Source organism: Lycium barbarum, chromosome 3 (genome assembly GCF_019175385.1).
Source record: "Lycium barbarum isolate Lr01 chromosome 3, ASM1917538v2, whole genome shotgun sequence".
Taxonomy (NCBI): Eukaryota; Viridiplantae; Streptophyta; class Magnoliopsida; order Solanales; family Solanaceae; genus Lycium; species Lycium barbarum.
This window is the reverse complement of record NC_083339.1, coordinates 31,368,733-31,440,821: the sequence shown is the minus strand read 5'-3', so window position 1 is coordinate 31,440,821 and position 72,089 is coordinate 31,368,733.

Genomic DNA, 72,089 nt, shown 5'->3' with positions numbered 1-72,089 from the left:
AGGTTATGAGCTTGGGGCCCAAAAGGTTTAAAATACCTCAAGTTGATTATGAGTTAAAAAGAGTCTCATTTCATTTATATCTTTCAGAAATCTGTTTTGCTTCAATTTGTCCAAAAGATTTAGCCCATGTTTCCAACTTTGTAAATGAGGCCCCAAAAAATTGTTTAAGCCCAGATTTGCCTGAGTCCAAAACAACCCGTTTTCTATTTTTTTTCTTTAAGGGCTTACGGCCCAAAACAGTGTCACCTGTATTACTAGTTTTAACACTTTGTAATATTTGGCAAAAAATCTAAAGTTTATCAATCATGCAATTATCATAAACCGTGTTTAACCTTGAAAGTCATTTTTAGAAAATATTTAGCTATTACACGAGTTTTCCTAAGTCCTAATAACGTTTGGGTTTCAATATTTTACAAGTTGTTTACAACAAACTATACCTAACATACAAATATAAAAATGGAAAAGGAGAAAAGTTAGGCTAGTGGGCCTACCTAAGCCCACCAGTTAACCATTTGGGAAAAGGGTCAAATTTACCATTCAAGTATGGTTTATAGTTTAAATTTGTCCTCCGTCAAAGTTTGAGATCAAATTTGCCCTTCACGTTATGATATTTGATAAATTTGCCCTTATATGGATGGAAATCTAACTTGGACTCCACAACACAAAATAATTAGCCACATAAAATCCAAGTAGGCTCCACGTGAGCTCCTAACCCCAATTATTTGATTTCCCAAGTAGCTTTCCCTCTGATGATCCAGACCCATCACTAAGGCCAAGGTCGTTTTTTGAAGCTAATACTAGGATACTTGAACAGGAAAAGATCGCGTCTTGGCATAAACAGTGTCATTAAAATCAATAAACTGATCAACAATTTGCAAGTTCGCGTTATTTCCCATCACCATTTCGTTACTATAACTCAAACTTTGAGATGACCTTGTAGTCACTGTTCCATAAGATGATTTTACCAATCCAGTCAGTGAGATCGATCTATGTGCATTTGTCACAAATGATCCATCAAGGCCAGTAAAATTGCTCGCGAAAGAAAAGGAAAGGGGGAAGTTATTATACTCCAACAACTTCCCTTCAGTTTTTACGCTATTTTTATCCAACCAAAGATGCAAATTTGCATCAACATACCACACATTCAGTGCATTTGCAACACTGAAAGAAATATTATTAGAATTTCCATCTAAAATCTTTCCTAATAACGGCGTAATTTTAATGTCATAGGAAGGAAGATGAAATGAACCAATTCCACTGATAGGTCTCCACAACAGATGATTTATACCACCAGTATATATCACAGTAAAAGGCCAAATTACACCAATTACATCACCATCCAAACTTACTAAAACCTCCCTAAAAGTATGATTCCCCGCAATAGCTGTACGAGTAGAATTCTCAATCTCAAACCATAAACCATAATTTAATGGCAGATTTCAAGAAATGGGTACGATAAAATCAGCCTCAGAATTACCCAAAATCGGTTCTTTTTCAGCAGGATATAAATGAACAGACAATTTCACATGGTACAACCAGTATATTTACTATTGGGAGCTTACATGGAGCCTACGTGGATCTGATGTGGCTAATTGTTTTGTGTTGTGGAATCCAAGTCAGATTTCCATCCATATAAGGGCAAATTTATCAAGTATCCTAACGGAGAGGGAAAATTTGATCCAAACTTTGATGGAAGGCAAAACTATAAACCATACTTGGAGGGTAAATTTGACCCTTTTTCCTAACCATTTTCACCCATGGTTGGGCATTCTATCCGCAAAAAAGGAAAGAGTAGCAATTAGCATCTGGATATGGAAATATCATGACTAAGAGCTTGTTTGGAAAGCCACCTGGTAATTGGAATTGGTGTAATTACTACCCTAGTAATTACACAGTATTGTAATTATAACGATCTGCTTGTTTGTCATAATGTAATTACAATGTAATTACGAGCGTGTTGTTTGGTTGCACAAGTATAATTACACAGTTAGTTTAATTTAAAACTAAAATAATTATAAAAATTTAAAATTAATATTTAAAAAATATGTGCCTTTATAAATGATATTAAATTAGTTATTCAAAAATAACATTGTTTCTTGAAAATATGTTAATTAATAATCATATATTTGTAACTAATATTGTAAAAAATAATTGATATATAATTTCAAATTAATAATAGTTTAATTTTAATTGATTATAAAAATTAAAAGCATACCTTCTTGTGAGAACATCATAGGATTGGATCTTTGACAAAAAAAGAATATTTATAAATATAATGTCATAACACTATTCAAATGTTTGACAATAATTCTATCAACTGTAGGTGAAAAATAAACAACATGCAATGTGAAATAACAAGTCAATAGTACTAAAGCAAATATTTTTAAAATCGAAAATATAACCTAAATTCAAAATCTGAAAAAATATTTTTAACAACTCTTATGTCAAATTCTAACGTTACATAAGTAAGTTTCAACGTAACATAAGTAAATACTCCTATAATTCAAAGGAAAGGGAAAATATAAGTCAATAACCTCATTCACAACGAAATTCTACTTTCACTTTTTATATGCCAAGTTTGCTAATGACTCATTCTTTTTAATATTAAGATATGTAGTTTCAAAAATTAGTATATTAACATGGTTATGCTAAATGAATAAAATTAAAAATTAAAAAAAATACGAGCAATTATATGAAACCACAAGAAGTAAAGGTTGGGAATGAGAAGAAAGAAAATGAAATTTAAATTCTATAAAAAGAAAAATATATTTTAAAAAATACAAATGATTAAAAAGTAAAAATAAAAAAGAAATTAAATAATAGAAATAAAAAAGAAATTAGAAAAGAAAAGAAATTTTAAAAATAAAAAATAAACTAAATAATAGAAAATTAAAAATAAATTTAAAAAGAAAACAAATTAAAATAAAATTAAAAAGAAATAAACTAAAAAGTAACCTTGTAATTACAGGGTGTAAGCACACCCAATTATCAGCCTCCTCTTGAGAATTGGACAGTGTAATTACACCCTCTCAATTACACTCAATTCCCACCTAACTGTGTAATTATCTAGTTAAACAAACAGGCCAAACTGTGTAATTACACCTAATTTCAATTACCTGGGTGGCTTTCCAAACAGGCCCTTAACGCTCAAATGAAACTCAAGAGGTATATTTTGGACTAAAGAAACCACAGTCTCACTATTTGTAGAAAGGAAATCACATAGTAGGCAGAACATTGAAAAATTAAGCCTATGTCTAATGGTAAGATTTAAAACTTATTCTCACGAATATAGAATGATTAAACAAACCCTTTTCAGTCGTGTTCAGGATTGACAGGAACAAAATTAGCATAATGAATAGGAAAACTCCTCGCTCACATATGCATAAACCAAATACAATTAGATCGATTTCTATACTTATACAAGTATGGTTAACTTCTAACAATAATATATCATGCATGCCTCACCCAGCTTCAAAATAGGTTTATATTCAAAGAAGTAGATTCGAATCAAATTTTTGCTAACTTGACAAGTCTATGATCACATAGATTTCAGCTCACATTTTTGAAGTACTTCAACTGACTACACTAAACATTTGTGAAATTCCTACTGGACTTCATTCTCGAGTTCATAAATAGCAATTTCAACACGCATTGTTTATAAGATAAAAATTATTTCATTCGACGTGTAAATAGGGTGGAAACTGTTTCCAGGTTTCTCCCTTTAAGCAAAACAAAACCAAATCTGAAAATGCTTTAATAAATTTCAGGAAAAAGGACATCAAACTATGGAATCCCTTAACATAGACGGGTTTAAAGTATCTAAACATGTTTGAATGCATAAAGAGAGACAACTACACAACAACCAGACTCTCAACAAGCAAAACATAAGCCGAACTCGAACAAGATATCGAAATAAAAACAGAACTGGAATTGAAAGAGGGGAAAACAGGTTTGGAAATCATTTGAAAGGTTAAGAATCAGCTCAAAATCAACCCAAAACCTAGGCTAAGCTTGTGATTTGGGAAAAAACTCTATTTTCTAAAAAAAAATGAATCTGGAAGAACAAACAACTATTTTTTAAGAGAGAAACCAAACAGCCCTTTAAGACTCTTAAATGTCAAACATTATTAACCTTCAGCTAACTTCCAACTAGTTGATATCATGAACAACTACTCAATGTTTCAATCTAAACTCAGAACTGAGAAGTGATATATTGATTATACTAAATCCTATTTTAGATTAAAGAAGGCGGGTGACTAAGTTTTAATCTCTTAATGATACTTTTCATTCCAACTTTACCTATTGCAAACATGAGCATTTAAGATAGGCTAAGGAGCCTAAAGAAAGAGCATATTAAACAGCAAGCTTCATATTTTCACCTAGAAGGAAAAAGAAAATCTAATTATCTAACTCAAATAAGATTGAATTTGAACCAATCTACATGATACGAAAAACACAGAACTGAAAACGAAAGAACACTTGAACAACCAGCAAAAAAAAAAAAACCTAATAATCTAATTCTACTTAAAATAGAGCAGCTAATCTCAAACTAACATCTTCTACATATAAGTATTGTATTCCAAGTCGTAACCTAAAGCACACATGAAACAGTGAAGAGGCATTACTCATATAACTTCAACACCAATTTAGCTAAAGAGATTAGATTTTAGAGTCATACCTTGAAAACAACATTCAACTATTCAAATATTCTCTCCAAAAAAAGAGGAAATTAAATGATCAACAAACTCATAACAAACTTAGTTCTCTCAAATTGAGGTCACAAACTGATATTATATAAAGCCACAGCTATAACCATTTTGAGAGCTGCTCCAACTAACTTTTAATAACACATTGACTACAGATTTCAAAACTAAAATGTACACGTTACAAGTTAGAAGCTTGGAGACATTGCTTATTAACAAACTAATCTAAACTTTAGCAGAAAACAAAATGACCACAGGAGAACAAAAGAAAGGAAAAGAAACCAGAGAACTAAATCGTGCTTCTTAACTAGTGTTTCGGGGTAGAAAACTAAAAGTAAGGTACACACATGCTTTATAACTCCATTGGAACTTAAGCAGAAAATAAATAAATGAAAAAAGAGCAAGAAACGATCTAAATCCTACGTAACTAAAGCAAGATAATAATCTTCAGCATAAATCCATATTCTAACTAACATATGAAGAGTAAACTAATTGCTTAACTTCAAACAAGATTAAACTAAACTCTGTACAGATGACAAAACTAGAAAAGGGTAGAATAAATCAAGACGAGGATGAAGGTTATCTTTTTGTCGAGCAACGACAGGGGTGACGAGGGTTGAGTCGATCACCTTTCACCAACGACGACTACATCGATACTCGAACAACAACGAAAAAAGAAATTAAAATTTTGAACTTTAAAACACCAAAGGAACTTAAAGCCTTGACTCAAAATGTCTTTTAGCCAAGTACGGGTGTGTAAACTGTCCTTGAGAAAAGAGAAATGGCCCCCAAAACCAGTTTTTTTGTAAAACCTACGATACGGGACAATGTTTGGATGTGAAAATATGGATTTGAAATCCGAACCTTGTGAAGAAAATTTTTAATCCAAATTTTAATTTGAGTCAATACAAAGACAATCAATGTTTTCTGCAAAATCGTACTTGTCTACGACAGAGGAGGAGAAAAGATAAGGAAAAATAAAGAAAAATGGGATTGTTACCGTTTGAAAGGCTGGCAATGGGAGAAGAGGACAAGATTCATTAATTTCATTGCCCAAATTGGGCGGACAGGGAGTGCGAAGTTGAAAACGCATTGAAACTTTAGCCGGAATTGGTATGTTGACGTTGGAGGAGTTGGGGAGGCGTTAGAGTTGAAGGGTCTGTTAGGGTTTTGTTTGGTTTATGTTTGCCGTTGGTGTAGAAAATTGGGCAATTCGCAGGAATGCCCCTCATTCGGGGTGGCCTTTAATTTTTGCCTCCCAAATTGCTGGTCTTTAATTTTAGCCCTTCACGTAGAAATTCTGAGGTTCTAGGTTTGAACCCCGATTCTAATATAAAAATAAAAAATAATTTTGCAAAGCAAGGCTTAGGGAAAGTTATATCGGATCCGGTATAATCGCATTAAGTCCGGCATAAATTTTATGCAATAAGGCAATTTATAAAGCAGACTTTTATGCCTTAAGGCAACCTCTGCCGGAGACAACATAAGTTGTCTTAAGGCCTAACTAAAGTTATGCTGAATCCAGCATAGATTATCTTATAAGACAAACTTTTAGTTATGCCATTAGGCAAAATATGTCGAATCCGACATAACTTTAGTTATTATGCCTTAAGGCAACTTATGCCGCATAAGGCAGACTTTACTCAAAGCCTTGCCTTGCGAAATTATTTTTATTTTTATGCCTGAGTGAGAGTTCGAACCCAGAACCTCAGTATTTTCGATCATTTTTTCAAGCGAAGGACAAAACTTAAAAATCACCAATTTGAGGGGCAAAATTTAAAGACCACCCCCAAAAGAGGGCAATCCGCGCAAAAAAATGTAGAAAAATTCATTTTTTCAAGCGAAATGCAAAACTTAAAGATCACCAATTTGAGGGGCAAAATTTAAAGGCCACCCCTAAAAGAGGGCAATCCGCGCAAAAAAATGAAGAAAAATGAATTAACATAGGTATTTGGGTTCTAAGGTGAAATGGGCTGGTCCGAAGTTTTCGGCCAAAAATAGGGGCTAACAATGATTGAAAAAGGGTCTGTTAAGGGAAGGTTTATTTAGGATTTAAAGGATAGTCTCTTTTGGTTTTAAAATCGTTGCTTAGCCAAGTTAAACACAATTGGAAATTAATCATTAATCAATTAACTAATGAAGCTTTTTGACTTAACAAAATAAAATATCTATTTGCAAAAAATAGATTAATTATAGTAATTAAGCCATAAATTACTTTAATTCACTATTTGAAATACACATTTAGTTCAAAACACTTATTTTGAACATAACTAATACTTAAAATTATATGTAGAATATGTATAATATATGTTAGGTTATTTTGCCAAATGAAATGACAACATAGCACCAAAACTAGTTAAGAAAATATTTTTGACTTTGTGAATGCGTATTTCACTCTGTTTGAAATTCAAGAAACTTGACTAGTTAATTTAAAATGTGGAGGACCAAAATTGGGTGTCAACAGTCCACCCGTAAGCGGTGCTAATTATCCCGTTACCCTATTAGCTTGTCCTCCTCCTAAACCCTAATCCTTAGCGTATAAATATGTCACGACCTATTTTGCCTAAATCGTGCCGGCACTTACCTTCCCACCTCAGTAAGCGAACCCTCAACCCAGCAATGAATAGATACATAAAAGGATGAAAATTAAGCAACAGAATAGAACAAATCCGTAAGTCTCACGATAAATATATATAAGTGGTAGAAAAGTGCAGAATGACGATAAACACCCCCAGGGTCTAGTCTGAATAACACAAGAGCATCTAAAGGAAAATAATACAATCTGGAATACTAATACATAAAGTGTCTATGTCTCTGAATAGAATAGGACATAAGATAGAAAGACTTCAAGGCAGTGGACGACCATGCTCACCCTGGAAACTCAAGAGAAAGCTGAAGTGACGATTCAGCCACGAGGTCACGGAAGTGGATTCGACCTGATATTCTGCATTCATAAAAGAATGTAGCAAGTGCAGGTTAGTACAAACATCAGTATTGTTAGGCATCATCGACTGACTAAGCATAGCTAACACAATTAAGATAATAAAGCATATAAGCAAATAAACCAGCAAGTATAAGACAATGCAATCAAATCCAATTATCCGTCGTCACCTATGTAGAGCATCTAATCCCAAATGTGCCCAGTCTGAAGGTATCCAATCCAATACAACACCAAACATCTCAATCAAGTCATAATGCAATACAATGCAGTAATGGTAAGAATGCAATGCAATGTCATGCAAATGTGGAGTACACATGTACTCCGGATGGAAATATCGACGTCCCAGTAGCACAACCCAGTGTGACTCGTGAAGTCTAAATGCCACCCGTCCCAGATCTTTGCCCACGGGGGGTTCTCACTGGCACCACCCTGGGGGACCTGCGGAGTCCATGCACTTACTCAATCCACAATTCCAGAATGAACATCGGACATTGGACTTTTCACGTCACTCAAGTAAAAGAGTTTCATCAAGTATAATTGAATTCTAGATTAGAAATCATGAAGAATGATACTAATACTGCTACTATTCAAATTAGGTCAATTCTTGCCCTAGAATTTGGGGAAATGGGCCTACAAGGGCAAAACGGGAAATTCGGAAGCAAAATATCAAATTAAGCACTAGGTGATCATAACCCAACCACTAATTGCTGATTTAACCCAAGGATTAGCCCAGATTCTATTTGCAAGCAAAACCCCCAAATTGGGTATCAACCCTAATTCCTTGATTCCGAAATTCAACGCTAAGAATGCAAGATATATGATTAATAAGCTTAGATTCATCAAAATCTAACATAAACATCATCAATTCAATATTAACAAGCCTAGAGAAATCATTCATCAAAACCCTCTTCCAACTTCCATTACTAAGGGGTTATTAAAAGGAAGGAGGGAATCTAAGATGATTATGATTTAAGGAAGAGTAAAGGGATAAGCAAGATTTACCTCCAAGAATCTCCTCCAAATACCTCTAAGAAAAATTCTCTCAAGCTAAAATATCGAGATGGGAAATAATGAGGGTCTAAGGGCTTTTAACACTTCATTAATTTAACAAACTGCCCGTCACCCCCTTTAGTGGCACTGGGACCGCCCTAGCGGCGCCGCTTCGGCGGTCAAGCCTAAAACGCTTGGGCCGCTACAGCGGCAGGGTTACCACTCCAGCGGTACCACTGACGTGGTGCTGGTGCCGCCAAAGCTGGCACTAGACACTAGAAAACTTCCCAAGTTTCTCAATTTGATCCAATTTTCCCACTAGTTTCCGAGGCCATCTGCTCACATACCATACACATAGACACACACAAAAACTCGCTATGGACGTGCCCGTGGCCTTAGAATTCCCAACGGAGGTCTCGTTAACCGAGTCAACCCCCGATGCCTTAATTCTAATTTCCTAACCCAAGTTTGAAATGCATCTGAGTGCATTGGGAATCGAACCAAATACACACCCTAATTCTAAACGACCATCCGGACCTCTCGGAATTGATGAAATTTCGAAAAAGATTCGTTTATCCAAAATTCAACTTCGGGTCAACCATTTTTCACTTTAAGCCCATATTTCACAAAGGTTGTTCGAATTCGATCTAGACACTTGGGGAAGCGTGCCAACGATCCCCTCTATAAAAAATGAGCTAATCAATGCTCGAGAACGGGCGAAAATACCGAAAAGACTAAAACGACCAAACGAGTTGTTACATCAGATACCAATTGAACCGTCGCTAGTCTTCGAGCGAAGAAAAGAAGGAAAATAAGGAAATACCTGAATCAGTGAGCAACTGGGGATATCGGCTACCCATGTCGGACTCGGTCTCCCAAATAGCCTCCTCGACAGGACGGTGCTTCCATTGCACCTTTACAGAAGCAATCTCATTTGACCTCAACTTTTGAACATGCCTATCCAAGATTGCGATATGCTCCTCCTTATAAGTCAAATTCTCATCAACAAATATAGAATCCCAACGGACAATGTAGGTACCATCGATATGGTACTTCTTCGGTATCGAAACATGAAAAATCGGATGAACTCCCACCAAGCCTGGCAGCAATGCCAACTCATAAGCTACATCACCGATACAGTCCACAATCTCAGACAGACCAATATACCTGGGGCTCAACTTGTCCCTCTTACCAAACCTCATAACACCCTCATGGGTGAAACCTTCAACAGAACCTGGTCACCAATAGCTGCCAAAAGCTTGGCCTTAATAACTTTCACTCTATCAAGGGACTCTCTCAACAACTTCGTACTCCAGGGTCGAGCCTCGAATCCATCAAACCAACCAATCGGAGATCTACATCTCCTACTATATAAGGCCTCAAAAGGTGACATACCAATACTCAAATGATAGCTGTTATTGTACGCAAACTCTACCTAGGGCAAGTGTTGATCCCAATGACCCCCAAAATCAACTACACACGCTCTCAACATGTTCTCGAGCACCTGAATGGTCCGCTCGGACTGGCCATCAGTTTGAGGATAAAAAGTTGTACTAAGATCCAATCGGGTACCCAACTCATCATGAAACGACCTCCAGAAACGGGAACTGAAGATAGTACCCCGATCAGATACCACAAAAATAGGGACCCCATGCAATCTCACAATATCCCGAATATACATCTTAGCTAACTTCTTCACAGTATAGGAAACCTGAACTGGAACAAAGTGAGCAGACTTAGTCAACCGATCCACTATCACCCAAATAGAGTCAAACTTGCCAAGGGTTTTCGGAAGACCCGTGACAAAATCCATAGTAATCCTCTCCCACTTCCACTCGGGAATGGGCATTCTCTGAAGCACCCCACCGGGTCGCTAGTGTTCATACTTTACCTGCTGACAATTTCCACACTTAGCCATAAAATCAAATATATCTCTCTTCATTTGACGCCGCCAATAGTGCTGCCTCAAGTCACGGTACATCTTAGTCGCCCCTGGATGAATAGAATAACGAGAGCTATGGGCCTCAGATAAGATCAACTGAATCAAATCACCAACACGAGGAACACACACATGTCCTCTAATTCTCCGAATGCCCTCAGAATCAATCACAGCCTCCTTGGCCTCCCCTCTCGAAACCCTATCTCGGATTTCGCTCAGCTGAGCATCCTCAAACTGATGAGTCCTGATCTGATTCAATAAGAATGACCTCGCCTCTATGCAAGCCAAAATCTTGCCCGGGGCTGAAATATCAATACGGACAAAATTGTTGGCCAGAGTCTGAACCTCTATGGCCAACGGATGCTCAGAAACAATCAATCGAGCTAAACTCCCCATACTCACTGCCTTGCGACTCAAGGCATCAGCTACCACATTGGCCTTCTCAGGATGATACAAAATAGAGATGTCATAGTCCTTTAGGAGCTCCATCCATCGGCGCTGCCTGGAATTAAGATCTCTCTGGGTAAACACATGCTGAAGGCTACGGTGATCGGTGAAAATCTCACAATGGACACCGTACAAATAATGCCTCCAAAGCTTCAAAGCGAAGACTACGACCAACAACTCCAAATCATGGGTAGGGTAATTCTTCTCATGAACCGTTAACTGACGAGAAGCATAAGCTATCACTCTACCCTCTTGCATCAACACTGCACCCAAGCCCATACGGGAGGCATCACAATAGACAGCGAAATCCTTACCACAGGTAAAGCTAGGATCGGGGCTGTAGTCAAAAGAAGCTTGAGCCTTTCAAAGCTCTCCTCACAATCATCCGTCCACTGGAAGGGAACATCTTTCTGAGTCAATCTGGTCAAGGATGAAGCAATGGCAGCAAAACCCTTCATAAAGCAACGGTAATAACTAGCCAAACCCACAAAACTATGAATCTCAGTAACAGTAGTGGGGCCTCACCCAACCTCTCACAGCCTCAATCTTCTGTGGATCAACCATAATCCCATCCTTAGACACAACATGGCCTAAGAATACTACAAACTCCAACCAAAACTCACACTTAGAAAACTTAGCAAACAAGCTATGTTTCTTCAACAATCCAAGAACAGAACGAAGATGGCTCTCGTGGTCCTCTCTATTCTTGGAATACACCGAGATGTTATCAATAAATGCAATCACAAAGGAATCAAGAAATGTCCTAAAGATGCCATTCATTAAGGTTATAAATGCAGCTGAGGCATTGGTAAGCCCAAAAGATATCATTAGAAACTCATAGTGGCCATATCTCATCCGAAATGCTGTCTTCGGAATATCCTCCGCCCTGATCTTCAACTGGTGATATCCGGAACGCAAGTCAATCTTCGAAAACACCAAAGCACCCTGAAGCTGGTCAAACAGATCATCAATACGAGGCATGGGGCAATTGTTCTGGATAGTGTCCTTGTTCAACTGGCGGTAATCAATACACATCCTTATGGTCCCATCTTTCTTCTTCACGAATAACACAGGAGCACCCTAAGGCGAGACGCTAGGTCTAATGAACACCATGCTCAACAAATCCTGCAATTTCTCCTTAAGCTCCCTCAACTCGGCAGGTGCCATCCGATATGGTGGGATGGAAATAGGACTAGTTTTCGGGTCCACATCGATACAAAAATTAATGTCGCGATCAGGTGGCATACTCAGTAGATCCGACGAGAATACCCCCGCGAACTTGCTTACAATAAGGATAGACTCAAGAGGTGGAGATGTAACAATCGTATCAAAAACATACGCTAAATACGATAAGCACACCTTACTTACCAACTTCTTCGCCTGAATGAAGGAAATGATCTTCTGCAGAGCGGGACTATTGCCCGGCATGGCTAAGGTAACTGTCTTGGCGTGACAGCCCAAGATTGCATGAAAGGGAGAAAGCCAGGACATACCCAATATAATATCAAAGTCCACTATATCAAGGATCATCAAATCTACCCAAGTGTCATACCCCATAAAAGTAACCAAACAAGACCCGTAGACTCGATTAACAATCACAAAATCTCCGACCGGAGTAGACACATGAACATGTATATCTATTCTATCATAAACAAAATCCCAACCAACGGCATGAAATGCAGATACATACAAATAAGTGGATCCAGGATCAAATAACACAGATGCTGCTCTATAACAGACAAAAATGGTTCCTGAGATCATAACTTCTAAGGCCTCTACCTCGGGCCTACCAGGAAATGAGTAACAATGGGCTCCACAATACCCAGTCTGAGATCCCCCCTCTCGTACTCTGGGAACCATCTCTAGTTGGCTGGTACCCACCTCTAGAGCTATGAGAAGTACAGCAGCCTGAATGAGCACCACCTCTCTAAGAAGTCCCACCTCGACCACCAGATGATACAGAAGTCCTCGGCGGCTGATAATCCCGCCTGGGTCGGGGAAATCTCCTAGCAACATGCCCAACCTATCCACACGAAAAACAGGTGAGAGGAGTCGAATACTGAAACACGGAAGCTGAAGACCCGGATGAAGCAACCCTGTCCACTGGTCTGGAGAATGAACTCTTAGAAGCTCCCTGCCTAGGTGGATCACTAGAGGAAGTCGGTAATGTTGAATACGCGAGACTACCGGAATAGGCTGAGGTGGCCTCGAAAACTGACCGGCGCCTCTCGAACCAGAACCCTCAAACCTGCCAGTCTGACGTGGCCTCTTGTCACCACCACCAAAAGTTCGGGCCTTAGCGCCCTCAACCATAGAAGCATGCTCGATAATGGAATGGAAGGAAGCCCCCATAGACTCCATCTGAAGACAAGAAATCTCTAGGGAGCCTACTAGTCCTCCAATAAAGCGCCTGATCCTATCGGCCTCAGTAGGGATCAATAGAGTGGAATAATGGGCCAGATAAAGGAAACGGGTCACATAGGACTACAAAGACATGCCTCTCTGCTCAAGGTGTAAAAACGGCTCCCTACGCGCCTCTCTCAAAGACCGAGGCACATACTTCTCAAGAAAGGCTCGGTAGAACTGAGTCCAAGTCAAAGGAGGAGAACCCTCAGGTCTGAACGCCACAAAATACCTCCACCACATCTTCACGTCGCCACGAAACTGGTAGGACACATAATCCACACTATGGGTTTCCACTATCCCATACGGTGCAGCAACTCATGCATGTCATGAATAAACTGATAGGCATCCTCAGACGAAGTACTAGAGAACCTCGGTGGCTATAACTTCCTGAATCTCCCAACAAGGTCCTGATCAGAAGCGGTCATGACAACGCCCTCCAAGGGTCTAATCTCATCACCAGGAGTGGGTATCGCATCAATGCTAGGAGCCATAGCAGCAGCAGGATGTGCTGCCCGCGTAGGTCCATGCTCAGGGGTCTTCCCCCTGACCCTAGTCTGTGAACGCCCGCCGGGTGTAGTAACACCACCTGCCGCCTGCTCGGCATCAAGATGAAGCAATACTCTGGCCATAGTATCATGTATGGCCTGACCAGAAGTAGCCTCAGGCTGCGTCTGAGCTGGAGCCACATCCTCGGGCTCGAGAGACGGAGATCTCTCTCAGCGCTGTCTAACCGTCGGAGCTTTACCCCTTGCTGGGGCAGCCCCGCGGCCTCTGGCTCTGTCGCGTCCTCTGGCTATCGCTCGCCCTCGGGTGCCAGCCATAGCTGTGGGCTCTGGCACCAGTCCTCGGTCCATAGTAGCTCGAGTCCTCACCATCTGTGAGAGAAAGAATAACAGTAAGATACCAATTTGATCTTTCCAGATACCAATTTGAATATGTAGCACAACGGAAAGAAATAAAGTGAGATTTCCTAAATGTCCTATAGCCTCCCACAGATAAGTACGGAGCACATCTTACCGATCCACGAGACTCTACTAGACACGCTCTTGTATTAAAGACCGGGTAACCTAGGGCTCTGTAACAACTTGTCAAGACCTATTTTGCCTATGTCGTGCGGGCACTTACCTTCCCACCTGGGTAAGCGAACCCTCAACACAGCAATGAATAAATACATAAAAGGATGAAAATTAGGCAACGGAATAGAACAAATATGTAAGTATAAGTGGTAGAAAAGTGCGGAATGACGATAAACACCCTTGGGGTCTAGTCTGACTAACACAAGAGCATCTAAAGGAAAATAATACAATCTGGAATATTAATACATAAAGTGTCTATGTCTCTGAATAGAATAGGACATAAGATAGAAAGTCTTCAAGGCAGCGGACAGCCATGCTCACCCTGGAAACTCAAAAGAAGGCTGAAGCGATGATTCAGCCACGAGTCACAGAAATGGATCCGACCTGATACTCTGCATTCATAAAAGAATGCAGCAAGTGCAGGTCCGTACAAACAACAGTACTGGTAGATATCATCGGCCAACAAAGCATAGCTAACACATTTCACATAATAAAGCAGCGAAGCAAATAAACCAGCAGGTATAAAACAATGCACTCAAATCTAATTATCCATCGTCACCTATGTAGAGCATCGAATCCCAAATGTGCCCAGTTTGAAGGTATCCAATCAAATCCAACATGATAATACAACGCTAAACATTTCAATCAAGTCATAATACAATGCAATACAACAATGGTATCAATGCAATGCAATGCCATGCAAATGCGGTGTACACATGTACTTCGAAAGGAAATATCTACGTCCCTGCAGCACAACTCAGTGTGAATCATGAAGTCTAAGTGCCACTCGTCCAGGATCTTAGCCCAACAGACAGACGGGACCCTGGATCTTTGCCCATGGAGGGTTCTCACCGGCACCACCCTGGGGGACCCACGGAGTCCATGCACTCACTAGATCCACGAATCCAGAATGAACATCGGACATGGAACTCTGACGTCACTCAAGTAAAAGATTTTCATCAAGTATCAATTCACTCAATCTATGATTCCGGGACGAACATCGGATATCGGACTCTCACGTCACTTAAGTAAAACTGAGCCCAGCTCATCATGTATTTCATCACATATCATCAATATCTCAACAGTGTATCATGAAATGAAAGTGCGTGCAATGCATGAATTACATCAATAATCATGCTCAATATCATAAGTACCAACAATGGGTACGCCAACAATATATCCGAATCACAAATACCAACAGTGGGTATGCCAATAATATAACCGAATTACAAATACCAACAATGGGTATGCCAATAATATAACCGAATCACAAATATCAACAGTGGGTATGCCAATATTATAACCGAATCACAAGTACCAACAGTGGTTACGCCAACAATATGTCCAAGTACAAATACCAATAATGGGTATGCCAACTATATGATAATAAAGAGGATAAAATAGAATCGAATATCTACCAACAACTCATGGCATCAAGCCGGCACAATAGAATAACCAATATCACACATAACGAGGTGGCTAGCTCCAAACACACAACAGGGCCCAACCTAAGGCAATATCTAACCCGATTTCATACCCGAAGGTTCACATGCTATCTCCGGTAATATAATCTAAATATGTGCTTCGCTGTACGAAGTCTCTCCAAAGGAAAGTCATAACCTACCTGGATTGCCAAACCGCAACACCAACAACTCACTTATTTTCCTTGCCTATCCATTGAACCTCGAAACCAAAGTAGTCTAAGAATAATTGAATTCTAGATTAGAAATCATGAAGAATGATACTAATATTGATACTATTCAAATTAGGTCAATTCTAACCCTAGAATTTGAGGAAACGGGCCCACAAAGGCAAAACGGGAAATTCGGAAGCAAAATATCAAATTAGGTGTTACACCCCGCACTTTCAGAGCATGAGCATGCCACGTACTTCACCGTTATAATGGAGTATCGGAGACGTCTCATGAATTTTTGAAAGGTACAAGCCATGGGAAGTACGTAATAATGGAGTAAAGGATGAATTGCGGTCTCGTAAGTCGTAACCGGGAAGGACAACCTTGAAACATGAGAGCATGACCATTATCAAGTATAATAAATTATAAATATCATGTAGGGGGAGTTTTGGAAGATTCCAGGACCAAGCAAATCAAAGAAGATAGTTTGTCGAAAATTTGGAACAAGTTGGTAGAATTAAGGAAAGAATTTTGGGTCAACTTTGGAGGGGTATATCTCCAGGTATATGGGGAGTTTTAAGGTGTTTCAAAAGCCTAAAATTAAGTTCGTCGAGTCTAGTTTCCAGTGAAATAACTCGCTCGTCGATAGGACATCGGAGTACATAATTATGGAAGTTACAAGTTAGGCTGACAGAGCAGAAACAACACTGCTACAGTACTGCTACAGTGCTTCCGATCCTTAGCCACTATAAAAGGGTTAAAAACCCCATTTTTCTCCACCATAAACTTCTAAAACATTCTAGAAAATTCAGCAAGCATGAGAGCTTACACATCACATAAAAGTGATGATTTTGAGTAAATTTCAAGTTACGGAGTATTAATCGAGGTCCGGACAACGTGTAGTCGCGATTATAATTTTGTTTTGTGTTGGAATTGGCTTGGATTCAAAGTAAATATTGAAGATATTGCTTCTCTAGTGCTACTTTAGATTACGCTCTTAGTACTAATCGATTTTATATACATATCATTCCATATCCTTTTTAATGCTTTTGTCGAACTTCTTAATTCCTTACAATGTCATCATAGTTCCACCTATGGTAGTGCCCAGATGGCTTGCAATAGCATTTCCTTTCTAATGGCTTATTGTTCTCATTAATTACTTTAATTCAGATTACTCATCCAATGGGTCAAAAGTACCATAGCCAAGGGATCTATATTCAAATGGGACTCCATTCGACCCATACAACAATCCTCAACACCATTCCTTATACACTTGTATACAATATTTTCTTATCATCATTGTTATCCCTCATAACAAAATTATACTCCTTTATGTTGTGGCGACCTTGTCGATACGCATATGTACATATGTTCTGAATGATCGGACATTCCTATATTGGGCCTTTTCTACGTGCAGGTGTTCTTTGAGTAATAGTTTATAATGTTCAAAGTAACGGATAAGTCAGGTGGTTCCCGGCCTATGGGTCAGAGTCCGTCATACTCCTCGTAGGGGTGTGACATTAAGCACTAGGTGATCATAACCCAACCACTAATTGCTGATTTAATACAAGGATTTGTCCAATTTCTATTTGCAAACAAAACCCCCAAATTGGGTATAAACCCTAATTCCTTGATTCTAAAATTCAACGCTAGGAATGCAAGATATATAATTGATAAGCTTAGATTCATCAAAATCCAACATAACCATCATCAATTTATCATTACCAAGCATAGAGAAATTATACATCAAAACCCTCTTCCAACTTTCATTACTAAGGGGTCATTAAAGGGAATGGGGGAATCTAAGATTATTATGATTTAAGGAAGAGTAAAGGGATAAGCAAGATTTACCTCCAAGAATCTCCTCCAAATATCTCTAAGAACAGTTCCCTCAAGCTCAAATATCGAGATGGGAAATACTGAGGGTCTAAGGCTTTTAACACTTCATTAATTTAACAAACTGCTTGTCACCCGCTTTAGCGGCACTGGGACCGCCCCAGCGGCGCTGCTTTGGCGGTCACTTGACCGCTTCAGCGGTCAAGTCTAAAATGCTTGGGCCGCTGCAGCGGTAGGGTTACCACTGCAGCAGTGTTGCTGCCGCCAAAGCGGGCACCAGACACCAGAAAACTTCCCAAGTTTCACAATTTGATCCAATTGTTCAACTAGTTTCCAAGGCCATCTGCTCACATACCATACACATAAACCCTGGCCTCAGAATTCCCAACGGAGGTCTCATTGACTGAGTGAACCCCCGATGCCGTAATTCTAATTTCCCAACCCAAGTCCTGAAATACATCGACTGCATTGGGAACCGAACCAAATACACACCCAAGTTCTAAACGACCATCCGGATCTCTGGTAATCGATGAAATTTTGAAAAAGGTTCGTTTACCTAAAAGTCAACTTCGGGTCAACCATTTTTCGCTTTAAGCCTATATTTCACAAAGGTTGCCCGAATCCGGTCTAGACACCTCGGAAATCCTACCAACGGTCCCCTCAGGTAAAAAATAAGCTAATCAATGCTCGGGAATGGGCAAAAATGCCAAAAAGACATAACGACCAAACGGGTCGTTACAAAATACACTATTATGGGTGTTGAAAAAAGAAGTTTTTTGTTTATATACAGCGGCTAGGGTTTACAAGAGATGAATCACTGCATCCCCTTTAGGCTGTGGAAATATGGGGATTCATCTACTATGTCAGGATTCACGACAATCGGTGACACGAGTCGTGGTTACTGCAGATCCGCTTCCAATATGGAGAAATTTGTAAGTCTCCAAACCAGTACTTTGTGATTGAAATACTACAACTTCTATATTTGATAACCTTTTAATTCCGACATTTCACATGACATGTTCAAGAAAACAAGAATTAAAGTCCAATATTTAACACATTTTTAATTTAAGACCATAAACTTTTAAAAAATATTCTTACTTTCTTAAGCTTGGTGTCCTATTGTCACGACCCAACCGGAGGGCCATGACGAGCACCCGGAGCTAACCCACCGGACACCTCTTATCATACTTTCACAATCATACCTAGGTGAGCCACATGGCCTATTCATGATCTCTATGCATTAATAACACAGTTCCCATTGAGCTAAGGCACTTTTATACCAATATCAACAACTATGCCCACACATACACAAGCCGGCAAGGCTATCAAAATGATACACAAAAATATGAGCCGACAAGGCCAAAAGACATCTAGTTATATACAACTGTCTACGAGCCTCTAAAGAGTATGTATCATCATAAAGACGGATAGAGCCCACCATGCCCATATATGTACATAAAAGAATAGTACCAACACTGCAGCTCCGAATCAAATGGAGCTCCTCTAAGCAGTCTCTGGATAAGCAGCCTAAGGATCAAGTCTGTCTCCTTGTCCACCTGCGGGCATGAAGCAGCGTCCACAAACAAAAAGGACGTCAGTACGAATAATGTACTGAGTATGTAAGGCATAACCAATAATATGATAAAAGCATGCATGATAACATGAGATAGAAGAGCCATGCGATAGAAAAGCCATTTGTACCTCTTGAGATGTTCATCATATTTACTTACCTCTTTCTTTAAAGAAGACCTTCCATACATATACATATACATACATATATAAATAGCATTAACCTTATATCATACCCGGCCTTAATAGGAATCGATGTGTAAATACTCGGCCATAGTAGGACTCGCTGTGAAGCATACCCGGCCACAATGGGACTGGGTGTTATTCATAGCCAACTGATCAGTGGTGTGCACAATAGATATCATACCTGACCATATAGGACTCGGTGTTAAGCATAGCTTTATATATATACATATTCATATAGGATTACATAAGTAAGATCATCATCATCATCATTTTCACTATATCTTTCCCTTAGAAGATCAATTACTATGGGATGGAGTCAATGACATCATGAGAGTATCAAGCACTATGAGCTTTAGTGACTCTAGGAGTGTAATCGTCATGGAAGACATTGTGGATTGCACGTGAAGGTATACAACGATGGGATCATGCCTTAAGAAAGAAGGGTTAGCCTTACATGCCTTTATATCTTCTTAACATTCACATCCAAAGCCCGAGAAATCCACATTTAAAAGGGTTCATACCAAGGTTAGGCTTCAAAGACACCCTTAAGTTCAAACTAGTATAATTCGTACGCTAGCGAAAATTGGGCAGCATTTCCCCTATTTCATCTACTTCCACTAAATTCCAAAACAATTCCCAACAACAATGACATTATTAACAATACCTTAATCAAGAGACTTCACTCAAGTTAAACATCATCTAATCCCCAAAAACTCCTTTTCAAGATCACTCATTACAATAGCTGCAATACAACACCGTATATACTTATGTACAATACTTCCTCAACACCGTTAGTATCACCCACAACAAGATTATTCTTATAACATGCCAAGAATTTCAATTCAACCTATATATCTCCAAGTTCATACTTGAACTCTATTTTCACTTTTCTTCCTCCAACCACATGATATAACAACCAAACAACCTTAACTATATGTAAAAGATGTAAAATCTTACTGTAATCACTCAAGAACAAGTCTTGGATCAACTTACTCGCTAAAGTGAAGTCTCTAACATCAACACCAAAGGAAAATTTGAGTTCCACAAACCCTAGGAAGCTTTTTAGCACTTGAATCTCTTGATTCTCTTGGATTTGGCTTGGATTGGTTTATAGGCTTAGAGAGAGGGTTTTGGAGAGCTCAAGGATCAGATTTGGGGAAACAATGTGTCTAAATGATATAAAACGAAATATATAAAGCGTCACTTAAAAACCCGTCAGGCAATCCTACGCCCATTTTGACGGATCATCAAAATTCCTACGGTCCGTCAAAGTTCACCGTCAAACTGCCCAGCCCAGCATAGCTCACTGTGACTGTTATACGGTGGTGCTCCACCATTTGACGGGCCTTCAAATATCCTACGGTCCATCAAATGGTTCGTCAAATTGTCCCCATTCGATAAGTTATGTGAGCTCCCTTAAAGAATTTATGCTTCTATAGGCATAAGTTCGATTTTGAAGGACAAAAATTAAAGAACAGCCCATTTCAAGAGCAAAAATTAAAGATCAGTCCATTAAAGGGCAAACCGTGCAATTACTTGTTTTAACTTTCATTGTTAATTCGTGAAATTCTGTACTTCAATTCAGATGCAGCGCCATGATTTGGAGTTTATGGGTGCCGAATTTTAATTTTTTAAGTTATTTGGTATTAATAATCTATAGACAAATGCAAAGTTTGTAAACTAAAGCTACCGGATTCGATCGAAACCATCACCGACACTCTAGCTCCACCCTGCTTCAAACTCATTTTACGATTATCCTGAATTCAATTAAGATTTTGATAATGTATTTTATTTTACCTGTGTTACCAAAACTCATAATTTTAGAATCATCTAACACAAGCAAAAAATTCCAATAACTTCAAATCTATACTACAATATTTATATCCTTAGTATAGAATATTTATACAATTTAACTTAGTGACCCTACAATTAGTAAATAATAATAAAGTAAAAGATTTTAAAATTATGTTTGAAAATAATTTTAGGATAGATCTTTATAAGCATATATGAGCTCACTAAAAAGAAGCTAAGATATAGGAAGTTTAAGGACAAAAGATATTATAATACCTAATAAATTATTTAGTTGTAAAAGAAAATTTGGCTCCAAAGTTGTCAAAATTTTACCAGAACGTATAAGGATAAATAATATATTCTCTCCAACCCAAACTATAAAAGCAATTTGATTAGTTTTGAGCTAAATTGAGTTAGATTAATTCAATATTTTAAAATTAAAATTTAGATATTCAAAAAATATACAGAAAAAACTATAAATTGCAATTTTCCTATCAATACAATGTAAAGATTCTTAAAATATTTGTTAAAACTTATATGATTTGACTCTCAAAAAGTGAAATGTGACAAATATTTTGAGATAAAGGAGAAAAAAAATAACAAAGAGTTACTATAATAAAATTAATTACCAAGGCCCAAGTGGAAGAATGATGGTAAAACCAATAGAAACTACCATGTGAGACCAATTATAAAGGCCAGTGAAATGGTCAAGTGAAAGATTGCAAATCAAAATAAGGGAAAAAGACAAAACTACGTGTAGAACCTTCATAGGCTCAAGTTGAATGTGAGGACGACAAATTTTGTTGATTCTCCCTTATTACATATAGTAATGCACGAAGAGAAAAGACCTCCTTGCCTAATACCATTGATATTTATGGGATAGCAGGAACTTGTAGTAGTACCGAGTACAAGACATGATTGAATTTTACAAGAAATGTATACTACTTATTGAAATCATTTAATTGAAGAAAGCGGCTTCTACACGTACTAAATTCTTAACCTCATACTCAATTATTGATAGCAGCAGCATATTGATTTTGAAAGGAGTAATTAGTATCTAAAATCACATGCGGCCTGCGAAAGGATTAATCACAGGGCCGTTTGGTAGCTGGTTAGAAACGAAGTTATTTATGTATTAAAATCAAATCATAGCTAATACTATTATGTTTAGTAGTTTCTTAGTTTCTATGTAATAAATTCAGCACATTCAAATACGGTGTTTGGTTATTATTATACTATCCCACATAAATAAAATATGTATAAGTTATGAGTCAATTTATGCAGATGAAATAACTAAACCACGAATAAGTAAACCTAGCCACCAATGCTACGAACATGTCATGAGCCTTAGAGGCAAATGAGTTGTGTACTACTTTTTGTAGCTGCTTCTCCTTTTACTTCATCTTCTCGTCCTTTCGTCTGCATCTAGGTTCCTGACTACAATATGCTGTTATTGACTTAAGTTTTTATAGGACGTCTCTTTCTTATGGGTTTTCTTCACATGTTTTCCTTTATAACCATCTTCAGTGTTCGTCCCTTTGAGTCTAGACCTACGGTCTCCTGTCACCGTATCCCTTTGTTGCATTGCACTAACCTCAAAACTTTGTTCTGCCTTCTCATAGCTTGTCTTGTTGTTTTCGGAACAACTCACTTAACCCTTGTTTTTCGTGATTTGACCACATAGTATCTTTTGTGTTAGCAGTCTTGAAGTCATCTACCATGGAGTTACCTTTCCTCCTACCGGCTACCTCTAGGGCCGAGCATATCCTTATGAAAGACGACTAACCTAGACATTGGGGCGGCCTCATCTCCACTTATGATGTCTTTTACCTTCCTTCAACAAATACACAACTCCTCATTCATAGCTACATCTTTCTTAGTCTACTACCAACTTGGGGTTCCTTTACTTTGCTTATTAGTGCTAAACTATCCTTACCTTTATGGCCTTAGCTGCTCGAGTACATAAATGCCCCACTCTGATTTCTCTTCCATTCTCCTTTATTGTGGTCCTTTTGTCCGCACCTACGTATATTCTTCCTCTCTTGTGAGGTACAAAACACCGCCGCATTTCAGCCCCCTTCTTGCTTTTCTCGAGCCGTTTTGTTTCTTTCAATCCTTCTCTTCTAGGAGAGACAATTTCTCATTAGGGTACATATTTCATACTAGGGCGGCTCCGACATCCTTTAGGTGTTTAGCGAGACCTAAACGTGCATACATATTTTATTTAGCCCTGTTTAATATCATTTTGCATCATGATACGAGCTCATAATATTATCCGTTGCGATTGATTTACAAGGACTTTCCTTTCGTTGCTTAGCAATATCTTTCCCCATGTCTAATCGTTTGTCTATTTTTTATCCTTAAGTTGTCATCTAATCATGATGAATCCTTTATATCCATATTTCGATGTTAGCTTTGACTCAACTTACTTTCTGGCACTAGCGTCCTTTTTCCTTCTTCCTGAGATGATCATTCCCTCGCAGCGCTTATCACATTTAACGGCTCACTTCTCTATCTATCGTGCAGCTCGTTCTCAGCCAAATTCAGCTTACATAATTAACCCGGGTAATGTAGACAGGACTCCTATGCTTGCGTGGTCTACTTGTCCACCCAACTCATTTCTACCTATGATTCTTTGTCATTATCGCACCTCAACTCTTCTTTTCTCCAGATTTCCTTTGTTCCTTTATACTTATGCGACTTGATTGCAGTCCACTTTATCCGTTAGCAGTTTTTCTCATAATCATTCTTGAAACTTGCCCCAAACATTCATAACATTCTTAATTCTTCTTATCACTGTTCATCCTTACTTTCTAATGGTGTCCTAACTCTACACCTGACTTTCATTTAATCAATCGTAATTTCCAATACGTACTTTGAATCTTGTGCTATCTTTTAATCAATGTTACCCTCTTCGTTGAGCTCTTCCTTACATATTTGTACCATATATCCTACCACAAGTAACTAAGCCCTACTTTTGATTTCCTTTCGACTGGTACTCGACATAAGGTAAGTCTGGGGTCCCTTAGTCCGATGTTACCAAATGGGAGGGTGAAACCGTACATTATATCTCCCTTGTCAGTGAAATCCCGTATCCTATTCGGCATCGAGGCTCGTCATTTCTGCTTTGATCCCCCTTCATCCTCAAACTTTCATTGTTCCCATCTGTCAAGTAATAAATGGCGTTCTAGGTCCCAAAATACATACATATAGACACAAGCCATTTCAATGAAGGGGTGTAGTATACCTATAAACAACTTGCCCCGGCCTTATACATAAGAGCTCCGATCAGATATACTTCGAAGCGGAACCCTCTTATATTTACCAACTACTCTCCTTTTCCTGGCTTGATCATTTTCTTCCTCTGTACATATCTCATAACATACACCGGTAATCCCAGGTTAACATACTTCCAAGACTGAGGACTATCCGGTACCTCGGTGATGCGGACATCCATAGCGGCCCTAACATAATATTGGACTTGAGGGGAAACTGGCAGTGTCAACCCTTGTACTATTCCTCTCACACTCTACTCAATGGGCCTTAAATGAGAAACTAAGATCTGTGGTGAGGTCATAATCGAAGCTGCTCAGATGGGTGCCTCAGATGGATCCTCAGACGGATCCTCCATAGTAGAAGTCATGATCTTCGATGGGTCACATTCAATCGTATAGCTTATACTTCTCCTTATCTCTTCCATTACCCTCTGACTCGTACTGGTGGGCGGCGCTGGTCTTATATCCACCCTCGTAGCTGTATATATATTGGATTAAGGACAAACCGTTGCATAACATCTTCGTTTGGGCTTGTCGACCCAAAATCTCACTCCTTATCATTTACGCAATTTTAATTCCTTATTTGCGCACTAGATTGTATATATATTGGAACCCTTAATTGGTAACCGCATAATTCAGAGTCGTTAAAATTGATTTCTATATAAAATTGGCATAAAGCATGGATAAGTTGAACAAATGGACTGATTTGAGACTATTGAACTGATTTCAATAATACTAGACTTTGCGTAAAATTTGTATAAAATTTGTAGAAATGGACTTAAAACATGTTAAAATTGGGTAATTTAGTTAAGTATAAAACGGTCTATATACGAACAATATAGTATATAAAACTGCTTTCGTATAAAAACTATTTTCTATACTTAAGTGCTTTTTTTCCAAAAACATTTTTTGGGTGGACTTACGTAGAGTCCTACTTAGGCTAAAAGCCTTCGGGAATTAGCCTAAGGGTTCAAGTCCGACACCCTACGCCCAATTTCGGGCAAAACTATACTTCGTTGATTCCTTGAAAAGTGTATTTTTGCATGAAAATGACTAACCTTATTGCGGAAATCTTCACTTAAGCAATTTTTATCTAAAAAACAAAACTTATAATCATAAGGCACACTATTAGAACCCGTAGGTAAACCGCAATTGAGCGGATCCTTAATACCGGGGTGCCTAACACCTTTCCCGGGGGATCACCAGAACCCTTACCCACACTTTGGTAGATTAGGTTTCTTTCAAATAATAGTTTTAAATGAACCCTTTTTTAATCGATTTTCCTAATTTCCTAAATATTAGGTGGTGACTCTAAAATGTATCCTTTAGAGCACCATTAAGTGGTTGGCGGGTTTTTCTGACTTTCTGGTATGATTCATAACCGTACTTCCCCAGTACATCTCTCTCCTTTTATGAGGTATGTGCGAGCCGGTTAAACTTAGAATTCCCAACGCCCGCTACATCTTTCACATCTTGGCCCGAAGCATCTGGTGGAGGAACTGGGGGTGCTGGAACTGGGGATGAGGCTCCCTCATGCTCCTCTGAAATAGGCAACGAGTGAGAGGACCGAGATGGAACCTCATTCTGGGACTCACCCTCCTCAATAACTGTCGACGGTACTCTCTCAGTCCGCCTCCCTGTCACTGTCTTGCCCTTTTGGGCTGCCGTAGCTTTTCTCTTTACAGGCATTTCTGAAATACATGACACACAGTTAAGAAAGAGAAATCCTTATATCATGGTTCTATCACACAATCTATGAAGAAAGAAGGTCATTCATTCCTAAATGCCCGCAACCTCCAGTTTATAAGTGTGGCGCGCAACACACCCATCAATAAGACTCTACTGGACACAGCTCGTAGACAAACCCTAGGATGGAACTAGTCTGATACCACTTTTGTCACGACCCAACTGGAAGGCCATGACGGGCACACGGAGCTAATCCACCGGGCACCTCTCATCATACTTTCACAATCATATCTAGGTGAGCCACATGACCTATTCATGATCTCTATGCATTAATAACACAGTTCCCATCGAGCTAAAGCACTTTTATACCAACATCATCAACTATGCCCATACATACACAAGCCGACAAGGCTATCAAAATGATACACAAAAATATGAGCCGACAAGGCTAAAAGACATCTAGTTACATACAACTGTATACGAGCCTCTAAAGAGTATGTATCATCATAAAGATGGGATAGGGCCCCGCCATGCCCATATATGTACACAAAATAGTAGTACCAACACTGTAGCTCCGAATCAAATGGAGCTCCTCTAAGCAGTCTCTGGCTAAGCAGCCTAAGGATCAAGTTTGTCTCCCTGTCCACCTGCGAGCATGACGCAACATCCACGAACAAAAAGGACGTCAGTACGAACAATGTACAGAGTATGTAAGGCATAAGCAATAACATGATAAAAGCATGAATGATAACATGAGATAAAAGAGCCATGCGATAGAAAAGCCATTTGTACCTCTTGAGATGTTCATCATATTTACTTACCCCTTTCTTTAAAGAAGACCTTCCATACATATACATATACATATACATACATATATAAATAGCATTATCCTTATAGCGTACCCGCCTTAATAGGACTCGGTGTGTAACATACCCGGCCATAGTAAGACTCGGTGTGAAGCATACCCAACCACAATAGGACTCGGTGTTATTCATACCCAACTGATCAGTAGTGTGCACAATAGATATCATACCCGGCAATATAGGACTTGGTGTTAAGAATAGCTTTATATATATACATATTCATATAGGATTACATAAGTAAGAGCAACATCATCATCATCATCATCATCATTTTCACTATATCTTTCCCTTAGAAGATCAATTACTATTGGATGGAGTCAATGACATCATGGGAGTATCAAGCACCATGAGCTTTAGTGATTCTAGGAGCCTAATCGTCATGGAAGACATTATGGATTACACGTGAAGGTATACAACGATGGGATCATGCCTTAAGAAAGAAGGGTTAGCCTTACATACTTTTATGTCTTCATAACTACTTAACGTTCACCTCCAAAGCCCAAGAAATCTACATTTAAGAGGGTTCATACCAAGGTTAGGCTTCAAACACACCTTTAAGTTCAAACTAGTATAATGCGTAAGCTAGCGAATATTGGGAAGCATTTCCCCTATTTCATCTATTTCTACCAAATTTCAAAACAACTCCTAACAACAATGACATTATTAACAATACCATAATCAAGAGACTTCATTCAAGTTAAACATCATCTAATCCCCACAAACTCCTTTTCAAGATCACTCATTACAATAGCTGCAATACAACACCATATATACTTATGTACAATACTTCCTCAACGCCATTAATATCACCCACAACAAGATTATACTCATTAACATGCCAAGAATTTCAATTAAAGTTAGCCTATAGCTCGTAATATCTCCAAGTTCACACTTGAACTCTATTTTCACTTTTCTTCCTCCAACCACATGATATAACAACCAAACAACCTTAACTATATGTAAAAGATGTAAAATCTTACCTTAATCACTCAAGAACAAGTCTTGGATTAACTTACTCGCTAAAGTGAAGTCTCCAACATCAACACCAAAGGAAAACTTGAGTTTGACAAACCCTAGCAAGCTTGTTAGCACTTAAATCTCTTGATTCTCTTGGATTTGGCTTGGATTGGTTTATAGGCTTAGAGAGAGGGTTTTGGAGAGCTCAAGGATCAGATTTGGGGAAATAATGAGTCCAAATGATATAAAACGAAATATATAAAGCGTCACTCTTAAAACCCGTCGGGCAATCCTACGCCCACTTTGACGGACCGTCAAAATTCCTACAGTCCGTCAAAGTTCACCGTCAAACTGCCCAGCCCAGCATAGCACACTGTGACTGTTATACGGTGGCGCTCCACCATTTGACGGGCCGTCAAATGGTCCGTCAAATTTTCCCCATCCGATCAGTCGCTCGTTTCGATTCGTTTGACTTCAAAAATCTTGATGTACTCACTTAAAGTTATCAAATACTCTCCTTAATCTCATAAGGACCTCATGTCCACTTTAGGTTCGCGTTAGTCTACTCATGATTCAAACGAGTCGAAATTTCCGAGATGTAACACCGATCATTTAAAACACATAAAATAAAATAGGGAGTATTCGTTAGCTAAAGCACGGGATTGACGAAATGGTCACAGTAGGTCAAGAACAAATCAATGCTTAGTTTCTCTTTTATTAGAAATATATTGTCATTCAGCAGAGGCGGATCTATTTTCTTCAATTTACATCTTGTTAGGAACGTGTATTTGGGCCGGGTCCATCTCCTTTTAGTTTATTCGGGTAAACTTAATATGCCTTTTTAATTTGCAAATATAAAAATTACATCTCAAAAATCAAGAAACTAACATAATTAGCATCTTAAACAAGGAATCACACCCATTAGCAACACAGTAAAATCAACATTTTCACCAAGGTACTTGCATCTTTTATCTATATTAAAAAATGAACTTGCACAAGTAAAATAACATCTTCAATAAGGGAATTACACTAATCAAAATAAGAAAAATAATAGAAAAATTCTTCAATAGGTAATTACACCCCATAAGTAAATGTAGAATTAGATAAACCACAAGTTCTAAAAAATAAATCATAAATTTCATGTTTTTTCTAAGCTATGCTTATGAAATTTTCATCACAATTTAAGTAGTAAAGTGATTTAAATTGAATTTAATAATTATAGAATAGCACAACTTTTTATTATAAACTCTCTCCGTCCATTTTTATTTGTTCACTATACTAAAAATATATGTCTACTTTTACTTGTAAGTTGTATAATTTGAAAAATCAAGACATACTTTATCATTTTATACCTATTTTACCCTTATTACGAAGTACTCCAATTCATTTCTCATTTTATTTATTGCTTATTAAGAGTGTCCCAAGTCAAATATAGACAATTAAACATGGACGGAGGGAGTAATAAAAAAAGAAATTATATAAAAGAAAATGAATTTTGATCTCAATCCAAAATTTCCATTGAGACCCAAGTTTTTCGATTTAAATACTCACACATTTGAGATTAAGAGAAATGCTTAATTTAAGGGATTTTGAAGTTTCTATTTGTGTGTTCTCGCTAGAGATCACAGATAAAATGACAGAATAGAGGAAAGACAATATAAATAATAAAATGATAAATAGAAAAACTAAAAAGGGAATTACTGGTACAACGGAACTAAAAAGCACAAAGAAAACAGGAATAAAAAAAATGTTCAAGATAGATTCAAACTTGTGTCTACCAACCATGACACATTTGTCTAATTTGTGACTGAGGTGGCGAGATCAAATATTTAACCAAATTTAAATAAATTACAACATAAATTTATAAAAAATTTATCAATTCAGAAAGTGTCATGCCATCCCACCCTAAAGGGTGGATCCATCCGCCCTTGTCATTCAGTACCAGCCAAAGATGGGGCTTTCCCTTTAATAATCCAATTTAAATGTTTTATCAAAAGAATCACGTGTTCAATAGTATTAATATATTTTTTTGTCGGCCAACGGATGCAATGGACCCCAAACAGCCACGGTTGCGCAAGTCCCACGGTTGCGCAAGTCCACTAATTATTGCTGTGCTAGAGAAGTACCTCTCAATCCTACCAAAGATGGAACTTTCCCTTTAATAATCCAAATTGAATTCGTTATCAAGTAGATCATGTCTTTAATAGATAGAAAGTACTCATTTAGCTTAGTTTTACTTGTCTAACATACTAAATATATATTTTTACTTAACTTATCACTTTTAGTATATTAATAAACTTTTTTTTCTTTATATTTTACTTTTAGCATTTATTACTTATTCCCCAAATTATTTCTCAAGACCTAAGACTAAACATCAATTAATATGAGTATTGTAAGTAAAATACTCATCTCAAATATTGTTTCTTAAAGGATATGCAAAGTTCAAACTGAACAAGTAAAAGTGAACAGAAGTAATATTTAATGCGTTTTGTTGATTTGAACTTACTATTCTCATGATTTCAGTTTATGTGAACTTTTTTGTATTTTGAGATTTAAACTTTGTTAACTTTTATCAATATTATAAAATGTATTTTCATCAATTGGCATAAGAAAAATTGCAACATATAGTACTTTTCGTATAGTTTTTTAATATCTAAGTTTTAATTTTAAAATATTAAATTAATCAAATTCAATTTATTGTAAAAATTAGTTAAATTAACTTTCGCAAAGCGAAAAGATTCACATAAACCAAAAAGGAGGGATAACCAAGTATAATTCAAACTCCATTTGGGACCCACTCATTTATTAAAACGAAGTATAACAAAAGTAACATGATTGGCCTAACCTCCTAAGTAACACGATTGGCCTAACCTCCTTAATTATAAGCTCCTATGCTTGCGTTTGTTTGAGGATTTTACTTACTGAAAACTTGTGTTTTAAAAGGTGTGGGCATAAGGCGAAACGTTTTACATATGTCTCGGTAGGGCTTACGTCCCGTGACATGAGGCGTAAGCCTCATCGGTATTTAACTTTTAATATTTTATAAATTAATAAAATAAACATATAAATAAAAAAATATAAAAATTATAAAAATAAAAATAATAATAAAATTATTAATAGGAAAATGTATATATCTATTATTAACATGCTAACATGTGCACGAACCATTAAAAAAAATCTTGACAAAGGGAATGGCGTAAAGATGCATTACACTAATGACATGACTATGATAAAAGATAATTAGAGTTGTAAAAATGATACTCTATCCTGATAATTCAAAGATAAAAAGGATAATAATATAAAGTTATTGTTTTAAAACCTAAGATTAGATAACAAATTAATATTCATTATAATACAAATAGTCATAATAGAGTCTTCAAAACATTATCCAAACTAGAACGATACCAAAAGAAATTCTAAAGCTAAAAATTATTTTGAAAAAGATAAGTTGAAGAATGCTAAAAAGAGTTTGAAGAAGATAAAGCATAAAGAAGGAAAATGCAAGTATGGAAGCTAGAGAATTGGAGGACAAAACTCTTTACTTTGTAGATTGCACTTCACATACAAAGGTCTAACGTGCATCTGCTACTGCATAAACAACAACGAGAAAAGATTATGAAATTAGGATAAACAATTAGAATTAATTTTTGACATTTTGTGATTTTTAGTTTGAGAATTTAAGTTAAATTAACTTTTAGATATTTAACTTTTAAAAAAAAGATTTATTAAGTAATTTTGGTTCAAATTTGAAAAAGTTCTCGGGGCTTACGCCCCAAATGAATGCCCAGAATGTTGGGGCTTACACCTAGGCGAACGCCCGAAAGGTTGGGACGTACGCCCCGCATGTATGCCTCGGGGCATTTTTGGTACGCCTCGCTCCGAAAACGCCTTTTAAAACACTGCTGCAGACAAAGATATTTGAGCACATATGCATTTTTAAAATTGAAAATGATATGTCGCCAATGAGATCATCAAGTCTTTCATATTTAATTCTAGAGAGGAAAAATCCCAAATTTGCAACTGTACTATGTGGAATTAATGATCGAATTCTATATGTTCAAGTTCTTCGAGAAAAATGTCTAAATTTATACCTCTAACATATGACTATGGTTCAAAATTGCCCTCATTTGGCCTATTGTTATTTTTTTTAATCCAAAAATCTTGTTGATTAAATTATACTTTCTATACTATTAGTATATCAAATTTTCAACAAGAAACAATTTCTACATTATATAATATAATCTTTACATTATTAATTATTAATCTTTGAATTCTTACTATTTGTACATTAAAATTCCTACATTACTAATCCATGTATAGCAGCTCTTGTAGCACTACTATTTCTCGAATTGATAATTTTCGCATAACTTAGGTACTACCTACATTTAAATCATTAACTGATATTTGAATAAGAATATTAATCTTAAAATCCTCTATGATATTGCTAGAGAAAATAATTTTTGATTTGTTGAAGTTGATATTTTGCATAGCGATCTTGTTAAATTCACTAATAGTGTTTATGATAATGTCACTATTTTTAGGGTTAGCTTTAGAAAGAAGAATTGAATGAAGTCATGATCAACAAACATTCGGTGTCCAGCTTTATTAACGATGTGCAAGACAAGATTTTCATACATATAATAAGACTAGTTTTATGAGGCCCGTGCTAAGCTCGGGCCCAAACTTTTAACATTTTAACTTGGGTCATTTGCACAGGTTTGCCCTTTAAATGGACTGGTCTTTAATTTTTGCTCTTCAAATTGGTTGATCTTTAATTTTTGCCCTTCAAAATCAAACTTTTGTCATATCTATAAGTTATGTGAGCGCCCTTAAAGAATTTATGCTTCTATAGGCGTAAGTTCGATTTTGAAGGACAAAAATTAAAGATCAGTCCATTAAAGGGCAAACCGTGCAATTACTAGTTTTAACTTTCATTGTTAATTGGTGAAAGTATATACTTCAATTCAGATGCAGGGCCATGATTTGGAGTTCATGGGTGCTGAATTTTAATTTTTTAAGTTATTTGGTATTAATAATCTATAGACAAATGCAAAGTTTGTGAACCAAAGCTACCAGATTCGATCGAAACCATCACCGGCACTCTAGCTCCACCCTACTTCAAACTCATTTTTCGATTATCTTGAATTCAATTAGGATTTTGATAATGTATTTTATTTTACCTGTGTTACCAAAACTCATAATTTTAGAATCATCTAATACAAGCAAAAAATTCCAATAACTTCAAATCTATACTACAATATTTATAACCTTAGTATAGAATATTTATACAAATTAACCTAGTGATCTTACAATTAGTAAATAATAATAAAGTAAAAGATTTTAAAATTATATTTCAAAATAATTTTAGGACAGATCTTTATAAGCATGTATGAGCTCACTAAAAAGAAGCTAAGATATAGGAAGTTTAAGGACAAAAGATATTACAATACCTAATAAATTATTTAGTTGTAAAAGAAAATTTGGCTACAAAGCTGTCAAAATTTTACCAGAACGTATAAGGATAAATAATATATTCTCTCCATCCCAAAATATAAAAGCAATTTGATTAGTTTCTAGCTAAATTGAGTTAGATTAATTCAATATTTTAAAATTAAAATTTAGATATTCAAAAAATATACAGAAAAAACTATAAATTGCAATTTTCCTATCAATACAATGTAAAGATTCTTAAAATATTTGTTAAAGCTTATATAATTTGACTCTCAAAAAGTGAAATGTGATAAATATTTTGAGATAAAGGAGAAAAAAATAACAAAGAGTTACTATAATAAAATTAATTACCAAGGCCCAAGTGGAAGAATGATGGTAAAACCAATAGAAACAACCACGTGAGACCAATTATAAAGACCAGTAAAATGGTTAAGTGAATGAGTGCAAATCAAAATAAGGGAAAAAGACAAAACCACGTGTAGAACCTTCATAGGCTCAAGCTGAATGTGAGGACGACAAATTTTGTTAATTCTCCCTTATTACATATAGTAATGCACGGGGAGAGAAGACCTCCTTGCCTAATACCATTGATATTTATGGGATAGCAGGAACTTGTAGCAGTACCTAGTACAAGACATGATTGAAGTTTACAAGAAATGTATCACGCTGAAATCATTTAATTGAAGAAAGCGGCTTCTACACGTACTAAATTCTTAACCTCATACTCAATTATTGATAGCAGCAGCAGCATATTGATTTTGGAAGGAGTAATTAGTATCTAAAATCACATGCGGCCTGCGAAAGGATTAATCACAGGGGTTGTTTAGTAGCTGGTTAGAAACGAAGTTATTTATGTATTAAAATCAAAACATAGCTAATACTATTATGTTTACTAGTTTCTTAGTTGCTATGTAATAAATTCAGCACATCCAAATACGGTGTTTGGTTATTATTATACTATCCCACATAAATAAAATATGTATAAGTTATGAGTCAATTTATGCAGATGAAATAGTTAAACCTTGCATAACTAAACTCTAAACAACTAGGATCCGGCTCCTCATTCTCTTCTCTCCATATTCCCCAAGTTCTAGCTTAGATTAGGAACTCATAGCATAGATTAAAAACTAATGACTAAGATTTAATTGACTAAAGCAAGGCCCTAATCATGGTTTAGATAATTAATATTTCATTTATCTGCTTCCAAATCACACAATCATAGCAACATATTATCTTGTCACCACCAAAGGATGCGATGCAGTGGATGGGGCTGCTCCTCCCTTAACCAGAGGTCTCGGGTTCGAGCCCTAGGTGTGGAAAAATCCTTGGTAGGGAGTGCTTCCCCTAGAAATGGGCCTTACCCAGCACGAATCCGGATATAGCCGGACTCCAATGCGGGTACTCGATTTCTTACAATCTACTTCGTCTAATTTCTTTTTGAGTTAATCTGTGATTGTGTGTTGGGTAAAAGATGACACCGCGCGAGTTGACATACCGGGAGGCCATAGTGACTCGGGGACATGTTATACCTGTCTCCCATTTCATCAAATCCCATCACATCCACCCACCCCAGTCATAGCGTCATAGCGCACGTGGGCATGGTGACGTCTGCACAGTCTTGTCATCATGACATGTAGGATTGGATAGCCTAGTTTGGGCCTATATAAACAAAAGGTTGAGGAAGAAGGAGGGGGGAGCGAGATCTCTAGTACTTGCCCCATCATATTGTAACAATATCATATAATCATGAATGAGAAAATTCATGAAAGTTTGTGCGAAAACACTCTTATTACTTATTTGCCATGTTTATGCTTGCCATTGCTCCGAACCGGGCCCACAGATAAAATTCTTAGGATCGAATACGTCCCACTTGTCTTCAAACCCTTGGAAAACAAATCTCTAACTGATTTTTTTTATTAAACTCGATTTTATCGGAAAACAGTTTGGCATCGTCTGGGGGGATAGACAATTGTGGTATCGTCCTAATTCATAGCAGAAACTCTTAAAAGCCATTGACGTTTGGAGCTGTCCTGGTGAAACATGTTTAACCATGCCTAAAAAATCTAAGTAGCGTGCCCGAAAGCAGCATTCCCGAAGAAACAAGAAACTCATGGGGTTTACGGTCGGAGGACCGACAAAACCCTGGTTAAGAATGGACAGATCTGTCATACCCCGACGAGGGGCATGACGGGCACCCGGCCCTATCGATCGAGAACCACCTGGTGTATACTAATAATCTCAGTACAACTATCTTGGCTTGAAAATATGATCTCATTGTAACATAAAAAGACACCTGCAAGCAGAAAAAGCCCAACACAACAGAAGACATATACATGACCATACATTTATATATATATATATATATATATATATATATATAGCCGACGAGGCTGCACATGACATCTACATACATCATACTATCTATGAGCTTCTAGGAGTACATATACATGACATGTTGGACGGGACAGGACCCCTTAGTACTTAAAAGATACATATACATAACATATGAACATAGCATATACAAAAAGAGCAAGTCCGGTACAATGGCACTTGCTAACGACCCGCTGAAGCTAATAGTCCTACTGAAGAGGTCTCCGCTCTATCTGTTAGGACCTGCAGCACGAAATGCAACATCCAGTAGGATGGGACGTCAGTACGGACAAAAGTACTGAGTATCACACATGTCAATACAGGCCCAAGAATCAATCACATCGAAGGGATGGCCGTAGAGGTTCCCTAAACACAGCGCACCACACTAGAATATGTAATTTTCGGTGGCTATCCTTCCTCCCGAATAGCTAGGCATAAACCACACTCCGGGTAGCGAACCCGGTAGTGGCCACTCTTCCTCCCGAATGGCTAGACAATTACCATACTAGGATCCATAGTGGCTATCCTTCCTCCCGAGTAGCTAGACCAAACATAACAATAAAGTTCATAGCATAGAAGTCGATTCACAAATTTTCTCAAAGTAGTCACACCATCAATAACATTAAAGTTCATGGCATATCGAAAGAATAAGTCATTCCAATCAATGTTTTGAAAACGTACAACTTCTTTACAAAGATTTCCATGTCCCAATTCACCAATGAGAATGTCATTACCAACTCTTAACTAGCATTACTAAGCATCTCTCATAGAGGAAAACATTCATAATATCTTATACATATATAGGGTTTGTTACAATCTAGGTTTAATGTGGGTTTGTCCCCTCACACACATTAACCACCATTTAGACATGAATTAGAGTTCAAGAAACATGAAAAGATTGCTTTTCCTTTCATTCATTAAAGAATCTTGGATAAAATTTATACTTCCAACAATAGTTTCAATAAGTGATTTTCATTCAAAATAAGTTTTTAAAAGAGAGACATAAAAATCACCTTTATAGTCAACATTGATTTTAAAATAGACATACAAATCACCTTTATAGTCAACATTGATTTTAAAAGAGACATACAAATCACAACCAAAGAGTTCGTAAAAACCGATAGAAAGAGTATGTTCAAAAGAGACATATAAATTACCTTTATATTAAAAAAGGATTTTATTTTTAAAGAGACATACCTTAAATCCCGTTAAAATATCCCAAATGTAAGCTCCATGCTTCAAAGAATCATTCTACATCTAATTGAGGTTTGTATGACCAATAAACTATAAATATTCACCAAATTCGCAGCTACTGTTCATAGCTGGCAACGCACAGCTACAGACCTTGAAATCCGATCTTCACCGTTCACATATACGACCTATATGTTGGAACCACTCAGTTAAAATATGGGCTCGATCTAACGGTTAGATAAGCGGGCAACGGAAATTTAATATGGATGGTCGGAGGAAATTCTACAGCAAAAATACTAGGGTTTTGTTTTTAATAAAGTGCATCTAAACCAATCCTATTTCATGATTCTACCAACTATTCCATGTCTAAAACATAATAATAATAATTCCATATAACCATAAAAGTGTGAGCGTGTTACCGTTTTGAAGAAATCCCAAAGCTTCATCCCATATTTGACCTTGAATGAAGTTTCCACAATCTATCGATCTCATATAATGATTCGGTGTTAACCTAATGATTAGCTAAGGTAATTAACTTAGGGATTTGAGTAAAAACTCACCTTAGAGAGATGATATATAGCTCAGGTGGAAAAACCCTCTCCTTGGACGTTTTTAGGTTGTATTTATAGGTCATTATAAAGGCTTGGGCTTTAAAACCTAATCCTACAAGAATTGGGATTTCCATTTTACACAAATTCAGTAAATCGGTAATAACTTTTTACTCACACGTCTGTTTGGGCTGCATAATATATTTTTGAAAAGGTATTTTAATTTCCTACAACTTATATGTTTTGCGGTTTTCCAAATGTCAAACGAAAGTACCCGAAAACTGGACATAACTGGAAACTGTCTCAAACTTGACGAATTTAAAGATTTCTAAGGAACTTGCTTATCTCATTTGACCCCGAAAAGATTATTTAACACCATTATCCATCCCAAAGGGATCCAAAACGTTAAAATGACATCTAAACCCCAATTATTTCACAATGACACCTAACTCGGATTTACGGGATGTTACAATGTAAGGCAGGAAACAATAACATAAGTAAGACATAGATATAAAAGAATAGAAGTAACCTGAGCCAGTTGAGGACATGTAATATGCAATGCATGAGTTTGAAAATCATATGTAAGTATATACATATAAACAACATCATCATCAGAACGTACCCAGCATTTTCAGGACTCGGTATGTAACATACCCGGCTACAATGGGACTCGGTGTGAAACGTACCCGGCCATAATGAGACTCGGTGTGAATACCCAACTGATCAGTGGTTGCACAATAGGTGTCGTACCCGGCCGACTATAGCGTGACTCGATGTAATAAAATAATGTGTGTGTGTGTGTGTATATATATATATATATATATGCATAATGAACTCATAGAAACAACGTCTGGGCCTTTTTGAGTGACGTAAGGTCGGTAACCTCCGAACACATTATGTAGTCCATGCCAATCATCACAGAACTAATTATCAAAACTAAGGATCAGGGATAGAATCAAGAGTACAATTCATCAACGTAGCTAGCTACATGAAGTTGAGATATAGATATTAGAGTAGAGTAAATTTGTTATGGAACGTTCATGGTCCAATTCTAGTTGAATTCGTGCCAATGGAGAAAGGAAACGAACACCTTACATGTCTTACTTGTCGAGCTGTCACCTTGAACGAATCTTTATTCCCATGCTCGCTCCTTCCCAGAGCCTATCTTGAAAGATATGTCCTTAGTTATAACCTTAATTGATCTTGATCAGCCCTTAATGCAGCTTGCTTCAACTTACCCCAATTCTCAACTCAAGAAAGAAAATAGGGATTATATCGTGCACACAAGCTTCCCGAGAGATTAGTCACGTCCCTAAATTATGGAGTATGAGCTAGATAGTTGTGGGTATGTAGCTAGATAGTTGTGGGTATGTGTGGAAAGGCTGTGGGAGTGGAGAAGCTCTGGGGTTTTCCAGAAATGAAATGAAGAAGATGACCCACAAATTATATATATATATAAAAAATATACCTCCACTGCCTCAACTCGACGGCAACATCGATGGATTGTCGAGATGCTCGACAAATAGTCGAGTTCATTGTCGAGTTGCACAGAGGAATCGTACAAGTTTTTACGGGCCGTATCTTTCATTGTAGGTCTTGGATTTGCGACCTGTCAGTTGCATTGGAAAGAAGACTCTCTGAACTTCAATTTACATAGGTTATGCATTCCATAAATCCTCATATTCTAGGAGACACAACTCCCTCAAATCGGACCAAAAATTATGTCCGGAATTCTGCCAAGTTTTTCCAAAGTTTTTACAAACTTAATTCCTTTGATTCGCTTGATCCCGGAACCTTTACACACTTGCTTAACACTTGTTAAAAGTCTTTTTTTTTTTAACTTTGTAAAGGGTTCCATGACCTTTCCGGCTTACGTTACTTTACTTATGACGCAAACGACGTGAAAATTTTCAAGGTGTAACATTCGTCCTCGAATGTTAAACTCTCAGAGATCTTATGGAAATTTTGGTAGAACTTCCTCTGTAATTGTAGTACTACCAACTTGTCACGTAGCAAACCAACAACATAATGCCTCATAGGGTTGCATCAATCAGTAACAACAATGGCCCCATACAACCAATAATAGTAACTAACAACATATACATACTTGAAGGTTATGATGTCCTAGCCTGAACATCCTCTGGGGAGTGATAACAAATGAGGATACATGAATTTCATATCTCTGTATAACACCCTCGCCAATATACTCTATACAATAAGGAGGCCCTCGTCAATATCTATCTTATTGAGCGACATACATCGCTCTTTTACCCTTTTTAACCAATCATATCCCTTTTTTTTATTTTTTATTTATTTTTATTTTTAAACATTCAAACAATAACTATCTTTGGCGAAATCTTGCATTCCATATCATATCCCTTTTAGACTTTAGGCCTCATCATCCTTATAACCGATACTCTTTCCGTTTCCGTAATTCCTATTTCTCCTCTTTCTGCTCGTAAATCATTGGCATATTTATACTCAAGGATCATATTTAAACACATACGTTTCCTTTCCACGTCTTACCTCGAGGGAAGATATTTTCCTCAAACTTACTCCAACGGACTTGAAATGGATTAATCGTACGAATGGTGCGAAATGTAATATCTGGTGCGAGGTACAATATATTTCCCCCCTTAAGGACATTCGTCCTTAAATGTAAGGGGGGGGGGGGTGTATGGGGGGTATCATTAATAGAAATCAATGTATCATAATATAATTTAGCAATGCGTGCGTACAACTGGTTATATAATGGCTATCCGTAGACATCTGTCCCTGTATTCGTGGTTATCTGCCTCATTTCTCGTGATTTAGCCCTTAATAGCTCAACGCGCTTTCATGCATACATCAACTATTGTTTCACTTTCTCGGACTAGCAAGGACGGACCTTTGGACCCTCATACTCCTAATGTCATCCCTATCTTTTGCCACTGGCTCGCTTTTAATCATAGCTAACTGTTCCCACCAGGCTCTGTGGGTATTTTGTTTTCGAAAATTCCTTTTTTTCTTTTCATTCTATTCTTGGTATTGTGGAAGAGAAAATATTGTTAATAGGAATCAGGGTCGAAGTATGATGTTAGCGGCTAATACCTCTACTCGATTATCAACTGAGAAGCTTTCCTAGCCACCAATGCTACGAACATCTCATGAGTCTTAGAGGCAACTGAGTTGTGTACTACTTTTTGTAGCTGCTTCTCCTTTTACTTTATCTTCTTGTCCTTTCGTCTGCATCTACGTTCCTGACTACAATATGTTGTTATCGACTTAAGTACTTATAGGACGTCTCTTTCTTATGGGTTTTCTTCACATGTTTTTCCTTTATAACCATGTTCAGTGTTCGTCCCTTCGAGTCTGGACCTACGGTCTCCTGTCACTGTATCCCTTTGTTGCGTTGCACTAACCTCAAAACTTTATTCCGCCTTCTCATGGATCGTCTTGTTGTTTTTGGAATAACTCACTTAACCACCTTTTTTCGTGGTTTGACCACATGGTATCTTTTGTGTTAGCAGTCTTGAAGTCATCTACCATGGAGTTACCTTTCCTCCACCGGCTACCTCTAGGGCCGAGCATATCCTTATGAAAGACGAATAACCTAGACATTGGGGTGGCCTCATCTCCACTTATGATGTCCTTTACCTTCCTTCAACAAATGCACAACTCCTCATTCATAGCTACGTCTTTCTTAGTCTACTACCAACTTAGGGTTCCTTTACTTTGCTTATTAGTGCTAAACTATCCTTACCTTTATGGCCTTAGCCGCTCGAGTACATAAATTTCCCACACTGATTTCTCTTCTATTCTCCTTTATTGCGGTCCTGTTGTCCGCACCTACATATATTCTTCCTCTCTTGTGAGGTACAAAACACCGCCGCATTTCAGCCCCCTTCTTGCTTTTCTCGAGCCGTTTTGTTTCTTTCAATCCTTCTCTTCCAGGAGAGACAATTTCTCATTAGGGTACACATTTCATACTAGCGCGGCTCCGACATCCTTTAGGTGTTTAGCGAGACCTAAACGTGCATACATATTTTATTTAGCCATGTTTAATACCATTTTACATCATGATACGAGCTCATAATATTATCCGTCGAGATTGATTTACAAGGACTTTCCTTTCGTTGCTTATCAATATCTTTCCCCATGTCTAATCGTTTGTCTAATTTTTATCCTTAAGTCATCATCTAATCATGATGAATCCCTTATATCCATATTTCGATGTTAGCTCTGACTCAACTTACTTTCTGGAACTAGCGCCCTTTTCCCTTCTTCCGGAGACGATCATTCCCTCGCAGCGCTTATCACATTTAACGGATCACTTCTCTATCTATCATGCTGCTCGTTCTCAGCCAAATTTAACTTACATAATTATCTCGGGTAATGTAGACAAGACTCCTATGATTGCGTGGTCTACTTGTCCACCCAACTCATTTCTATCTATGATTCTTTGTCATTATTGCACCTCATCTCTTCTTTTCTCCAGATTTCCTTCGTTCCTTTATAATTATGCGACTTGATTGTAGTCCACTTTATCCGTTAGCAGTTTTTCTCATAATCATTCTTGAAACATGCCCCAAACATTCTTAACATTATTAATTCTTCTTATCTTTGTTCATCCTTACTTTCTAATGGTGTCCTAACTCTACACCTGACTTGTATTTAATCAATCATAATTTCCAATACATACTTCGAATCTTGTGCTATCTTTTAATCAACGTTACCCTCTTCGCCGACCTCTTCCTTACATATTTGTACCATGTATCCTACCACAAGTAACTAAGCCCTACTTCTAATTTCCTTTCGCCTGGGTACTCGACATAAGGTAAGTCTGGGGTCCCTTAGTCCTGTGTTACCAAATGGGAGGGAGAAACCTTACATTATATTGCCCTTGTCAGTGAAATCCCGTATCCTATTCGGCGTCGCGGTTCCGTCACTTCTGCTTTGATCCCCCTTCATCCTCAAACTTTCATTGTTCCCGTTTGTTAAGTAATAAATGGCGTTCTAGGTCCGGAAATACATACATATAGACACAAGCAATTTCAATGAAGGGGTGTAGTATACCTGTAAACAACTTACCCCGGCTCTATACATAAGAGCTCCGATCAGATATACATCAAAGCGGAACTCTCCTATATTCACCAGCTACTCTCCTTTTCTTGGCCTGATTATTTTCTTCCTCTATACATATCTCATAACATACACCGGAAATCCCTGGTTAACATACTTCCAGGACTGAAGACTATCCGGTACCTCGGTGATGCTGACGTCCATAGCAGCCCTAACATAATGTTGGACCTAAAGGGAAACTAGCCGTGTCAACCCTTGTACTATTCCTTTCACACTCTGCTCAATGGGCCCTGAATGAGAAACTAAGATCTGTGGTGAGGTCATAATCGAAACCGCTCAGATGGGTGCCTCAGACAGATCCTCAGACGGATCCTCCACAATAGAAGTCATGATCTTCCACAATAGAACCCTTACCCAGACTTTGGTAGATTAGGTTTCTTTTAAATAATAGTTTTAAATGAACCCTTTTCGAATCGATTTTCCTACTTTCTTAAAAATTAGGTGGCGACTCTAAAATGTATCCTTTAGAGCACCATTAAGTGGTTGGCGGGTTTCTCTGACTTTCCCGGTACGATTCACAACCGTACTTCCCCGGGACACCTTCCTTTTTTTTTTAGGTATGTGCGAGCCGATTAAACTTAGAATAGCCAACGCCCGCTACAGATGGTGACTCCGCTGGAGAAAATCTAATGTTCTAACCATAAGGGTTCCACTATTGTTTGCCTTACGTGATATAAATTGTTTATGTGTTTAAATTTCCGCAAAATATAACTGTCATTCATGCATGCATACTCCGCCACTCCTGGCATTTATTTTATATTTTTCTAAAGGATGACGACATGGGATAAGCTGCGGTCATACCTTCACTAAAAAACCTGTAATATATTCTGTGGAGGTCTCTAAGGTCGAGTGGGCATGCGGTCATCCCACAGCCTTAAGATCCCAACCCCAGCTTGTCCGCTTGGGTAACCTATGTCATTCGTTTGAAAACAACTCTAGAATAATTAGCGTAGAGCGAAGCCAAATCCTTACTGATATATCACATATTGACCATAGACCAGTTTGAGTATCTTAGACCTACCCGAATCGGACAGGAAAGACACCCTACAGTGTTCAGACAGCGTAAAAATCGGAAGACACTGCATCCCACTATTTGCTATTTGGAAGCATTATTGTGCTAAGTGTGAAGTAAATTGTTGTTCCTGGGGGCGAGGGAACTAACAGTGTTTTGTCTTGCAGATTTCTCATAATGTGCAGTTTGATATGGTTGTGAGTCCACCACCAGGTTTAGTCATATGGTGGAAAGATTTGACTAATGATCAGAAGAAAGAAATTAAGAGTTGCATTAATGAATACGACTGGGGATCCAGGTTTGCTAGAGATCATTACCGGTTATTGGGACAATGATAGAATGGTGTTCAGATTCGGAGAAATGGAGATGACTCCCATTGTGGAAGAGATTAGAGGTGTTTTGGAGAGTGTAGGAAGTGCTAATAGATCCAAAAAGAAATTGGCACAAATATCCATATCCTTCATAAACCCACCCCAAAAGAAATCAAAGACATATTTGCTATCAAAAAAGCCGATTGGGCGCAGGGACTCACTATAGCCTTCAGAGAGTTATATGAGAGGTATTTATCCAAACAGGGGTACGAGAACCATATCCTTGAGTTTTCATCACCCCAATCCTGGGAAGCTAATCAAACACTAGCCTTTATCACTTGCCTATTGTGAACCATGGTATTTCCACAAAATGCCTCCCTAGCTATTGATACTCGAGTTGTCTTTGTTGCCCATGCTGTTCTTAGGGGAGTCACAACAAATGGGCTTACCAAATACTTTGACATAATCCCCATTATCCTATCAGACATATACCGAGCTTTGGGAAAATGCCGCGACCATTATTACTACTTCCAAGGTTGCAACCTCTTAGTCCAATGGTGAATACTTAAGCATTTGGATATGAGCAGCTTACCTACTCGCCGAGATCCGGCACTGAGAGAGAATGATTTGGGAGTCGCTACTATGCCTTGTGGGGTTCAAGATAAAAAATTAAGGGCTCACATCTTTTCCAGACTGAGGAAAGAACATATAAGGTGGAGGATACCAGATTTTCACTCCAAGCCTCTTTGTGTTAAGATCCGTAGACGTCCATATTTACCACTTATGGGCATTAGTTCAGAACCTACGCACCATTAAGAGTTCTTAGACAGTTTGGTATGAGACAGGTTATGCCAAATGTGGGAAATATGGAAGAGTTTGTACGAGATTATGAAAAAGGTCTCATCCAGGGAATAAAAGATGCTCAGAATGATTGGAAGAATGTAATAAGAGAAGACAAGTTCGATAAGGATCCACACAGTCCAAGCCATGATGAAATTACTATGAGTGGCTTCGGGCTGAGTTAGCTGATACTTATATATATATATATGCCTCTCCAGGACCATATTTGTTCAAATTTCCCAAGGATAGGGAAGCCGTGAATGCAGTCCAAGTTTGGAGAATGAAACGGCGAATGGAAGGAAGAGAAATGGATCATCAAGCAAAGATAGAATATGGTCAAAAGATAATTGCGAGTTTGACAAATGAAGCAGAGGCTTCATTAAAGGGCTTGGAATAGCTTGACACTTTTGTTAAGGATAGCTACGGGTCAGAGGGGTCAATTAATTGGGATGGCATTGATGCCTGGCAATCAGAGGGGTCAATTAATTGGGATGGCATTGATGCCAGCTCATGTAGCCATCCAGACTGCCCTTAGAAGGGCCATGAAGGCGTGAGATGATAGAGAGCAAATTTCTGTCCGTGGAGTGGACTTTTTCTGATTATTGCATTTATTTTAAGAAAGCCTTGTAATCCCACTTGAGAAATATCATTAATGAAAGCACTGGGGATTTTATCTTTGTGAACAGTACATTTGTTTTACATATGGTACAATTTTGCTTCATACGCTAATAGCCTCGGAGCAACGAGGTATAGGAAAGCGAATTATATATTGCCTAAATGCTTACTTGATATAACCGCTTTGTGTGAAAATCATATGTATTGTCAAAACTCTTGATTAGTCCATATTCCGGCCACTACCTAAAAGAAAAAACCAAGGAAATAACCATCAAAACAAATTTAGATCCATTTTTAAAGGTTGATTTGTTAATAGGAAAGGGAGACTCCAAACACTATGAGTGCAACTTCGCCTTACGTCAACCTAGTCAGTGACGTCAAGGGCATAGAAGTAGCAAGTGAGAAAAATCGACAATGGGATGAAAGAATGGCCTTAGCCACTGCTAGAATGAAAAAAGTTGTACAAACTGCTAAGGCGGCTGATGAGAAAATGAAGGAAGCAGAAACTATCCTAGCTTATGTTGAGGAACTAACAAAGCAACACCTTTCTGAAGCACCAATTGGGAGTTATGTCCCACTCAGCCAACAAGAAGGGCTTGACCCCATACCATATGGAGAAGACGAGCTATTTATCCCCAATCTGAAAGTTTATGGAGACCCATGCGACTCTCAGCTCGAGGAGCCTCCTGTTTCATGCACAATTGTTCTTAAAGGCATAAGATCACACAATTGGGGTGCACCAGTATAATTGTCAAAACAAGAACTTTTGGTAACTTTAGGGAGCATTGGGGTGTGCGCACAAAGCCCAAATCTGTTACCACCATACGCTGCTTCTGTGGGTTACCGAAAATGCCTTTACTATCGAGGTTAATCAGGTCACACTACCAACGAATGCGTAGCATTAGAATGAAAGCTTATCCAATGGATTGATCAAGGGATAATTTGTCACGACCCAACCCCGTGGGCCATGACTAGTGCCCGAGCTGGACACTCGTATATGTACCTGTTAGATATAGTCAGACTGAAAATAAAGACAATATGAAAACTTGCAAAAACATTAAAGGTTCACAACGTTATATATATCAAGATAACCTGTCTCCTGAGGAGTAACAACTAATCCAAACGTAATACGATACGCAAGCCGACAAGGCTGCCACTACAAACCAATATGATACGCAAGCCGACGAGGCTTCCACTACATACGATACGATACGCAAGCCGGCAAGGCTGCCACTACAAACGGGAATATCCTTAGCAAATCATATAGACACAGCTGAACAAACTTATACACAACCCACACATATGTCTACAGACCTCTAAGAGTATCAATAGTGAAATATGACGGGACAGGGCCCCGCTGTACCCCTGGATAAACATATATATATACATCAAAATATCTGTACCAAAAGTCTAGGCTCAGGAACAATGGAGCTTGATACGCTCAAATTACACCTCTTAATGGTATAACGCGGACGTTGTCAAATATAGTAACCCAACAAGGTTGGGGTCGAATCCCACAGAGAACAATATGTAGGCAATTTAAGAAGATTAGGAATTATCACTAACAATAGCTATGCCCGAACGCATCAATGGTGGTTTTTTTATAAGGTTTTGATAAAATATGGAAATATAAATTCTAATCTAGAAAGCAAGTAAATTGATCAATGGCAACAAGAATGGAAGAAGGGAAACTACTTCTCAAGTAACGATCCAATCTATTTCACGAATTATAAATAATAGCAAGTTTATGTTATTTAGCCTCGGATAATGACTCTAAATTAACTTCTTCCGAAGATTAACTAGACTACCCAATTGAAGATCCCTCAAGCAATTAGGAGCATTAAGAACACCCGAATATGGCTACAAGTGGTATTGCCTATTCCTAGGTCAATTTCCATTAGATGAGGGTTAACGCCCCAAATTCATGTTAATTATTCTATCCCAACTCCGTTCTTCCTCTTCCGAGTTTCAAACAAAGTAAATGGGCGAGTTCAAAGGTTATCTAATCCATTGAAAACATTCAAGAACAAGAATAATTAAAATAGCAAAAACTTACTTGATTAAGAACAATGCAAATGAATAAATAAGCACAACAAGAGTGTCAATCTTAATTGTCACCAAGAGATTTCCATCGACAAGGATTAAAAAGAAGAGAGAACATTATTTGTAGAACCCTAGCCTCCAACTTGTGAAAGCTCCCAAAGATGTGTTTGGAAAACCCTAGTTTTCTTTTTATAGGACTTGGAATAGCAAAAATCATAAAAATCCGAGTTCTGTTACGTCTGGCCCGAAATTCCTTCAATGCGATCGCGCCATGTGTCTGCGCGATCGCGTGGATGACGTCAGCTCCACTCGCATTGCTTCAGCGCGAACGCGTGAGAATATAGCGCAAACGCGTATAGTTTCAACCGCGCGTGGGCGCGAACGCGTGTGTTCACTGCGCGATCGCGCAGAACAATGTTTTCCCAAAATTTCCAGAATCTCGCTTTACTTCCAGTGATCAACTTTTTATACTCTTTTTCGCTTGGTTTCCTCAATTAGGCTCTAGGGACCTCGTATTACCTGAAACATGACAAAAACTACATAAAATCACATAGACTTGCTTAAAAACAAGTAAAACTTATAGCCGAAAAGCGTCGATTGTGGCGTAAAATCACGCCACATCAACACCCCCAACTTAAAGTATTTGCTTGTCCTCAAGAAAGCCATACAAAACAACGACTCAATCTAACACCTAGATATCATAGAATAACAATGTCTACATTGGTTTTGACTCTGAACTACCGGCATGCATGTTTTCCTTTAAACGACCACCCCAACTTTCTACTTTAAAGCAATATGCACAACTCAAGAACACTACGACTAACAATGAAGCTTCAATGAATGACATTACATTATCGAACATATTATGGTGCACACAAACGCTACTTTAGGAGGTCACTTTATTTTGTTCAATTCTCATCCTTATGCCCTCACATAGACCAAAGAATGTCCCAACACACATATATACGACAAGAATGGGACGAAGACGAAAGAGAAGAGAAAAACACTCACACTCACAAAGAAATTCATATCTACACATGCAAATACCATAGGCTTGCCCTTATTTTCTATGTTTTCATTCTAGGCTCGTTCGGTTGTGATCTCATTAGGACTTGTTTCGGTTTGTAATGTAGGTTTAGGGACGGGTCGGATACTTTTTGGATATTAGTGACTCACCCTCCTTGAACACTACAACATCTTGTCACCTTAATTCGCCTCTTTTCTTTCCACCCCTTTATTTTCTTTCAGTTTTCGACCTCGATGTGGTTTTACTTCTAACCAACTTACAATTCTTTTTGCGTTACAATTTTCTGATTTTTTTTTATTTTTTTTATTTTTTATTATATATATATATATATATATATATATATATATATACACAACCAGCACATCGAATCTCCACTAGCAAACTCCACCACCCCCAACTTATGTTTTTAACATGTACTCCACATTTAATTCACCCCCAACTTAGGAATTTTGCCTCATCTAACTAGTAGCATCAAGGAGGGAACGGGTGCGAAGATGGATTAATTTCACAAAGGGTAAGGTTTCATAATTGGCTAGCCAAGAAAAAGGTCAAAAAGGCTCAAAAGGGAAACTAAAGGTATTTAACACTTTTGGTAAGGCTTATTTAGGCAAAGTGACTATTTCAACAAAGAAAGCCTAAGATCATCTCACAACCAAACTAACTTTCGGATTTCATACAAGACCAACCGGGCAAGTTCTAGATTATACATGCATAAACAGAATCAAACTAAAAACTCACACACACATCGGCATAAGGACAATAATTTTTACACTTGTGACCTCCTAAGTAGTAATTCATCACACACAACACCCCAATAATCATAATGACATATAAAGAATCAATCATGTCAGACACTCACTGTTCTAAGTATGCATTTTTCAAATTTTCTGAGGGGTCCAAAATTTTCAACAACCCACAACACATGCCATAAGTTACAAAGTAACACCAAATAAGTCAAGATTATTCTACTCAACCTAAGCAACATCCTAAACATGCCAGTTTCAACAAAACTAAAACCCCCCTCAGGAAAAGAATTCTGGCAAAGAAAAGCCGAGGAGGTTCCTACCCCCAACTAAAAAACTTCCAGTGTCCTCACTGCATTACATCGACACAGAAAAACATTTTTTTTTTTTTACTACTTCATTTTTTTTTAACATACCTCCTAGCACTGCGTGCTATGGTCATCTCTGCTCACCCTCGGAACTGGAGCTGCTGGGCTCTGGCAGGACAAAATCGTCCTCATTTTCCTCCTTTTCATGTTGTGCTCCGCATACACTCCTCAGAATGCTCATCATTTTGTTCAGAAATTTGCTTTGCTTCTTGGCGTGCTCTCTTGCCTTTTTCTGCCTCCTCTCTATCTTTCCCTGCTTTTCTTTGATATGCTTTATGTCCTCCACCACACCTGCTAATGTCGGACCAATAGGACCAGAGGGAGCTGTAGATGTGCCTTCTCCATGTGGGCCCGAAGGGAGACTAGCCACTAGCTGCTGAATCCGATTGTCCACCCCATGGACCTGGGTGGAGATATATTGGAAAGGCCTGGAGGCTTCTTGCAGTGGTGGCAAGATTGGTATAGCCATGGGGGGAGCAGATGCTCCACCAGTCGACTCTGATGCAGTAGAGGTGAACTGCCCAAATGACGGGGCTGCTACATCAATCCTCCTTTTCTTCTGCACATTCCCGGGGCCTCTCTTCTTCAACGGATAAATCAGTCCACTAGGCCCCTTTTCTTTGTCGCCTGGTCTTGTGGGCACTCCATCAGTGGAGCACAAGTAAGTGATCAATGATGGGAAGAATAGACTCTTAGTCCGTTCAAGCACCACCTCCCGGATCTCTTGCATAATGAGCCTTCCCACGTCGACAGGCAACCCTTCCATCACAGCACAAATTACTTTAGCCCTCTCAAGGGGCACCTCTGAATCGTGTTTTGAAGGTAGCACCCTGGATGTGACAATATCAAGCCAAGTTTTGGCTTCAGCAGTGAACTCTGCAGAGTCAATCCTTTTCTGCATTGTGTTTAGCCACTTTGGTTGCTCCCCACCGTGAAGGTGGGTCACAAACCATTGTTGCCGCAGTTGTTCGTACATCTGTGCCATCTCGCTGTTGTCACCATCCTGCAGATTGTAATAGGCATTGATTCTAGAGGCATTGCACAGGACATCCACACCTCTGACTTTGACAATTGCCCTATGTGTAATGATTATGTTACAAAGCCCCTCTCTTCAATGAAGCTCTTTCCCAGCAGTCTATCATATAGCTTCGAACATTTTGCTGACTGGAAGGTGGTGGTGTCATAGTATTCAATCAAGGGCACTTGGGCAGCATTGGATGATGAAGCCATTTTTTAAGTTTAAGTACCTACAAAACAAACACAATGCATATGAACACCTACAATGATGTATAATGAGGCAATTAGGTTAAGGAAATTGGGCACCCAAGTTTTGAGCAGCTCTGTGCGAGCATTCTGTTTGTGCACTGGCATTTTTTTCTTCAGCGCGATCGCGTGACAAAGGGGTGCGATCGTGCCATTTCGATGCATTCCTTCAGCGCGATCGCGCAGGGAACTGGCGCGATCGCGCCATTTTTATGATTTCATTCACCGCGATCGCGGTTCAGCATGATGCGTTTGCGCCAATTTTACTCCATTATTCAGCGCGTTCGCGTCTTGTATGGGCGCGATCGCGCTGAATCGTTTCAGATTCAGCGAAACATTTTCACAAACAGGTTATGGGCATCATTTTTGGGGCTTCAATTCAATGATTCTAAGCACGTATTTTGCCCCATTTTTTTTCTTATATCAGCACCCAACTCTCAACTCACATCACTCAACAACAAATAACAATTTATATAACAAGAAATTCAACAATTTCATCACATTTTCATGCTTAAATAAGTGGAATAAAAAAAAATATATTTTTTTCTAACTCACAATTTCTAACCTGGAAAGATGATAAAAACAACCCTAGGAACAAGACAATGGAGGAATCACATACCTTGTGGTTGCAAGTTGAAGAATTTTCCAAAAAAAAATGAAATTGGGTGTGAGAGAGAATTAGGGAAATGGGAGGAATATGGGAGGCAAATGGGGGATTTTAACCCCCAGGTCTGTTTAGTAACTGAAAAACGCGCCTATGCGCGATCGCGTGGCGATGTGGCGCGTTCGCGCAGAGTAAGTTACTCTTTTTTTTTTTTTTTTTTTTTTTTTTTAAATTTTTAACGCGATCGCGTCTCTTTGTTGCGCGATCGCGTAGAGGTAAATTCGGCCCTGTTTTTCCAGATTCAGAAAATAAGCAGAAACCAGCAGCTACTGATTTGTGGTTGTTTTGAAAACCCAACCTGCTCAAAACAATTCCAAAAATTTTGAAATTTTGCAGATTAGTCACAAATCATAAACTAAACAATTCAAAAAAAAAAAAAATCAAATTTCAAAAATGATTTAAAAATTTTAAAACGATGGGTTGCCTCCCACCAAGCGCTTAAGTTAACGTCGCAGCACGACGGTTACCAACTTTACCGCTTTTCTCGCCATTTGGAGCTTATGAATTGGGCACCTAACTTGGAATCAAGTTTGTGACCACGAGCAGCGGGGGGTGGTAAATATCTGATCACGCCAAGTAAAATATTGTTCATTCTACACTTCTTGGCTTTCAAGTGAGGAATGTCATTTTGCCTTGTTGAATTTTCAAATTGCAAAATATAAGGCTCTTGAACTTTTTGAACTATGACATCCTCTTTTTCCCCCGGATTGGGGTCAACACCAACCATATTGTTCAGAACAATGATTGACTCCCATTCATTTTTTTTCTTTGGCATTCCCAATAAACTCATCTTCATGATTTACCCTTTCATCTTGAGCATTGGGTAGTTCATAATGATTTGCCCGTGGAGGATTTTCTTCTTCTTTCATCAAACCAAGTTGGAGACTAGTTTCCAAATATTCTTCCAAGGCTTTTTGATTTTCATTACCCTCACCTAGCAGGCACATCATCATGAGTTTGAACTCACCAATTTGGCCATGCTCACAATAAAAGTCATTACTAAACAAGTTTTCATGGAAAGATGACATTTTTTTTTTTAAATAAAAATAAAACACAGAAAACAACTACACAAATATTTACGGGTTCGGTTCAAAGCAAGTTAGCTTATTTCCTAGATTAGCCAAAATACACCAATTGTTCCCGGCAACGGCGCCAAAATTTGATACGCTCAAATTACACCTCTTAATGGTATAACACGGATGTTGTCAAATATAGTAACCCAACAAGTTTGGGGTCGAATCCCACAGAGAACAATATGTAGGAGATTTAAGCAGATTAGGAATTATCACTAACAATAGCTATGCCCGAACACATCAATGGTGGTTTTTTATAAGGTTTTGATAAAATATGGAAATATAAATTCTAATCTAGAAAGCAAGTAAATTGATCAATGGCAACAAGAATGGAAGAAGGGAAACTACTTCTCAAGTAACGATCCAATCTATTTCACGAATTATAAATAATAGCAAGTTTATGTTATTTAGCCTCGGATAATGACTCTAAATTAACTTCTTCCGAAGATTAACTAGACTACCCAATTGAAGATCCCTCAAGCAATTAGGAGCATTAAGAACACCCGAATATGGCTACAAGTGGTATTGCCTATTCCTAGGTCAATTTCCATTAGATGAGGGTTAACGCCCTAAATTCATGTTAATTATTCTATCCCAACTCCGTTCTTCCTCTTCCGAGTTTCAAACAAAGTAAATGGGCGAGTTCAAAGGTTAGCTAATCCATTGAAAACATTCAAGAACAAGAATAATTAAAATAGCAAAAACTTACTTGATTAAGAACAATGCAAATGAATAAATAAGCACAACAAGAGTGTCAATCTTAATTGTCACCAAGAGATTTCCATCAACAAGGATTAAAAAGAAGAGAGAACATTATTTGTAGAACCCTAGCCTCCAACTTGTGAAAGCTGCCAAAGATGTGTTTGGAAAACCCTAGTTTTCTTTTTATAGGACTTGGAATAGCAAAAATCGTAAAAATCCGAGTTCTGTTCGGTCTGGCCCGAAATTCCTTCAATGCGATCGCGCCATGTGTCTGCGCGATCGCGTGGATGACGTCAGCTCCACTCGCATTGCTTCAGCGCGAACGCGTGTGTTCACTGCGCGATCGCGCAGAACAATGTTTTCCCAAAATTTCCAGAATCTCGATTTACTTCCAGTGATCAACTTTTTCTACTCTTTTTCGCTTGTTTTCCTCAATTAGGCTCTAGGGACCTCGTATTACCTGAAACATGACAAAAACTACATAAAATCACATAGACTTGCTTAAAAACAAGTAAAACTTATAGCCGAAAAGCGTCGATTGTGGCGTAAAATCACGCCACATCAGAGCTCTCCAAGACAGCTGAGTAGAAGTCCTAAGCTGGAGAATCACCAAATCGAGTATCTGTACCTGCGGGCATGAAACGCAGCCCCCCGAAGAAAGGCGGTCAGTACGGAATATGTACTGAGTATATAAAGCATGTGATACAATAAGGAAAATCGCAACTGCATAAACGATACAGGAGGAAAGTGCGATAATCAAAGATACTAATGCACCTGTGCCTTACGAAATGAAAATCATGCATGTCTATATCATATACCATATCCGACCCATTATGGGACTCGGTTAATAAGTCATCATACACCATCCTCGATGCCATAATCATATCATTATCATCGTATCATCATATATATATATATATATATATATATATATATATATATATATATATATATATATATACCGTACCCGGCCCTCTAGTGAGGGACTCGGTGAACAATACAGTGAAACTGTGCACAAAAACATACCCGGCCCGGGACTCGGTGAAAGATACATTACGGCATGCACGAGCAGAGTAGTGAGCAACCATATGCAAACTAAGTTATATCTGAGACTCAATAGAAAATTCAAAACGAACTATCATTTGGAAATCAAGACAATAGTCATACCAAGTATCCTTCGAATGTCACTATGGAATATATCAAATAGGACTTCGGGAATCATAGACACGTATCAAGACATAATGAAGTAAGTTCTGAGAATCAAGGACATTAGCCAATCCTAGTGTCTCTAAGAATAGGAGTTTCTTTAAAATCACATGCTCGTCGTCTATTTGTTTATAAAGATCATGCCAAAAGAAAGAAGGGTTAGCTTCACATACCTTGAAGCGCGACTATTCGTCTAAAATCTACTGTAAAATTTTGTAATCTATAACAAGGCAATAATTACACCACAATTAGATGAAAGTCATTCTCTACTACTCATTGTAACCTAACAAACAATCTAACGAAAATCCGGCAACATTTCCCTTATTTTTCTTACTTCGTCCCAACTCACCAACAACCCAAAATAATCACAACAAACAACACACATAGCCACGAAAATCATACCAAACAGCCCCAAAATATTATCAAAAAAAGCCACAAAAATCATACCAAATAGCCCCAAAATATCGTCACAAAACAGGCACGAAAATCATACAGAACAGCCCCAAAATATCATCAAAAACAGTACCAACCATTAATATACACCATAACTCAGCTAATCCCATCCATTTAATTCAACTAAAACAACCCCCGATCCATAAATCTCAACAAAGCAACAAACGAGTTTATAACGCTGTTTTCTCCGTTCTAATCCGTTAAAACCCTAATTAAACTTATTAACAATGAAAAAGGGACCTTAATCTTACCTTAAGTATGCAGCAACCACGTCAACAGTCATATTTTTGGCTGATTTTTAGCTCAAACTGAAGGCAACGCGACGCACAACGCTTTTCTCTTCATGAGCTTCGGGTTTCGGGGCTCGGATTTTGATCAAAATGGCTCTCTTAGCCTAGAAGCTCTCTCCCTCTCTCTCTAATATTCTTGGAAGATCCTAGTTGCAAATGACCAGCCCTCAAATGTATTTTCCATATATATTAACGTTAATGGGCCTCATGGGCCAAAATATACTCATGGGCCGAAATGTAATTGCTTGGGTCGGGTCTCAACTTGCTGCCCCGCCAGCCCAACTTGCATCGTCCATATCTCCTTATCCCGATATCATTTTGACGAGCGGTTTATTGCGTTGGAAACTAGACTCGATGAAATTCATTTTAGGCTTTTGAAACACCTTACAACTCCTCATATACTAGGAGATATGCCTCCAACAATATGGGCTAAAAATCTGGTCGGAGATTTTACTGAAGTTGTTCCGATTCATTTCGTTTAGATTCGTTTAACTTCTAATCCTCTTCCAACCCTCATGTAACCTCTTATACATACATATAAATACTCATATACATACATAATAATCCATACACGTCTCGAAGGGTCCGGAGAATCACAATAACCTTAAACATAACTAGAGAACTTACGAAGCTTCGACGAAACTCCAATCGCAAAAGTATATTCATATCTTTTGTCCATCTTATATATCATTACTAATAATCTCAAATTCTTTAAAAGGGCACTCACATTACCTCATATACGTACTCATAACGCGATTTCAAATCCTTTAGGTTACCATGTCACCTCGGGATACTTAAGGCAACCATACATATAACGATATTCTTACTAACTCAATTAAATTTCCTTGAACTTTCTTAACTCATTCATTCTTGTCTTAATTCAAGTAGTACGGACTCTTACGGGGCGTAACAGAATTAGCCAACTGTGGGGGCCCCACTCTCTCTTGATTCATGACTAAAGAAGAAATCACCCAGAAAGGATATCAAAGGTTAGGTTTTGGAGAAACGATTTTTCCAAATTTGAGGAGTCATATGCCAGGATTCACTCCCTACTATGCAGCGTGAAGGAGATAAGGGCAGTGCCACAAACCTACTAGGGTCACCCAGAATCCCCAGAAGAGAGGATTTGCGTGTATCACCATGGCCGCCCCGACCACGACATTGAAGAGTGTGGATTTCAAGCTTGAACTAGAACGCCTCATGAATGAAGGCCATGTTTGGATTGTCACAGGAAGACAAGGATAGAAGATGAAGATGGAAAAAAAACAATGAAGGCCTATTTAGCATGGTTGGGTAGAAAAATATAAGTATCCCTTTACCGCTTTCAATAAGATAGAGTATCCCCTTCCCTTTTATGTAAATGGAACCACGCCGACCTGATGTCCCATTGAGGATACGTGGAAAGCCTATATAAGGCCCGGTCAAGGTAGAAAAATTATGTTTCGTGTAGCATAGGAAAAACCTTTCTGTGTATGCCTGAACTACGGACAGACCTGATTTCCCTTTGGTGGGATGCGTAGGCAATCTATTTAAGACTCGGTCCTTTTATAATAAAAAACTAAATCCCCCTTAGTATAGGATAGGTAGAAGCAAATTGACCATACAAACTATTTACCGCAAATCCATATTCCCAAAAGATTTAAAAAGACCAAAATACGCTGGAATGTGAATCAATCACGGAGTTGAAACAAAGTATATGATTCTGTGTGCTATAAACTGTGGACAACGTGAAATCTTGTGTTTTGTACTTAACCCTAACGCTAACTTGAAAGATTTTTAGTTGTTTTCTCTTATAGACAGGGGTCGATTAGCTGACACTACTCACTCGATCAAAAGCTGTCGCAGCGTCCTTAAATCCTCAAGAAGAAAACATGCCTGAAACTCTACCACCAAACATAAATGCTTTAGTAGAAGGTACCCCAATAGTAGACATGGCCGGAATGTCTCTGGAAGAAGCTGTCAGTCTATTAATGAGACAATTGGCTGAAGCCAGAGAAGAACCGGACCGCCTGACGGCCGAGAAAGAAAATACCGCTAATGCTAAGGCTAGGAGACCTCTACCCACTTTCCCAAATCTGGATTTACCAATTCCCGATCGTTTCCCTCAAACCCAGACTGGGGCTACCTTTCAGACTCCATTACGCCGAAATACAATCCATGTGGGGGGCTCCTCCCACCATACCCCAGCTTTTCAAACACCAGCCCGCGTAACAAACGAAAATGCTTATCAAGCCCCTCGGGCAACAGGAGTTTTAGTGACCCATCCTGTACAACCAAATGTTACTTTTCAAGATCATGTCACCCATATTGACTCTTTTCCAGAATTGGAAAACATAGAAATGTTCTTCAAAGCAAGAATTGACAAAATAGAGAAGGAGATGGGGAAGAAAATTGCTGAGTTGGAGCATGGCTCTAAGAAGAAAGAAAGGTTGAGGTACTCAGACCTGTGCATCCATCCAGGCTTGGGTCTACCTGAAGGCTTCGAAATTCCCAAACTTGATCACTTCAATGTGTCGGGCAACCCCAGAGCCCACTTAAGGGCTTACTGCGACCAGTTGGTTGGAAGTGGAAAAAATGAAGCCCTGCTTATGAGGTTGTTTAGTCGAAGTCTGTCAGGAAAGGCTATGGAATGGTTCATCTCTCAGGATATTAGCCGATGAAAAACATGGGAAGAGATGGAAAGTTCATTCATGGAAAGATTCTGCTTCAATGTGGAAAATGTACCTGATTGCTTCTCATTGGAGAGAATTCGTCAAAAATCAATTGAAACCTACTGAGAATATGCCAGTCAGTGGAGAGATGAAACGGCAAGTGTACAACCTACTATGGTCGAAGCTGAGCTGGTAACCGCATTCATACGGTACCAAGAAGCAGATTGCTTTGACAAAATGATAACTATGAAAAGGACTTCCTTCGCAGATATAGTTGCCGTTGGGGAAGATATCGAGGATGGCCTCAAAATCGGCAGGATTATTAGTAACAGATTAGGTGCGTCTGGCACCATGAGTGGCAAAAAGAAAAGAGAAAACGTAGCCTATGTTTCTAGAACTACTAGTCCAAAAAGCCAAGGAAAAGAAATGACCCTTAAAAATTCAGATAGCTACCAATCACCTCCACCAACCAACTACACAACTACTTCACCCCAATATAGCCCAATGACTATGTGCTATGCACAACCCGGCTACTAAGATCCCCAACCAAACTATCAAGTACCAACACCAAGCAACCGAACCCCACGACCAAATTATCGAACACCAGCACCTAATAACCAAGCTCTACAAAACTAGAATTTCCAGAATCATCCTCTACCGGCAAACTATGAGGTACGCCAAAGGAAACCTATGAGAGCATTCACTACTCTGCCAGAATCAAGGTCAAGTCTATTTGCCAAACTAAGGGATGCTGGGCGTATAAGCGCCTTCCTACCAAAACCTGCTAACCCCACTGATCGATGGTACATGCCATATCTCACTTGCGCCTATCATTATAACCAAGCTGGCCATGCCACTGAATGTTGCATAAACCTAAGACACAAATTACAGGACATGATTGACAGTCGTGAGCTCATCTTAGAGCTAACACCTCCAAATGTGGACACAAATCCGCTCCCAAAGCATGGAGGAAACCAAATTCACATGATAGAGAGAGGTGATGAATGGAAAGAGAGCCCGACAATAATTCATCCAGATATTATGGGATTAGAGAACACCGTCACCTCATTGTCATTACAAGAGCGAGAAGGAGTGATAAATCCTTTGGCAAAGGAATCTGAGATATCTGCTACAGCCAAAAGAGAGCCTTTCGTGCTCAAATACCCCTCAACCCTCGCTCAAATTCATAACGATCCATTCATACTCAAAGCATCGGGATCAATTGAGAATGAAACCTTTGTGATCAAGCCACCGCACCAAATGATGATCAACAAAGATAAAGAAATAGCTGCTGTGGTTCAGGGTATGACTACGTCAGGAAGGTGTTATGCCCCAGAAGAACCTGTGCCCGAAGCGTCTCATCGAACCCTCAAAAGAAACCGATAACTGAAGGTGAAGATAAACATTTTTGGAGGCAAATGTCGGTCAAGGATTATTCAATTATTGAGCACCTGCATAAGACTCCTGCTAGGATATCGGTAATGTCACTATTACTCAGTTTATCCCAACATCGCTTGGCCTTGATGAAAGCCTTGGATGAAGTCCAAGTACATGCTGGCACTACAAGCGAAACATTGGCTGAAATTGTACGGTATGTTGTACGGGCTCATAGGTTGTCATTCTCTGATAATGAATTACTAAGGGAGGGGAAGTCTCACAATAGAGCCCTGCATATAACAGTCAAATGCTGTGACAAAGTTATTCCACAAGTGCTGATTGATAGGGGAGCTGGGTTGAATGTATGCCCTGTGACGACTCTGAAACTGCTTGGGTATGATATTGGAAAAATTCGCCAGATTTGGACCAACGTGGAAGCTTATGATGGTGCAATCAGTGACCCGATTGGAGAAATGTATTTACACATACAAATGGGCCCCGCAGAGTTCGTAGTGGAGTTTGTCATCATGGACATCAAAACAAGCTATAACCTGTTGCTGGGCCATCCTTGGTTGCACGCCGCTGGAGTTATAGCATCCTCGTTACATCAATCTCTCAAGTTCATAAGGGATGATCGAGAAGTTATGATTCAAGGCAAAGGAAGTGTCCACAATTATCCAGATAACTCTGTACCTGTCATAGAGAGATCATTAGCGGGTGCTGATTTTCACATTGTTGAGCTAGCCATGATAGACTGTAGGGGAGATGATGAAGATATCCCTATGCCGCCGGTCCACAAGATGGTTGCTACCACTATGATAAGGAGTGGGTTTGAACTCGGGAAAGGTCTGGGAAAGAACTTGCAAGGAATCAGAGAACCCGTGGGTATCAGACATGGGAAATACCGGTTTGGGATTTGATACGAGCCATGTCAGGAAAAAAAAAAGGAAGCAGAGTATGGGCCGCGAGGTCCCGTTGAAATGAGAAAGCCATTCCCTCATCTCTACCAATCGTTCATAACATGCCTATTGGGCCACAAAGGCGAAGATCCAGAAGAGGGTTTAAGGACTCTGTTTTGGAAAGAGAATGCGTGGCCATCATCGACGAATGCTTTAATGCCTTGGAGATTCGCCCAGCTGAACCAGGAGAGACAACATGTGGATGGACTTATACCCGGTTGTTCACTATGCAGTAGAAAGAATGCTCATTTTCAGGAAATAACGGCGAAAGTTAGCTTTAAGGCCCGACTTATCACCTTTTCATTTACGTGTTATTTATTAATGGAAATGGTTCGATGTCCCATTCCGAACCAGGACCGTCATTTGTACTGATCTTTTTTTTATTCAAAGAAAACGCCTCAAATTTTGCAATAAAACAAAATCGTTTTACTTCACCTATATAAGTATATATAATTTTAATGTGACTATAGATCAATACATAATTGAGATTGATTTTACATGATTAACAACCATGCTATTTTGTTTTACAGTTATAATACAGAGGCCACAAATAATGTCATGACATGTTATAAAACAAGTGAAAATGACGATGAACAAAATGACGGTCAAGGAGAAGAGACAACTGAACTGGAGGGGTTAATAGATGTCGAAGAAGAATATGAGAACAGACCCACGCCAAACCTAAAGGAAACTAAAGCAGTTAATCTAGGAAGTGAGGAGTTGGTATGGGAGACTAGAATAAGTGTGCACTTGACGGAAGCTGAGAAAGAAGGGTATCAGAGCCTGCTGAAAGAGTATGAGGATGTTTTGGCTTGGTCATACGCCGATATGGCAGGTTTGAGTACGAATATTATTGCCCATAGGTTGCCAATCCTTGAAGGATTCACCCTGGTAAAACAGAAAATCAGGCAGCCTAAGGCCGATGTCAGCATTCGAATTAAAGAAGAAGCAGAAAAGCAGATTCAGTCGGGGGTCGTTGAGGTGACACCATAACCAACATAGTTAGCAAACATAGTTTCGGTACCAAAGAAAGATGGGAAGATAAGGATTTGTGTGGTCTAACGTGATCTCAACCGTGCTAGCCCTAAGGATAATTTCTCGCTCCCAAATATTCACATACTCATTGATAACTACGCCTAGCATGAGGTACAGTATTTTGTGGATTGCTACGCAGGCTATCATCAGATATTGATGGATGAAGAAGATGCTCAAAAGAATGCATTCATCACACCGTGGGGAGTATATCATTACCGAGTAATGCCTTTCGGACTCAAGAATGCTGGCGGTACTTACATGAGGGCAATGACCGCTGTCTTTCATGATATGATGCACAAAGAAATTGATTTGTCTGTGGATGACGTCGTCATCAAATCCCGAGTAGGTGAGGACTGCCTCGAACATTTACGAAGATTCTTTGACAGACTCCGCAAGTACGATTTGAAGTTGAATCCTGCAAAATATGCATTTGGAGTGCCTGTTGGAAAATTACTAAGGTTCATAGTCAGTCGCCGGGGTATTGAGTTAGATCCCACCAAGATAAAAGCAATCCAAGAGCTACCACCGTCTAGAACAAAAAAAGAGGTCAGTAGTTTCTTAGGAAGGTTGAATTACATTAGACACTTTATCGCCCAGTCCATAGTGATCATAGAACTAATTCTAAAGCTTCTCAAGAAAGATGCTCCAACTAAATGGACGGAGGACTATCAGAAATCCTTTGAAACAATCAAAAGATACCTATCAAATCCACCTGTTTTGGTCCCACCAAGGCTGGGAAGTCCTTTGCTGCTATACATGTCGGTATCAGAAAATGCTTTAGGATGTATGTTATCACAAAACGACGAGACATGCAAGAAGGAAAGAGCCACATATTACATCAGTAAAAATTTGACACCTTGCGAATCCAGATACTACTTGGTGGAAAAGACGTGTTGCGTTCTAACCTGGGTATCTCAGAAGCTGAGACATTATATGGCTCCATACACAACTAATCTGATCTCAAGAATGGATCCACTAAGGTAAATCTTTCTCTAACCTATGCCCATAGGGAAGCTGGCCAAATGGAAAATGCTTTTAAGCGTGTTCAACATCCAGTATGTCGCACAGAAGGCAGTAAAAAGGCAGGCATTGGTAGATCTACTAGAAGGAAGCGCGGTATATGACGATCCCATACCTTTATGGACTTACTTCCCAGATGAAGAAATAATGACAATTGAAGGCGAAGAAAGTGAAGACGAATCAGGATGGAAAGTATACTTCGATGGAGAAGTAATTTTAGAGGATCGGGGATCGGAGCTGTTTTGGTTTCAGACTCAAACCAATATTATCCAGTGGCGGGAAAGTTGAGTTTCAATTACACTAACAACCTGGCTGAATATGAAGCTTGTGTCTTGGGTCTACGTTTATCTCTCGACATGGATGTAAAAGATCTTCAGGTAATTGGCGACTAGGATTTGCTAGTCTATCAAGTTTGAGGTGAGTGAGCTACCAAAAATGAAAAGATCATACCATACGTTGGACTTGTGAAAAGATTAGCAGATCGTTTTCGAGAAGTCAAGTTCAAACATATACTAATAACTCAGAATGAATTTGCCAATGCATTGGCAACAATAGCATCCATGATCCAGCATCCCGAAAGTAGATACATTGATCCTGTCAAAGTTGAAATTAAAGATCAGCCAACTCACTATGCTCTTGTAGAAGCTGAAACTGATGGAAAACCTTGGTATGTTGACATTAAAATGTTATTGGAGAAAGAAGAATATCTCGAAGGAATCACCTTAAATCAGAAGAGGACTATCAGAAAATTTCCAAATGGCTTCTTCCTCAACAAGATTGTCCTGTACAAAAGAACTCTAGATTTGGGATTGCTTAGGTGTGTTGATTCTTTTGAAGCTACAAAATTAATGGAAGAAGTGCATGCTGGAACCTACGGGCCTCATATGAATGGGTTCGTGCTAGCAAAGAAAATTTTGAGAACGGGTTATTACTGGATGACCATGGAAAATGACTGCAGCATTTGTCCAGAAGTGCCACATGTGTCAGATTCATGAAGACTTGATAAAAGTCCCTCCAACAGAACTAAATGCTATAACATCACCTTGGTCATTCGCCGCTTGAGGCATGGATGTCATAGGACCAATTGAGCCAGCTACATCAAACAAATATCGTTTCATTTTGGTCACCATAGACTACTTCACCAAGTGGGTAGAAGCAGCATCTTATTCATCGGTGGCAAAGAAAGTGGTCACGAACTTTGTGGGCAACAACATCATATGCCGATTTGGCATCCCAGAATCAATCATAACAGACAATGGGGCTAACCTAAATAGCCACTTGATGAGAGACATGTGTGCGCAGTTTCGAATCACCCATTAGAATTCAATCGCATATCGACCACAAATGAATGGGGTTGTAGAAGCCGCCCACAAAAATATCAAGAAAATCCTCTAAAAGATGATTGATAACTGCAAAGGCTAGCATGAACAATTGCCTTATGCATTGTTGGGATACCGCACTATGACCAGGACTTCGACTGGAGCCACCCATACCTGTTGGTGTATGGTACTGAAGCAGTGATACCAGCCGAAGTAGAAATCCCTTCACTTCGAATAATACAAGAAGTTGAGTTGGACGATGCATAGTGGATTCGCAAAAGGTATGAGCAACTGGCTCTGATAGATGAAAAGAGGATAATTGTTGTTTGCCATGGTCAACTATACCAGCAAAGAGTGGCACGTGCTTTCAACAAACGTGTGAGAGCTAGGATAAGTTGGCATAAAACATGGATAAGTTGAACAAATGGATTGATTTGAGATATTGGACTGATTTCAATGCTATTAGACTTTGTGTAAAATTTGTATAAAATTTGTAGAAATTGACTTAAAACTTGTTAAAATTGGATAATTTAGTTAAATATAAAACGGTCTATCTACGAACTATATAGTATATAAAACTGCTTTCGTATAAAAACTATTTTCTATACTTAAACGCTTTATTTTTCAAAAACATTTTTTGGGTGGACTTACGTAGAGTGCTACTTAAGCTAAGAGCCTTCGGGAATTAGCCTAAGTGTTCTAGTCCTACACCCTATGCTCAATTTTGGGAAAAACTATACTTCGTTGATTCCTTGAAAAGTGTATATTTGCATGAAAATGACTAACCTTATTGTGGAAATCTAGACTTAAGCAATTTTTATCTAAAAAAAAAATGTATAATCATAAGGCACTCTATTAGAACCCGTGGGTAAACTGCAATTGAACTGATCCTTAATACCAGGGTGCCTAACACCTTCCCTGGGGGATCACCAGAACCTTTATCCAGACTTTGGTAGATTAGGTTTCTTTTTAAGTAATAGTTTTAAATGAACCCTTTTCGAATCAGTTTTCCTAATTTCCTAAAAATTAGGAGGCGACTCTAAAATGTATCCTTTAGAGCACCATTAAGTGGTTGGCGGGTTTTTTCGACTTTCCTGGTACGATTCACAACCATAATTTCCCGAATACCTCCCTTCTTTTATGAGATATGTACGAGCCGGTTAAACTTAGAATTCCAGCGCCCACTACAAATAGCGACTCCGCTGGGAAAATCTAAGGTTCTAACCATAAGGGTTCCAATATTTTTTGCCTTACGTGATATAAATTGTTTAAGTGATATAAATTATTTATTTGTTTAAATTTCTGCAAAATATAACTGTCATTCGTGCATGCATAATCTGCCACTCCTGACTTTTATTTTATATTTTTCTAAAGGATGACAACATGGGATGAGCTGCAGTCATACCTTCACTAAAAAACCTTTAATATATTCTTTAAAGGTCTCTGAGGTCGAGTGGGTATGCGGTCATCCCACAGCTTTAGAGAACCCACCCCCAACTTGTCCGCTTGGGTAACCTATGTCATTCGTTTGAAAATCACTCTAGAATAATTAGCGTAGAGCGAAGCCAAATCCTTACTGATATAGCACATATTGACCATAGATCGGTTTGGGTATTTCGGACCTACCGAATCAGACAGGAAAGACACCCTACTGTGTTCAGATGGCATAAAAACCGGAAGACACAACATCCCACTATTTTCTATTTGGAAGAATTATTGTGCCAAGTGTGAAATAAATTGTTGTTCCTGGGGGCGGGGAACTAATAGTGTTTTGTCTTGCAGATGTCTCATGATGTGCAAATTGATGTGATTGTGGGTCCACCACCAGGTTTAGTGATATGGTGGAAAGATTTGACTAATGATCAAAAGAAAGAAATTAAGAGTTGTGTAAGGCATCTTCCTTTAATAATGAATATTACTGGGGATCCAAGTTTGCTAGAGATCATTACCGGTCATTAGGACAATGATAGAATGGTGTTCCGATTCGGAGAAATGGAGATGACTCCCACTTTGGAAGAGATTAGAGTTGTTTTGGAGAGCGTAGGAAGTGCTAATAGATCCAAAAAGAAATTGGCACAAAATATCCTTATCCCTCACAAACCTACCCAAAAAGAAATCAAAGACATATTTGCTATCAACAAAGCCGATTGGGCGCAGGGACCCACTATAGCCTTCAGAAAGTTATATGGGAGGTATTCATCCAAATAGGGGTACGAGAACCACATCCTTGAGTTTTCATCACCCCAATCTTAGGAAGCCAATAAAACACTAGCCTTTATCACAGGCCTATTGGGAACCGTGGTATTTCCACAAAATGCCTCGCTAGCTATTGATACTCGAGTTGTCTTTGTTGCCCATGTTGTTCTTAGGGGAGTCACAAAAAATGGGCTTACCAAATACTTTGACATCATCCCCATTATCGTATCAGACATATACCGAGCTTTGGAAAAATGCCGCGACCATTATTACTACTTCCAAGTTTGCAACCTCTTAGTCCAATGGTGGATACTTAAGCATTTGGATAAGAACGGATTACCTACTCACCGAGATCCGGCCCTGAGAGAGGATGATTTGGGAGATACTATGACTTGTGTGATTAAAGATAAAAAAAATGGGCTCACATCTTTTCCAGACTGAGAGAAGAACATATTAGGTGGAGGGTACCGGATTTTCACCACAAGACTATTTGTGTTAAGAGCCAGAGACGTCCGTATTTATCACTTATGGGCATTAGGGGGATCAGATCCTACGCACCATTAAGAGTTCTTAGACAGTTTGGTATGAGACAAGTTATTCCAAATGTGGAAAATATGGGAGAGTTTGTACGAGATTATGAAAAAGGTCTGATCCAGGGAATAAAAGATGCTCAGAGAGATTGGAAGAATGTAATAAGAGAAGACAAGTTGGATAAGGATCGACACAGTCCAAGCCATGATGAAAATTACTATGAGTGGCTTAGGGCTGAGTTAGCTGATATTGCCGCTCCAGGACTATATCTGTACAAATTTCCCAAGGATAGGGAAGCCGTGAATGCAATCCAAGTTAGGAGAATGAAACGGCGAATGAAAGGAAGAGAAATGGATCATCAAGCAAAGATAGAATATGGTCAAAAGATAATTGCGAGTTTGACAAATGAAGTAGAGGCTTCATTGAAGGGCTTGAAATAGCTTGACACTTTTGTTAAGGAAACCATAGCTACGGGGACGTCATTGCCTGACAATCAGAGGGGTCAATTGATCGGGACGACATTGATGCGAGCACATGTAGCCATCCAGACTGCCTTTGGAAGGGCCAAGAAGGCGTGAGATGATATGGAGCAGATTTCTGGCCGTGGAGTGGACTTTTTTTTATTATTGCATTTATTTTAAGAAAGCCTTGTAATCCCACTTGAGAAATATCATTAATGAAACCACTGGGGATTTTATCTTTGGGAACAATACATTTGTTTTACATATGGCACAATTTTGCTTCATACACTAGTAGCCTCGGAGCAACGAGGTATAGGAAAGCGAATTATATATTGCCTAAATGCTTACTTGATATAACCGCTTTGTGTGAAAATCATATGTATTGTCAAAAATCTTGATTGGTCAACATTCCGGCCACTACCCAAAAGAAAAAACCAAGGAAAATAACAATCAAAACAAATTTAGATTCACTTTTAAAGGTTGATTTGTTTATTGGAAATAGAGACTCCAGACACTATGAGTGCAACTTCGCCTTACGTCAACCTAGTCAGTGACGACGAGGGCATAGAAGTAGCAAGTGAGAAAAATGGAAAATGGGATGAAAGAATGGCCTTAGCCACTGCTAAAATGAAAGAAGTTGTACAAACTACTAAGGCGGCCAATGAGAAAATGAAGGAAGCAGAAACTCTTCTAGCTTATGTTGAGGAATTAACAAAGCAACACCCTCCTAAAGCACCACTTGGGAGTTATGTCCCACTCAATAAACAAGAAGGGCTTGGCCGCATACCATACAGAGAAGATGAGCTACTTATCCCCAATCTAAAAGTTTATGGAGACCCACGCGACTCTCAGCTCGAGGAGCCTCCTATTTCATGCACAATTGTTCTTAAAGGCACAAGATCACACAATTGGGGTGCACCAGTAAAGTTGTCAAAACCAGAACTTTTGGAAACTTTAGGGAGCATTGGGGTGTACGCACAAAGCCCGAATCTGTTACCACCATGCGCTCCTTTTGTGGGTTACAGAAAATGCCTCTACCACCGAGGTTTATTATGTCACACTGTCAATGAGTGCGTAGCATTACAAAGAAAGCTTACCCAATGGATTGATCAAGGGAGAATTAGCCAACTATGGGGGCCCTACTCTTTCCTGACTCAAGACTATCAAGGGAGAATTAGCCAACTATGGGGGCCCTACTCTCTCCTGACTCAAGACTAAAGAAGAAATCACCCAGAACGGATATTAAAGGTTAGGTTCTGGAGAAAGGACTTTTCCAAATTTGAGGAGTCATATGCCAGGATTCACTCCCTACTATGCAGCGTGAAGAAGATAAGGGTGGTGCCAAAAACCTACCAGGGTCACCCAGGATCCCCTGAAGAGAGGATTTGCGTGTATCACCATGGCCGCCCAGCCACGACATTAAAGAGTGTGTAGATTTCAAGCTTTAACAATAACGCCTCATGAATGAACGCCATGTTTGGATTGTCGCAGGTTGAAAAATATAGAAGATGAAGATGAAAAAAAAAACAATGAAGACCTGTTTACTATGGTTGGGTAGAAAAATATAAGTTTCCCTTTACCGCTTTCAATAATATGGAGTATCCCTTTCCCTGTTATGTAAATGGAACTATGCCGACCTGATGTCCCATTGAGGATACGTGGAAAGCCTATATAAGCCTTGGTCAGGGTAGAAAAATTAAGTTTCGGGTAGTATAGGAAAAAACTTTCTGTGTATGCCTGAACTACGGACAAACTAGATTTCCATTTGGTGGGATACGCAGGCAGTCTATTTAAGACTCGATACTTTTATAATAAAAACATAAATCCCCCTTTGTATAGGATGGGTAGAAGCAAATCAACCATACAAACTATTTACCGCAAATCTGTATTCCCAAAAGATATAAAAATACCAAAATACCCTGGAATGTGAATCAATCAAGGAGTTGAAACAAAGTATATGATTCAGTGTGCTATAAATTGCGAACAACGTGATATCTTGTGTTCGTACTTAAACCCAACGCTAACTTGAAAGCTTTTGAGTTGTTTTCTCTTATAGACAGGGGTCGGTTCGCTGGCACCAATCACTCGATCAAAAGTTGCCGCAACGTCTTTAAATCCTCAAGAAGAAAACTTGTCTGAAACTCCACCACCAAACATAAATGCTTTAGTAGAAGGTACCCCCCCCCCCCCCCCCCCAACAGCGAACATGGCCGGAATGCCTTTGGAAGAGGCGGTCAGTCTATTGATGAGACAATTGGCTGAAGCTAGAGAAGAAGTTGACCGCCTAAGGGCCGAGAAAGAAAATACTGCTAATGCTGAGGCTAGGAGACCTCCACCCACTTTCCTAAATCTGGATTTTCCAATTCCCGAAAATTTCCCTCAAACCCAGACTGGGCTACCTTTCAGACTCCACTATGCCGAAATACCATCCATGTAGGGAACTCCTCCCACCATACTACAACTTTTCAAACACCAGCCTGCGCACCAAACGCAAATGCTTATCAAGCCCCTCGGGCAACAAGAGTTCCAATGACCCATCCTGTACAACCAAATGTTACTTTTCAAGATCATGTCACCCATATTGACTCTTCGCCAGAATTAAAAAATATGGAAATATTCTTCGAAGCATGAATTGACAAAATAGAGAAGGAGATCGGGAAGAAAATTGCCGAGCTGGAGCATGGCTCTAAGAAGAAAGAAGGGTTGAGGTACTCTGACCTACGCATCCATCCAGGCTTGGGTCTTCCTAAAAGGAAGTTCCTTCGCGGATATAGTTGCCGTTGGGGAAGATATCGAGGATGGCCTCAAAACCGATAGGATTGTTAGTATACTAAATAGATCAAGTGCGTCTGGCACCATGAGTGGCAAGAAGAAAAGTGAAGACATAGCCTATGTTTCTAGAACTACTAGTCCAAAAAGCCAAGGAAAAGAGATGACCCTTAAAAATTCAGATAGCTACCAATCACCTCTACCAACCAACTACACAACCACTTTACCAAAATATAGCCCAATGACTGTGTGCTCTGCATAACCTGGCCACCAAGCTCCACAACCAAGCTATCAAGTACCAGAACCAAGCAACCGAACCCCACGACCAAATTATCGAACACAAGCACCTAATAACCAAGCTCCGCAAAACTAGACTTTCCAGAACCAGTCTCCACCGGCGAACTATAAGGCACCCCAAAGGAAACCTATGAGAGAATTCACTCCTCTTCCAGCATCAAGGACAAGTCTATTTGCCAAACTACGGGTTGCCGGGCGAATAAGCGTCGTCCCACTAAAACATGCTAACCCCAATGATCGATGGTACAAGCCAGATCTCACCTGCGCCTATTATCCTAACCAAGCTGGCCATGCCACTGAATATTGCATAAACCTATGACACAAATTACATGACATGATCGACAATCGTGAGCTCATCTTAGAGCCAACACCTCCAAATGTGGACACAAATCCGCTCCCAAAGCATGGTGGAAACCAAATTCACATGATAGAGAGAGGTGATGAATGGGAAGAGAGCCCGACGATAATTCATTCAGATATTGAAGGATTAGAAAGCACTGTCACCTCATTGTCATTACAAGAGCGAGAAGGAGTGATAGATCCTTTGGCAAAGAAATCTGAGATATCTGCCACCGCCAAAAAGAGAGCCTTTTGTGCCCAAATACCCCTCAACAGTCGCTCGAACTCACTACGAGCCATTCATACTCAATGCATCGGGATCAATTGAGAATGAACCCTTTTGTGATCAAACCACCGCACCAAATGATGATCAACAAAGATATAGAAATAAATGTTGTGGTTCAAGGTATGACCAGGTCAGGAAGGTGTTATGCCCCAGAAGAAGTTGTGCTCTAAACGCCTCATCGCAAAAACCCTAAAAAGAAACTAATAACTGAAGGTGAGGTTGAAAATTTCTGGAGGCAAATGCTGCTCAAGGATTATTCATTGAGCGCCTACATAAGACTCCCGCTAGGATATCAGTAATGTCACTACTACGCAGTTCATCCCAACATCGCTTGGCATTGATGAAAGCCTTGGATGAAGTCCAAGTACCTGCCAACACTACAAGCGAAACATTGGCTGAAATTGTGGGGTATGTTGTGCGAGTTCATAGGCTGCCATTCTCTGACAATGAATTACCAAGGGAGGTCAAGTCTCACAATAAAGCCCTGCACATAACAGTCAAATATCGTGACAAATTTATTCCACAAGTACTGATTGAAGGGGGAGGTGGGTTGAATGTATCCCCTGTGACGACTCTGAAACAACTCGGGTATGATATTGAAAAAATTCGCCAGAGTCGGACCAACGTAAAGGCTTATGATGGGGCAACCAGCGACCCAATTGGAGAAATAGATTTACACATACAAATGGGCGCCGCAGAGTTCGTAGCGGAGTTTGTAATCATGGAAATCAAAACAAGCTATAACCTGTTGTTGGGCCGACCTTAGTTGCACGCCGCAGGAGTTGTAGCGTTGTCATTGCAACAATCTCTCAAGTTCATATGGGATGATCTAGAAGTCGTGATTCACGGAAAGGAAGTGTCCATAAATATCCAGATAACTCTGTACCAGTCATAGAGAGATCATTAGCGGGTGTTGATTTTCACATTGTTGAGCTAGCCATGATAGGCTGTAGGGGAGATGATGAAGATATCCCTATGCCAACGGTCCATAAGATGGTTGCTACCACTATTATAAGGAGTGGGTTTGAACCCGGGAAAGGTCTGGGATAGAACTTGCAAGGAATCAGAGAACCCGTGGGTCTCAAACATGGGAAATACCAGTTTGGGGTTGGATACGAGCCATGTCAGGCAGAAGAAGAGGAAAAAGAGTATGAGCTGAGAGGTCCCATTGAAATGAGAAATTCATTCCCTCATCTCTACCAATCCTTCACAACATGCCTATCGGGCCACAAAGGCGAAGATCTAGAAGAGGGTTAAAAG